Here is a 72,089-nt window from a genome sequence, read left to right on the forward strand (position 1 = left end):
TCTCTGCTATGATATGAAGACTGATTCTCTGCTGACATGAAGCCAGATTGTCTGTTATGGGACCTCTCTCCTCTGCCTGGGTGCTGGGCCTAAATTTATGAAAATGGACTGTTACAGTGGTGGGTGACGTGAAGCCTGATTCTCTGCTATGACATGAAGACTGATTCTCTGCTGACATGAAGCCAGATTGTCTGTTACTGGACCTCTCTCCTCTGCCTGGGTGCCAAGGCCTAAATTTATGACATTGGACTGTTACAGTGGTGGGTGACGTGAAGCCTGATTCTCTGCTATGACATGCAGACTGATTCTCTGCTGACATGAAGCCAGATTCTCTGTTAAGGGACCTCTCTCCTCTGCCTGTGTGCTGGGCCTAAATTTATGAAAATGGACTGTTACAGTGGTGGGTGACGTGAAGCCTGATTCTCTGCTATGACATGCAGACTGATTCTCTGCTGACATGAAGCCAGATTGTCTGTTACGGGACCTCTCTCCTCTGCCTGGGTGCCAGGGCCTAAATTTATGACAATGGACTGTTACAGTGGTGAGTGACGTGAAGCCTGATACTCTGCTATGACATGCAGACTGATTCTCTGCTGACATGAAGCCAGATTCTCTGTTAAGGGACCTCTCTCCTCTGCCTGGGTGCTGGGCCTAAATATATGACAATGGACTGTTGCAGTGGTGGCTGACGTGAAGCCTGATTCTCTGCTATGATATGAAGACTGATTCTCTGCTGACATGAAGCCAGATTGTCTGTTACGGGACCTCTCTCCTCTGCCTGGGTGCTGGGCCTAAATTTATGAAAATGGACTGTTACAGTGGTGGGTGACGTGAAGCCTGATTCTCTGCTATGACATGAAGACTGATTCTCTGCTGACATGAAGCCAGATTGTCTGTTACGGGACCTCTCTCCTCTGCCTGGGTGGCAGGGCCTAAATTTATGACAATGTACTGTTACAGTGGTGGGTGACGTGAAGCCTGATTCTCTGCTATGACATGCAGACTGATTCTCTGCTGACATGAAGCCAGATTGTCTGTTACGGGACCTCTCTCCTCTGCCTGGGTGCCAGGGCCTAAATTTATGACAATGGACTGTTACAGTGGTGGCTGACGTGAAGCCTGATACTCTGCTATGACATGCAAACTGATTCTCTGCTGACATGAAGCCAGATTCTCTGTTAAGGGACCTCTCTCCTCTGCCTGGGTGCTGGGCCTAAATATATGACAATGGACTGTTGCAGTGGTGGCTGACGTGAAGCCTGATTCTCTGCTATGATATGAAGACTGATTCTCTGCTGACATGAAGCCAGATTGTCTGTTATGGGACCTCTCTCCTCTGCCTGGGTGCTGGGCCTAAATTTATGAAAATGGACTGTTCCAGTGGTGGGTGACGTGAAGCCTGATTCTCTGCTATGACATGAAGACTGATTCTCTGGTGACATGAAGCCAGATTCTGTGTTACGGAACCTCTCTTCTCTGCCTGGGTGCTGGGCCTAAATTTATGACAATGGACTGTTACAGTGGTGGGTGACGTGAAGCCTGATTCTCTGCTATGATATGAAGACTGATTCTCTGCTGACATGAAGCCAGATTGTCTGTTACGGGACCTCTCTCCTCTGCCTGGGTGCCAGGGCCTAAATTTATGATAATGGACTGTTACAGTGGTGGGTGACGTGAAGCCTGATTCTCTGCTATGACATGAAGACTGATTCTCTGGTGACATGAAGCCAGATTCTGTGTTACGGAACCTCTCTCCTCTGCCTGGGTGCTGGGCCTAAATTTATGAAAATGGACTGTTGCAGTGGTGTCTGACGTGAAGCCTGATTCTCTGCTATGACATGAAGACTGATTCTCTGGTGACATGAAGCCAGATTCTGTGTTACGGAACCTCTCTCCTCTGCCTGGGTGCTGGGCCTAAATTTATGAAAATGGACTGTTGCAGTGGTGGCTGACGTGAAGCCTGATTCTCTGCTATGACATGAAGACTGATTCTCTGGTGACATGAAGCCAGATTCTGTGTTACGGAACCTCTCTCCTCTGCCTGGGTGCTGGGCCTAAATTTATGAAAATGGACTGTTGCAGTGGTGGCTGACGTGAAGCCTGATTCTCTGCTATAACATGAAGACTGATTCTCTGGTGACATGAAGCCAGATTCTGTGTTACGGAACCTCTCTCCTCTGCCTGGGTGCTGGGCCTAAATTTATGACAATGGACTGTTACAGTGGTGGGTGACGTGAAGCCTGATTCTCTGCTATGACATGCAGACTGATTCTCTGCTGACATGAAGCCAGATTCTCTGTTAAGGTACCTCTCTCCTCTGCCTGGGTGCCAGGGCCTAAATATATGACAATGGACTGTTGCAGTGGTGGATGACGTGAAGCCTGATTCTCTGCTATGATATGAAGACTGATTCTCTGCTGACATGAAGCCAGATTGTCTGTTACGGGACCTCTCTCCTCTGCCTGGGTGCTGGGCCTAAATATATGACAATGGACTGTTGCAGTGGTGGCTGACGTGAAGCCTGATTCTCTACTATGATATGAAGACTGATTCTCTGCTGACATGAAGCCAGATTGTCTGTTATGGGACCTCTCTCCTCTGCCTGGGTGCTGGGCCTAAATTTATGAAAATGGACTGTTACAGTGGTGGGTGACGTGAAGCCTGATTCTCTGCTATGACATGAAGACTGATTCTCTGCTGACATGAAGCCAGATTGTCTGTTAGTGGAGCTCTCTCCTCTGCCTGGGTGCTAGGGCCTAAATTTATGACAATGGACTGTTACAGTGGTGGGTGACGTGAAGCCTGATTCTCTGCTATGACATGCAGACTGATTCTCTGCTGACATGAAGCCAGATTCTCTGTTAAGGGACCTCTCTCCTTTGCCTGTGTGCTGGGCCTAAATTTATGAAAATGGACTGTTACAGTGGTGGGTGACGTGAAGCCTGATTCTCTGCTATGACATGCAGACTGATTCTCTGCTGACATGAAGCCAAATTGTCTGTTACGGGACCTCTCTCCTCTGCCTGGGTGCGAGGGCCTAAATTTATGACAATGGACTGTTACAGTGGTGGTTGACGTGAAGCCTGATACTCTGCTATGACATGCAGACTGATTCTCTGCTGACATGAAGCCAGATTCTCTGTTAAGGGACCTCTCTCCTCAGCCTGGGTGCTGGGCCTAAATATATGACAATGGACTGTTGCAGTGGTGGCTGACGTGAAGCCTGATTCTCTGCTATGATATGAAGACTGATTCTCTGCTGACATGAAGCCAGATTGTCTGTTACGGGACCTCTCTCCTCTGCCTGTGTGCTGGGCCTAAATTTATGAAAATGGACTGTTCCAGTGTTGGGTGACGTGAAGCCTGATTCTCTGCTATGGGACCTCTCTCCAATTGATTTTGGTTAATTTTTATTTATTTAATTTTTATTTTAATTCATTCCACATTTGTTTGCAGGGGATTTACCTACATGTTGCTGCCTTTTGCAGCCCTCTAGCCCTTTCCTGGGCTGTTTTACAGCCTTTTTAGTGCCGAAAAGTTGACTTCAATCGGGTTCGGGTTCGGGATGAAGTTCGGATCGGGTTCGGATCCCGAACCCGAACATTTTCGGGAAGTTCGGCCGAACTTCTCGAACCCGAACATCCAAGTGTCCGCTCAACTCTACTCAGCAGAGGTCTTCCATCATGAATTGTAGAAGCAACTTGTCAATGAACAATACAGGAGTGTGCACAGTCATCATGGCTTCGTAATACAGAATAGAAGACCAATGTATATCAAACCTTGTGCATTGAATAATAGTAATGAGCGGCATAGCAATATTCGAATTTGAGATATTTCGCTAATTTTTTTGGCGAATATTCGCCATAAATTTGCAAATGAGAGAATTTGTGATTTCCAGTCATTATTTACTTGATTGCGAAAATCAGCAATGTAATATATTTGTGATAAAAATTTGTGATTAGAATATTTGCAATCCATACTAAGGGGTAGGCAACTTTCCTATTGGTTGCTAGGGATGTTGCTAAGTTCCAATATTCACAATAAATTTGCGATTAGAATATTCTGCAAATACGAATATATAGCACTATATTTAAAATATTTGTGAATTATCGAAGTGGCGATATTCGCGATTAAAATTTGCGATTAGAATATTTGCACTCAACACTATTGAACAATCCATTGTATCACTGCTTGTCAAAAACCCAATCATAACAAAATGAACAAGATGAAAATCTGGACCACCATTCTGTCAAAGTTCTGTAGAGACATGTTGTAGAAGTGTCTGAAGGAACAACTTAAAACTTCCAAGAAACTCACTGGTCACTGCAGAAAGAATACATACTGGCCACATATTTGGAGACGGTTCAAGACCACAACAAACAAAAGGAATAACATCCGCATACTGGAATCAGTATGACATACTGTAGGCAATAGTGTGACTGAGGAACCCTGGAGGATAAGGTGCAATTCTCGCTGTGGGAACTGATGCCCTTATTCTTTGCAGAGTGGAGAGGGTGTCAGCAGTAAGTTATTGTTGACGTCATTGTATTTTTTTCAGAAGAACAACCCAACAGATCCTGTCTTTTGAGCAAACACCTTCACACTGTCAGGATTTGGTCGGTAATTGATCAGTATTGGTAAGGCCAAAAAAAACAGGAGTAGGTCCAAAACATGATGACATGTGAAGAAAGTATTTGCATGTTTTCTGTGTTTTGGATCCTCTTCTGCTTTTGGCTTTCAAATCATGAGCAAATCCTGATGCAAAATACTGACCAGGGATAGAGGCCTTATGGATACTATAAAGACAGGATCCATTGTGGTTTCCCTTTGTCATATCTTCTGAAGGATCAGGAAAATAGCAAAATAAACTGCAATGTCAAAAAGGCCAAACAATAGTGGCCCCATCACAGAGTGGGAAAGGTGGCAACAGCATTATGAGTTATCATTGTGGCCCAGTCACAGAGTGGGGATGGTGGCAACAGCATTGGCAATAACAGCACAAGATGGTGGCAGTGGGAGAAGATGACAGCAGAGGCAGCAGGTGTGTGGCATCAAGCAGATGGCAGCATCAGAATAATACAGCATGTGACCAGGAGTAATGGGCTATTTTTCGCAATTTTTTGGTGTGGCTACCGGAACAATCTAATCTGATGCATCAGGCACTGCAGTGTGCAAATCCTGGCTGATCCAGCCTGACTCATCATTAAAAAGGCGATTCTCTCAACATTTTGTGTTGAAAGGTGAGTTCTCTTTGGGGGTAACTACGTCCCCTCGTCGCACTAATCACCCGGACAAGAAAGATTGTCCAAGGCTAACCTGGCCAGTTGCGCCCACAAATCAAGTTTGACAGCCCAGTAGTTCAGGGGATCTTGGATCTGGGGTTGCAGGATGTAGACCAAGTATGCCACCACCTGCTGGTTCAGGTTATGTTCCATGTCCTGCTGCTGCTGGATGGTTTCTTCAGTAGGTGCGTGAAGAAAAGTGCTTATTAGAGACTAAAGACTTAAGTTGCTGCTGATGGAGCTGGTGCTGCTTCTGCCCCCCCCCCCCCCCCCCCCATCAGGACCAGTAGATGATGGGAAGGAAACATAGCTTTCTTCTGCTGAGGTGATGTAGCCTTGGCTGCTGGAAAAGGGCCGCTAGGAGATGCCTCAGACTGTACCACAACATTAGCACAACCTTATGGTGACACTTCATGTGATGATGCAGGGCCGTCACCCGGGCCACGCTTCACCTTCTGAACACAAATGCTACATACAGCCACGCTAATGTCCTCTGGGGAGTTGACAAAAAATTTCCACACCAACGAGTATGGAATTTTACCACCACTGCATGCTGACTGTCTGCCACTGCCTCTATGAATTTGTGCCCTGCTAGTTGTTTCCTGACCAGTAGGCTCCTAAGTAGAAGACGGTCTACCCCGGGCACAGCACGTTTAGCTTTAGCCCAGACACTGCTTCCACCCTGCTGGCTACAGTCATGCTTCCACCCTGCTGGCTGAGCTGCACTTTGCCACCCTGCTACTGTCTCACAGGAAAGCTGCTATCCTCTCCCCCTGATTATGATGATGAAGCCACCTCTTCACCTGGCTCTCACATGCAATTGGCTACATCATCATCCACTACCATCTGCATGTCACTGATGTCACCCTCACCAGTCTCATAGCCATGTCCTGACCACTTGCAACACCTAATCCCACGCAGTGCCTACAGGAGGAAGCAGCGGATCTCTCCTCCAAATCTGGGCTGGGCAGTAGCTGCTGACTGTCCTGAATAAGCTTGTCCTTGCAGTAAAGCTGAGCAGAGCCAGCAGCATACAATACCTCCGGAGCAGAAGTAGAAGAAAAAAAAAAGAAGCTGGCCATGCCAACTAAGCAGGAGTCAGGGGAACCCACCGACTCCTGGCTGTGGGTGTCTGATGTCAATTGAGATGATGTTGAAGACCAAGTCAACCATTCAAGGACAGCTGGCTTGCTGGTCAACACACGACCGCTGGATAACACTGGCATCTCTGGCCTTTTGCTGCAACATCTGCTACCCCCCTCCTACATCTGCTGCTACTTCTACCATCTACAGAAACATTTTTACTTCTGCATGTTCACTTGAAAGGACCAGGCACCTATCTGTCGGACATATTGTACAGTAACATTAACTGTAAGTGTAAAATAGCAGTAGTATTAGACTGCTTTTTCACCCCAATTTCAGAATCAAGGCACTATAGAATTACTTAAATATTAAAACAATGTGGACACCCCAATAGCAGTAGTATTAGACAGATTTCTTGCACCTGTTAGAGAATCAAAGCGTTATAGAATTTATTATCGATAAAACATTGTGTACACCCCAATAGCAGTAGTATTAGACCGCTTGTTCACCCCAATTAGTGAATCAAGGTGTAATAGAATTGCTTATCTATTAAACAGGGGGGACAATGTTCAATTAGTCCATTTACTCTCCCTATGCTGTCCCTTTACTGTGTAAAAAGTCTCCCTATGACCTCCCTACACTGTCTCTGAACTCTTCCTATCTAATAGTTTACAATTTAAAGGCTTTCTTAATCATTATCCCTATTGATTGTTACATCTCTCACTATACTCAGTTCACAGTGAAATGGCAGAGAGGAGGGATGAGGGTTTTATAGGGCTGTGACATCACAGAGACTGGCTAGCTGGTGATTGGCTGTCTGCGTGGCATTAAAGGTGATCTCACGTTTCCGGGCTTCTTACTTTCACTTAGTAACATTTTAGGAAAAAATTGATTTGTTACCACGAGGCTCCAGGAGATTCGGATTCGGTGCAAATCAAAATTTTCCTCAACTTAAGATCGAATTCCACTTCATCAGCTTCAATTCACTCAACACTAGTATTATCCATAATTATATGGTCACCCATCTGGGTGTGTTATAGTCTGGGTAAGGGATCTATGTAGTTGAAATGAGGGGATGTGAATTTGCATATCATTTCCCACTTGGTGGGGCTACTGATTATTATTAGTGATGGACGAACATCTGCCAGGACGGTTCGCGAACGCGATCGTGCAAACACGATCAAATGTTGGCGAACCGCAAGTTCGCAGCGAGTCCCATTCATTTTAATGGCAGGCAAACCTGAAAAACCTTCAGCTCATATTTGCAGCCAAGAAATAATTACTAGAAGTGCACAAATAGTCCCACAACATGGACAGTGACACCAGATGTATTATTCCAATTTGCGATCTCCATTTATTATTTTTTTCAATGCAAAATATTGGCAATATAATTTTCACGTACGTGCACGCGCAAATGCACTATACAGTACCCAAATGCACTATAAAGAAAGTATTTTGGTATATAACACCCCTCTTCAATCAGTTCTTTTGTGGGACGACTGATATATCACACCAGTAGAAATGATTTGTTCCAATAACGCTTGTCCCTCTATATACCTGCAGTATCGCAGCAGAACCGCACACAACTGCCGCACAATACAAATGCACTATAATATACTGTCTAACATAGAAAGGATATTATGACATTGTACAAGGAAGGCAATCCATTAGAATATACATAAAGATAAAACATAATCTTTAATAATGTTACTGTGAGGGTCCATTCACACGTCCGTATGTGTTTTGCAGATCCACAAAACACGGACACCGGCAATGTGCATTCCGCAATTTGTGGACCGCGCATCGCCGGCATTATAATAGAAAATGCCTAATCTTGTATGTAATTGCGGACAAGAATAGGACATGTTCTATTTTTTGGCGTAAACGGAAGCACGGATGCGGAAGCGCGGATCTGCAAATGCGGATGCGGATCCGCAAATGAGGATGCGGACAGCACATTCCAGCCCCATTAAAAATGAATAGGTCTGCACCCGTTCCGCAAAATTGCGGAATGGACGCGGACCCATTTTGCGGACGTGTGAATGGAAAAGATATCCCTCAAAATGAAAATACATTTAATTATTAAAGTTAAGCAAAAAGCATAGATGTGGTCGGCAGCAATAACAAGTGCTCGGCGGCACTAAATCAGAAACCATATGTCCTACCACAATCCGGGGGGTTCCAGTGCACATCCATGAATCCCGGAGCGAAAGCAAAAACCATCTATACCTGGGCCAGATGATGATGTGGTTTTGAAGGACAGAGTGGGCAAAGAACTGTCCCTGATATTGCCCTACAGGGGGGTGCTATTCTGGCCCTGATAGCCTAACCACAGACCACCCACCCTGATAAGAGCGACCCCATCTGGAACCTTACCCTATATAAAAATGCCCCTAGTAAGCCCCTAGCCCCTGACTTCCAGGTGATCACTATATAGATCTATGTGTTTTTGACTCATTATAAAAGTATATTATAGGTATATTGCACCCCTCTGTGTATCACACATATAGATAGCACACCTATACTAGTGCTTAAAATGACTTTTGTGGGCCTACTAGCTAGCGTTTGGTGTCCCTAACAGCCTGTCCCTGCTCCACACAGCAACCTCTCCCTACACTGACAAAACACTGAGTGCAAAATGGAGGCCAGATCGGGTTTATTTATAAGGTAGGGGGTATGTCCATGTGCTAAAATGTCTCAATTAGCTGTCCTGTACCACCCGATGGATGTGTCATGGGTCAAAGTTATCTCCATATGTTCGCATGTTCACCGAATCGCGAACACTCAAAGTTCGCTGTCAAACAACTGTCGGGCGAGCCGCAAGTCCATCTCTAATTATTATTATGACTAGAGTTGAGTGAATTGAAGTGCATCAAATTGAATTTTTTCCGAATTTTAGGAAAAATTGGATTTTCCACGAATCCGAATTTCCTCTCGCTTTGTCGTATCAATTTTTTTTTGTAAAATGGCTGCTGCACATGTTACAAAGTTAAAGTAAGAAGCCCGAGAATATGTTATGAACCATAATGCCATGCAGCCAGCCAATCAGCAGATTGCCATCCCCTGTGATGTCACAGCCCTATAAAAGCCTCATCCTGCCCGATCTCCGCTATTTTACTGTGATCTGTGCATAGGGATAGATGGGACAAGTGCTAGGGACAGTGTTTCACAAAACTTTCAATTGTGAAATATTGGATAGGGAAAGTGCAGGGACAGTGTAGGGAGATCATAGGGAGAGTTTAGAGACACTCTAGGGAGAGGGTAGGGAGACTGCATAGACAGTGCAGGGACAGTGTAGGGAGATCATAGGGAGAGTTTAGAGACACTCTAGGGAGAGGGTAGGGAGACTGCATAGACAGTGCAGGGACAGTGTAGGGAGATCATAGGGAGAGTTTAGAGACACTCTAGGGAGAGGGTAGAGAGACTGCATAGACAGTGCAGGGACAGTGTAGGGAGATCATAGGGAGAGTTTAGAGACACTCTAGGGAGAGGGTAGAGAGACTGCATAGACAGTGCAGGGACAGTGTAGGGAGATCATAGGGAGAGTTTAGAGACACTCTAGGGAGAGGGTAGAGAGACTGCATAGACAGTTCAGGGACAGTGTAGGGAGATCATAGGGAGAGTTTAGAGACACTCTAGGGAGAGGGTAGAGAGACTGCATAAACAGTGCAGGGACAGTGCAGGCTCTGTGTAATCGCTATGTGCATCATGTTCATCTGCTGCGCCATTCATTCTTGATCTGTTCTGTTATCTCACCGTCTGCATCTTGTGTAACTGCTGACACATTTGCAGTAAATCTGTTAGCTTCTACATGAAAAATGGATGTAGTAGAATGTAATGCACATGGCGATAAACTCTCCCTGCAGCCTTCACACTGAGATTGGGCTGTGTGATGAATATGATTAGGCAGAGTGGCCTGGGTATAGCTGATTTATCATGATTTGTTACAAACTAATTCACATCTAATCAAATTTCTTGCCGAAGTTCGGTGAATCGACGGCGTCAAACTTTTCAAAACTTCGCTAATCTCTAGTTATGACAATATAAATGCCCCTTTAGGTGTGTTTTCTAATTTGCTTAATATATTCTTTATGTCATCTCTATGTGCGCTAGGAAGCGTCTGCCTTCACTGTGGTGATTGTGTGCGTCACTGGTGTGCACTGCGAGGACACCTGGGAGTTAAAGTTTGTGTGCGCGGCTCTGTATTGGCCTGTCTGCTGGCTCTCTCCCTACTGGTGTGCAGCACTCCATGCGATGACACGACGATCATCACCCTGGGCATCGCGCCGTATGATCCAGAACACCTACGGTGTTTGGCGCCCTTCTACCTATTTAAAGATCATCTTTACATTGTTATATTATGTTGATACCTTTTGGGGAGTATTGCTCTCCCCATTTAGTTAATTTGATATACCAAGGTATATTAGGCCCCCTGGGTTAGATTGTATTATTATTACATTATTAGTCAGATTTGATTTTACTTGTGATTCCAGCTTTTTGGGGGCATGGTGTGATGAGTAGGGTCTTGCACTCAGTACAGCTTTTTTGGGGGGATATTATTCTATTATCTAATTTTTTGTCCAATATATCATGTATTTTTAATTGTGACTACTGTATTTTTAAATAAAATCAGACTTTTAAATATATCTTATAGGCATAAGCCCCTTATTTCCTTCAGGAGTTTGTTATAGGTTGTAGATCAATTTTAACAGCTGGACACCCCTATAACTCAAATGTGTTATCCCATTGTGATATCCTGTAACACAAGCCATTGAAAACCAACTAAGGCCTCCTGCACACGACAGTATTTTTTAACGTCCCGCAAAACGTGGTTCCGTTGTACCGTGATCCGTGCCCGTTTTTTCTTCTGTTGGTCTGCCGTGATTTTTGGAGGATCCACGGACATGAAAAATGAAAAAAAAATCTAAGTCAAGTTTGCCATTGAAATGATAGGAAAAAACGGACACGGATCACGGACACGGATGCCAATCTTGTGTGCATCCGTGATTTTCACGGACCCATTGACTTGAATGGGTCCGTGAACCGTTGGCCGTGAAAAAAATAGGACAGGTCATATTTTTTTCACGGCCAGGAAACACGGATCACGGACACGGCTGCCAAACGGTGCAGTTTCTGATTTTTCCACTGACCCATTGAAAGTCAATGGGACCGCAGAAAAACACGTTAAACGGGACAACGGCCACGGGTGCACACAACGGTCGTGTGCAGGAGGCCTAAAGGTGTTGATTTAGCACAAATAGTAAAGTGTGTTTACTCTACTACATCTGTACAATGCACTATAGTTCCTGTTATAGCTCACTTGTGAGATTATTAAATGGTTAAAAAAGTAAAAAAAAAAAAAAAAGAACATTCATTAAATTAAAAATTCTAATAAAAGAATGTGTTTTTTTATTAAAAAAATATTTTCAATGAAAAAATTGCAAAAGCGAAATCCCCCTCCCACATGTTTAATATCTTAATATCTTCACACCCGTAACAACCAGCAACAATACAAATATCATGTACATTATCCTGTACAGTGAATGCTGTAAAAACAACAAAAAGCTAGATTTGCTGCTCCTTGCTTAGTCATCATCAAAACAACCAAAAAGTGTTGTGTCTCAAAAATGATACCAACGGCAAGAGTCATACTGCAAAAATCAAACCCTCAGGCAGCTCTGTTGAAAGTAAAATAATAAAGTTATGGATTTTGGGATATGGCGATGAAAAGAGATCTTCTTCTTTTAAAAATAAGGTTTTTATTGTGCTAAGTGGTAAAAAGTAAAAAAAAAAAATATTTGGTATCTCTGCAATTGTAGTGATTCAGAGAATAAAGTTATTGTGTTATCTGTGTCAAAGAAATGAGCACCACAAAATTTATAACAAAAACTCAGTGGCAGTATTGCTGTTTATTTCCAATCTCCCGCACAGAAAGAGATAATAAAAGATAATAAGAGATAATAACCAGTATGTAACCTAAAATGGCACCATTAATAACTACAACTTGTACCATAAAAAAGCCCTCATACAGCTACATAGACGGCAAAATAAAATAGTTATAGCTCTTGGAAAATGACAAAAAAAACAAAAAACACTTGGTCAGCTGTGTATGTCAGTGTCACTCAGACATCATTTACTTTTGCTGTCATTACATTCAAGAGCTTGGGTGGGAAGGGGGAAAAATTCATTAAAAAAAAAACTAAAAGAGATAACATGTTTTTCTAAAAATCATAGGAGACAAGAGGTGGTTATATACCAATTTCCAGGGCAACTGAAAACAATCTAGTTCGGGCTGAAAAATTTGGCGAAACTGAACCAAACCTCGACAGGTTCGCTCATGTGTATTACAGACACCTGTTGAAAATGATAAAATATGTTTTCATAAAGACATGGAACCTATGAAAACACAAGTCACATCTTAGGCCCCTTTCACACGGGAGCAATGCGTGAGGTGAATCCGGATCCATTCATTTCTATGGGGCTGTGCACATGAGCATTGGTTTTCACGCATCACTTGTGCGTTGCATGAAAATCGCAGCATGTTCTATATTCTGCATTTTCCACGCAACGCAGGCCCCATAGAAGTGAATGGGGCTGTGTGAAAATCACAAGCATCCGCAAACATGTGCAGAAGCGGTACGATTTTCACGCACGGTTGCTAGGAGATGTTCGGGATGGAGACCTGATCATTATTATTTTCCCTTATAATGTGGTTATAAGGGAAAATAGCATTCTTAATACAGAATGCTTAGTACAATAGGGCTGGAGGGGTTAAAAAAATAAATAAAATAAATTTAACTCACCTTAATCCACTTGTTCGCGCAGCCCGCCTTCTCTTCTGTCTTCATCTTTGCTGTGCACAGGAAAAGGACCTTTGATGATGTCACTGCGCTCATCACATGGTCCATCACATGATCCATCACCATGGTGATGTGATGAGCACAGTGAAGTAATCAAAGGTCCTATTCCTCAAAGAAGACGACAGAAGAGAAGCCAGGCTGCACGAGCAAGTGGATTAAGTTGAATTTATTTTTATTTTTTTTAACCACTCCAGCGCTATTGTACTAAGCATTCTGTATTAACAATGCTATTATTTTCCCTTATCACCATATTATAAGGGAAAATAATACAGTCTACACACCGATCCCAAACCCGAACTTCTGTGAAGAAGTTTGGGTTTGGGTACCAAACATGCCGATTTTTCTCACAATTACAATGTTTTGCATTACAATGTTTTGCACTCGCGCGGAAAAATCGTGCATGTTCCCGCAATGCACCTGCATCTTTTTCCGCAACGCCTGTGTGAAATCAACCTTAGTTAAGTGTCCCCTTTATCGTGAGAGAGAGAGAAGTGGGGGATGGGAAGGTTAGTTGGTAAAAGCTTTTTTTTTTTTTCTTACATGTTCTTGAAGGTATTTTTGTTTAAAATGTTTTAATAATCAGACATTGTTTTCTTAATTTTAGATTTTGCCCAGTAATTCATACAACATAAATATCAGATTATCTTTATTGGGTGTGGATCACGATGATTACATTGGTAGAGTTGAGCAGACACCTGGATGATAGGGTTCGCTGGGTTCGGCAGAACTTTGACTAAAATTTTAAGATCGAGACCCGAACTTGACCCTGAACCCAAACACCATTGAAGTCAATGGGGACCCGGGGGATCATGGGTGGGTAGGGGTGTACTTCCTCTTTCGCTCCAGTGTTTGGGAGATGCTGAGCTGAATGCTTCCATGGGACATTGTGGAGATGCTTGGTGACCGAAGTGGTGGCGTTGCTGGCATATCCTCTGTCGGCGGGGTGGCAGGTGCCTCTGTCACTCCAGAGGGGGATGAAGAGGCCAAGACTGCAGCAGAAGAGGAAGCAGGAGGAGCCAGAGACCTTTCTTGGTTTTTGAGGTGTCTACTCCACTGCAGCTTGTGCTTTGCACTTAGATGTCTGGTCTTGCAGGTTGTGCTCAGGTTTAAAATGTTTATGCCTCGCTTCAGGCTCTGATTGCACAGCGTGCAAACCACTCGTGTCTTGTCGTCAGCACATTGTCTGAAGAACTGCCACGCCAGGGAACTCCTTGGAGCTGGCTTTGGTGTGCTCGGTCCCTTGGTGCGGTGGGCAGTAGCAGGCGTACTGTCTAGTTGACGGCCGCTCCGCTTTTGCACCCTGCTCCCTCTTTTGCTGTGCTGGTGGCTCTGTGCGACCACCGCCTTTTCCTCCGTACTACACAGGTTACTCGCATGACCTTGATTCCATGTGGGGTCAAGGACCTTATTGTCTTCCACATCATCTTCCACCCAGTATTCACCCTTGCCCTCCTTGTCGGTCTGCACACTGCAGAAATCCACAGCAGTTGGCACCATTGTTTCGTCATCATCCGAGACATGCTGTGATGGTTCTCCCATGTACTCATCCTGAAACATAAGTGGTTGGGCATCTGTGCACTCAATCTCTTCCACTTCTGGGGCAGGGCTATGTGGTTGACCCTTTGAAACCCTGCTAGCAGAGTCATCAAAAAGCAGAAGAGACTGCTGCATGACTTGGGGATCAGACTGTTTGGCTGATTTGCAAGGGGGTGAGGTGAAAGATTGATGGCCATGGGCTGCAGGTGCCAACTCTGATCTTTCAGCAGGGGACCCGGTGGGAGACAATGTGAAGGAACCAGAGGCACTGTCAGCCACCCAATCTACTATCGCCTGTACTTGTTCTGGCCTCACCATTCGTAGAGCCACATTAGGCCCGACCAAATACCGCTGCAGGTTCTGTCGCCTACTCGCACCTGAGGAAGGTGTTTCACTTGTGCGTGTAGCTGGCACAGATCGACCACGTCCTCTCTCTGCAACAGGAGCTCCACCAACACCAGCAGCACCACGACTGGTGCCACATCCCTTATTTGATGCTCTCATCATTCTTTGCGTTCACCCACTAAACTAACAGATGGTTTATGTCAGGCGACAATGTAACCGCCAATAGTCAACAATTAAGTTCACTGACAGTAAGGCTGTGCCGGTGTCATAAAGATAAAAAATTTCTTGAGGTCGCACAACAGTGTGACAGGCAAATTTAATACAATTACTTCACAGTCACAAATTTTTTTAATTTGTCAAACAAAAATACAACAGCAGTATATAACGGTTGTATTGGACTGTCAAAAATGCAACGCAGGTTGCAAAGGTACTTTTTGGAAAAAAAATATGATTTGTCCCCCCAGAATCTAACAGATGGATTTACTGAATTGATTACACTCACATATGCAGCACAGGGGTACTTTACAGAAAAAAATGTAAATATGTCACCCCCTGTGGCCCTGAACTCACAGACAGATTCCCTATATTATTTTCCCTTCCCCTGTCACATATGCAGGTGCACTTAAAAAATGGGTATATGTTGCCCACTGAACTAAAAGAACAGGGTTAAATTATTGTCCCTGGCACATATGCAGAGGTGGTTCCACCAAACTTGCAAAAAATGGCTGCCGACGCCCACCTAACAAACATACGGATAAAACTTATTTTTCTGTGTCACTGGGCTCAGGGCAGAGTACAAAAATGTAGCATTGCACCCACAAAAAAAAAATTGCTGTAGATCGCAGAGTTAACAACAAGTTCTGATATCAGACAGATACTTTCCTATTCTCTTCCTCACAGCAGCAGCAACCTCTCCCTACACTAGTAACAGCAGAGTGACGTGCAGCACTACGTGACTCCAGCTTAACTAGAGGCTGGGTCACATGCTGCTCTGGCCAATCACAGCCATGCCATTAGTAGGCATGGCTGTGATGGCTTCTAAGGGCACAGAGTTAAAGGGCTTCTGTCACCCCACTAAACTTGCTGGTAGCAGCCGCATCCTCCGATCCTAAAGACGCCCCCTCCGCATTGTGATTGACAGGGCCAGGGAACGGAATCGTTCTCTGCTGGCCCTGCCTGTTTGCATTCAAAATCTGGCGCCTGCGCCGCGGCCGTACCTGTCTTCAATCGGCACAGGCGCACTGAGAGGCGGCTGCTCGCTCGCCCGCTCCATCCTCAATGCGCCTGCGCCGGGTGTAGATGTGACGTCATCGGCGCAGGCGCATTGAGGATGGAGCGGCCGAGCCTCTCAGTGCGCCTGTGCCGATTGAAGACAGGTACGGCCGCAAACAGGCAGGGCCAGCAGAGAACAATTCCGTTCCCTGGCCCTGTCAGTCACAATGCGGAGGGGGCGTCTTTAGGATCGGAGGATGTTGCCCTTTAGGTAGGGCACCTTCTCACGCTGCCAGGGCAGTATAAATACCCCACAAGCAACCCCATTTTGGGAAGACGACACCCCAAGGTATTCCGTGAGGGGCATGGCGAGTTCATATAAAATGATATTTTTTGTCACAAGTTAGTGGAATATTAGACTTTGTAAGAACAAATAAAAAATAAAAAATAAAAAAAATGTCCGCTAACTTGTGCCAAAAAAATATAAAATCTTCTATGAACTCACCATGCCCCTCATAGGAAATGTGTTTTGTGGTGTATTTTTACATATACCCATACTGTGTGTGAGAAATATCTCTGTAAATGACAACTTAAAAAAAAAAAATTATACAAAGTTGTCAATTTACAGAGATATTTCTCTCACCCAGCATGAGTATATGTAAAAATACACCACAAAACACATTGGCCTACTTCTTCTGAGTATGGCAATACCACACGTGTGACACTTTTTTGCAGCCTAGGTGCTTAAAGAGGCCGAAAGTCCAACGAGTACATTTAGGCTTTACAGGGTTGCTCACAATTGAGCCCAGCCCAAAATGCCAGAACAGTAAACACAACCCACAAATGACCCCATTTCGGAAAGTAGACACTCCAAGGTATTCACTGAGGGGCATAGTGAGTCCATGGGAGATTTTTTATTTTTTTTGCCAGAAGTAAGCAGAAATGGAAACTTTATTATTTGTTTTTTTCTTTAGAAAGTGTCATTTTCCGCTAACGTGTGAATTTTTTTTAAATCATACATGAACTCACCATGCCCCTCCGCAAATACTTTGGGGTGTCTTCTTTCTAAAATGGGGTCATTTGGGGGGTATTTATACTATCCTGGCATTCTATTACCTCAAGAAGCAAGACAGGTGCTCAGAAAGTCAGAGCTGCTTCAAAATGCGGAAATTCACATTTTTGTACCATAGTTTGCAAACGCTATAACTTTTGCGCAAACCAATAAATATACACTTATTGGATTTTTTTTTTTATCAAAGACATGTAGCACAATACATTCTGACACAAACTTGAACAATTTTGAACAATTTTACCAGAAAAAGTTAAAAATACACTTTTTTGAGAAAATTTCTATATTTTTGGATTAATATCAGAAAAACAAAAAATCTCAGCAGCAATAAAATACCACCAAAAGAAAGCTGTATTTGTGAGAAGAAAAGGAGGTAAAATTCATTTGGGTGTCAAGTTGCATGACCGAGCAATAAACCGTTAAAATTGTGAAGTGCCGATTTGTAAAAAAGGGCCTGGTCACTAGGGGGGTATAAACCTGTGGTCCTTAAGTGGTTAAAGTTCGGTACGAACCCAAACTTTACAGTTTGGTTTAGCTTAACCCTATATGTGATAATTTTATGTTTTTTTAATTTAAAATTTTACTAATACAATTAAAAGTTTTTTTAGACTTTTTAGATTTTTATTTTTTGCATTGCCGACCTCAGAGAGCTAAAACTTTTTTTTTTTTCCATTGACTGGTTGAGGGATTGTTTTTCAACTTGTAGAAAATACAAATTTTTCTGTAAAAAACATTTAAAAAAACAAGCCCTCATACTGCTATGTGAATGCATAAGCAAAAAAAAATTATTGTTATAGCTCTTTATACGTGAGGAATTGAAAAAATTGCCCAATCCTTAAATGGTTAAGGTTATTCCTACAGTAGGGTTGTTGTGGGCATCAAAATTTTGATACCCAATCAATACTTTCCATGTTTTGAATACTTGGCTGCGCTGTTGCGCAGTCTAGTATAACAGAACATGTTCCCTCAGTAGCACAGGGGAGAAGGAAGAAGTCTCTCCCTCCCCCTGTGCCGCGCTGCCAATAAAGAGAGAGGGGCGGAGGAGGGGCGGGCGCACTGTGCCACCAATGATAAGAGGATCTTTCATGGGTCAGGATTCCGGAGTTTGCTAAGTAGCAGGCTACATAGAGCGCCCAGGGATCTCCTTGCAGTTACTATTATTCCTGGGTGTCGCTCAGCTCAACCATTGCGCCCCGTTACTGTCTCCTGCTCCGTATGCTAATTACTACTATTGGAGCAATGGGGAGGAGATATCAGCTTCTCTCCTGGGCGTTCCTTCTCCTTGGCTGTAGAGCTGTCCAATCGCAGCGCAGAACATCACAGCCAGGGAGAAGGAACGCCCAGGAGAAAAGCTGATGTCTCCTACCCATTACTCCAATAGTAGTAATTAGCATACGGAGCTGGATACAGTAACTGGGCCACAGCGGGATCCCTGGGCGCTGCTCTATGTAGCCTGCTACTTAACAAAGTCCGGACCTATGAAAGGTTGTCTTTAACTTTTAATACAGGAGGCAGGTGCCGGCAGCAGAATCACATAGCCGACACCCTGCCTCTGACAGGGAGCTGTGATCAGCGACAGTTAACCCCTCAGGTGTGGCTCATAAGGGGTTAACTTCTGCTGATCTGTTGCAGGCACCCACCTCCTGTATTAAAGCACAGTGTGCCCGCCTCCCTCAACCCCCCCAGTATTAAAAACTTTGGTGGCAGTGGCCACAGGGTCCCCTTCCCTTCTTATTGGTGACAGTGGCCACAGGGTCCCCTCACCCCTCTTCATTGGTGGTGCAGTGGCAGTTCCGATCGGAGCCCCAGCAGTGTAATCCTGGGGCTCCGATCAGTTACCATGGCAGCCAGGACGCTACTGAAGCCCTGGCTGCCATAGTCATATTCCTGCTGCTGTGTGTACTATGCACAGGGCAGCAGGGAGCGTGTGAAGTCTATCAGGGTGAATAGGACAAGGGATTAAAAGATCCCAGGTTCTAGCCACTAAGGGGGGAAATAGTTATTAAATAAAAAGTTTAAAAAAAATCCCCAAAATAAAGTATAAATCACCCCCTTTCCCAATTTTACATAAAAAATATATAAACAATAAATAAACATATTACATATGGCCACGTCCGAAAAGTCCAAACTATTAAAATTATTTAAAAAAATCTATGCAGTGAGCACAGTAACAGAAAAATTATTAAATAAAAACTGCGCAATTTGCCATTTTTTTAAATGCGGAATGCACATGGCTTTTTTGGCGTTTTATTTTTTTTACGTGGTATCGAATGGTATCGAGTATCGCAATACTTTTTTATGCTATCGAAATCGAATAAAAAATTTGGTATCGCAACAACTCTAGCCTACAGTATCTACAGTGAAAAAACAGTGTTGTATAGAGAAAACTTATGAGATATTTCCTGCACAGCTTTCCTAATGTCTTTATTTCTCAGACTGTATATGATGGGATTTATGAAAGGAGTAAATACAGTATAAAGAAGAGAAAGGATTTTACTTGTGGAGAGCGTTAGGACTTTTGTTGGGACAACATAAACAATAAATATTGTCCAGTAGAAGATGGAGACCACAATGAGGTGGGAGCTGCAGGTGGAGAAGGCTTTTTGTCTACCAGTACTGGATGGGATCCTTAAGACTGCTAAAATGATATTAGTATAAGACACTACAATGATTGTGGTTGGGATGAAGATGGTTGTAATACTTAGTAAATACATTTCAAGGTAAACAAGATAAGTGTCAGAACAGGCAAGGTCTAATAAGGGAAGAAGATCACAGAATAAATGGTCAATGATGTTTGGGCCACAAAAATTTAGCTTTTGAATTGTTATGATGTAAAGCAAAACACTAGAAAACCCAAGCAACCAACAGAAGATGGTCAAAATCACACAATGTCCACTGGTCATGATAGAAGTATAACGGAGAGGATTACATATGGCCACATATCTGTCATAAGACATCACTGTAAGAAGAAGACATTCAAATGTTTCTGTACCAGCAAAGAAATAAAACTGAGTAATATAGTCAATAAAAGTAATGGTTGCCCCATTATTCAGTAGGATGTAGAGCAGGTTGGGAACAATATCTGTGGTCAATAAGATGTCACTAATGGACAATTGTGAGATGAAGAAGTACATTGGAGTGTGGAGGTTCTTGCTGATGGATACCAGGATGATGATCAGGAGGTTCCCACATATTGTCCCACAGTAAACCACCAGGAGAAGACAGAACAGGAAAATTCTTAAACATTGGCTGACTTGAAAGCCTAAGAGGAAAAACTCAATTACTGCAGTCAGATTGTTCTCCTGTGTACAAAAAATAAATTATGTTAGATAAATTGCTTTTATCTAAATTTATATATGTTATATTTTTTTTTGTAATAATTTAGTACTAATTACACATTTATTTTGTGCCATAAATTTTTTACAATTACTAAAAACAAATATAAAATATGTAAAAGTAAACTATCTGTGCCAGGATTTGAACTCACAACCTTCTACATTAGAGCCAAGAACCTTTTTTTTTTTTTTTTTTTTTTTTTTTTTTTACAGAATCTTACAAGACTTTATTATGAAATGCCTGACAGGATATACAATTGTTTAACTTTTTTTTAAAATGCCTATTTTGGCCAGGACAAATTAGGATATCTCTAATTTTCAATTTACAATAGGGCAGATTTATTAAACAGTGTAAAAGAAAACTGTATTTGTTACTCATAGTAACCAATCACAACACAAATTTCATTTTCCTGGGCCAGAATATGCAATGAAAGTTGTTCTTTGATCAGTTGCTATAGACATAGACAACAAAGACAGGTTATCTTGTGCAGAGTTTAAGAAATCTATTTATATAGTTTTCCATAACTGAGAGACACTTCTAACTTGCATTAATATGGGTGGAGGGGATTTATCAAAACTACAGTAAAGGAAAATTGTCTTATTTGCCCATAGCAAATTCACCTTTCATTTTTCAGAGCTCCTTTGGAATATGAAAGGTGGAATCTTATTAGTTGCCTTGGCCAACCAAGCCAGTTTTATTTTACAACAGCTCTGATATATCTCTAAAAAAAATCAACTGGACCGGCAGTATAAATTCATTTTGGATAAGGACTATTCCCACATATAACCTAATACCTATTAATATGTTTAAAAACAGGTCTGGTAGAGGTACCGAAGTCGCCGGGTTGGAGTCTAACTCCTGCCCCCTTCCAATCCGCGCAGTTTCTCTACCCTAAGTTCTGTATTAACACAGGCATAGTAGAGCACTCACCATGAAAAACGGCAACCCCAACTGTGATGGCTAACCTCCAGCCCCCCAGCCGGGGCGAAACCACGACTCCCAGCATGCTCCATTCACTTCTATGGAGTTCTGAGAACAGCCAAGCAAGTGTACATCTTGAGAGCCGCAGCCCCACCACAGCTAGAGCGCCGGAGGCCAGCCATCACAGAATCCTGACCAAACCCTGGTGTTATGGAACCTAGTATCTATCTCCAGCGTGTTTTGCCATGAAAGGCTTTTCAGGGAGTGAATCATAACATGGTTTGATTGTCAGGGAGTATAGAGAGGCTGTAGCCAGTTGACCTTGTTCTGGCTGCTCTTTAACTTGGAGGCTCTAATTCTGGTCAGCCATTTTCATGGGCTGTACACACCAATATTTTGGTATTTGGGCAGAAGTTAGCATGAAACAACTCTGCACAGACTAGAAGAGGGCACGAGCGAGCCACCAACCCGGCAGCTACCTCCACCAGGTCTGCTCTTTTTTTTTTTTATTAATAACTTTTTGTCTTTATTAAATAATTTATCAAAACATTACAGAGTAAGAAAAGGAGATACAATTCCCCCCCCCAACCCCCCCTCCCCCCCCTACCTGTGGTGCGTCAAAATAGAACCCCAAAAAATAAAACAATTTGACCTCAACTAATCAGTCCTCCAGCCACCCCATATCTTAATCCACTTGTCCTCAGCTTCCCTCTGTTTGTACATAATTTTCTCATAATTTTTTACCTTAACAACTAAATTTATCCATGTATTTATATCTGGAGTGAATCGAGCAAACCAGGTCCGACTGACCAAGACTCTAGCCAACATCAATATCCTACTCAGGAAAATCTTTTGATACTTGTGATTGTTTAATTTGGAAAGATCATTAAGCACAAATACTTGTGGTTCAAAAGGGATTCGAACTTTTAGTTTATACATAATACAACTATTAATAGTATTCCAGTAGTTTATAAGTTCTGGACAAGTCCATATCATATGGAGAAAGTCCGCTCCTACAGAGTCGCATTTAGGGCAGTTAGACGAGTCTCTTAATCCACATTTATTCATCCACAGTGGAGTAATATATAATCTATGACAAATATAGAATTGTACTAGAACGTGGTTGAAGTTCTGTGACAGTGAACCTAAATTCCCAAAAATATTCTCCCAACCTTCTATTTGTAAGTTCGGACAAACCAGCTCCCACGCTCTTTGTCCTGGTGAATGTGTATCATTAAACCGTGCCTTAAGTAGTAACTTATATATATTTGAAATTTTTATTCTAGACAGTGTACCCCCTACCCATTCATTCAAAAAGGATGAATTATCTATATCCAACACCAGTTTGTCATCCAGACTAGATAGTACCGAACGCAATTGAAGATACCTAAACCATGAAAAATTTTCTATATTATGTGTCATCTCTATAAATGGTTTAATATCTCTATCCTTAACTACCTGTGAAATGTATAAAATTTTATTCTTTTGCCAAAATGTCATCCAGCCTTTGTAAATGCACATTATGCCAAAGAGGCGTAAATGTAAATGAACCCTTAATCTTCAACCATGTCCTAGTTGTAGCCCACACTTTCAGGAGTAATTTTATAGTCTCTCTATAGCCTCGCTCATAGCCCTTCAATAGCCCGGATTCCAACAAGGTAAAAATATTATTATGGGCGTGGCTAATTACCATCTTCCCCAGCAGTGCACTGTTCTCTGATTCGTAGCACCTCAATAGCTGGGCTGCAATAAAGTACCCTTTAAAGTAAGGGAGGTTTAAACCCCCGCACTCCACTGATTTGTACAAATATTCCAGCTTTATTCGAACTCGCTTTCTTCCCCATATTAAATCATTAATTATTCTTTCCATAAGTTTAAAATACTTATCTTGTATCCAAATAGGTGTATTCCTAAGAACATATAAAAATTGTGGTAGTATCACCATTTTGACTAATGAGACTCGGTCGGCTCTAGCTAGAGGAAGTCTCAGCCAGATCCCTATTTTAGCTCTACTCCTTACCATAACGGGGATCAAATTAAGTTGTATAAAATTTTCAACCCGAGGTGATATAATCAAACCCAAGTATTGAAAGGTATCAACAATATTCAACTGTGTCACAGAGACCTCTTTCTGTGGGAGGGGATCCACTGGCATCAAACTGGTCTTAGCCCAGTTTATAAGAAAACCAGACACCTCACCAAATGCTTTAACCATTTGAATAATCCTAGGAAGAGTAATTTCCGTGTGATCTATAAAAAAAAGAACATCATCTGCATATAATGAGATACGGTCTTGTGTTCCTAGCGTACCAAATCCTTTAAGCTGATCGTCCTGTCTAATGGCTATAGCAAGGGGTTCGATATAAATATCAAATAACAATGGGGATAATGGACAGCCCTGCCGCGTGCCCCTATTTAAATCAATACTGCTACTCAAGATTCCATCAAGACTCAATTTTGCCCTTGGAGATCCATATAGTAACTTAAGAGTACCTATGAACCTTTCTCCAAAGCCCATCCTTGCCAGAACCTTCCAGAGGAAGCGCCACTCCACCCTGTCAAAGGCCTTAGAGGCATCCAATGACAGGATGGAGCGAGCGGTCCCCCCAGGGGCCTAAATATTAGAAAAGAGCCGATGTAGATTATAATGTGTACCCTTGTTCTGAATAAAGCCACTCTGATCCGGGTGGACAATAGAGGAAATGACCCTAGAAAGCCTTGTAGCCAAGACCCTCGCAAGAAGCTTTACATCTGCATTAAGAAGTGAGATTGGTCTATAAGATTCTAGATCTAGGGGGTCCTTGCCTTTTTTTAGAATTAATATTATTACAGCTTCCATCATTGAATCTGGCAACTTCCCATACTCCATTGATTCAGAAAAGACCTCCAGCAGTCTGGGGAGAATACACTCCCTATATTTACTGTAGAATTCATATGGAAGCCCATCTGAACCAGGAGTAGAGTTGGCCGAGCATAATTTAATAGCTCCCTCGAGTTCCTGAATTGAGACCTCCAATTCGAGTGCTTTCTTTTGCGTCTCAGTAATAGAAGGGAAGGTAATCCTGTCAAGATAGAGATCTATCTTATCGTCTGTGATCTTAGTTTCAGCCTTATACAAATCCAGGAAATAGTCAACAAAGGCCTTCTCTACCGGACCCTGTCCAGTGACCATCTTACCATCACTCAATCGAACCTTATCTATAAATTTTTTAGATTGTTGACTTGATATTACTCTGGACAAAAGTTTACCAGGTCGCCCTGACTCCGTAAAGTATTTTTGCCCCTTAAAAAAAAGGCTCTGTTGGGCCTTGTCCAATAGAAAATTAGAGTATGTTTGCGTGGTTCTTTGCATATTTTCCCTATTCTTCTCCGTCTTATTCATATAAAAGGATTCTGTCGCCAGTGCTGCACGTTCTTCTAGGTTTTTCTGTTTTTCCCCATACTCCTTTCTAAGATTCGCGATGTTACTAACCAGCAATCCCCTCATGTACGCCTTAAAGGTATCCCATACAACTTGAATTTTTACTGAGCCATAATTATTATCCCAAAAGAGGCAAATTTCATTTTGGATTATTTCATGTGTCTTTATAACTGATAACCAATAAGGATTTAGTCTAAAGGGAGGTTTTTGTGTGTATCTTTCCTGAGATAAGCAGAGTTCAAGTAGTAACGGAGAGTGATCCGATATTGACCTCGTTTCGTATTTCATTCGATTTACCAATTTCACATGTTTACTACTTATCAGTGCAAGATCTATTCTAGACATCGATTTACCTGCTTTACTAAAACATGAAAAAACCCTTTTCCACCTTAGGAGGAAAATAAAGTATCGGCACTATAAGGACTTCACATGCAGGAGTTTTTATATCAGGCACATTATTAATTCCTATTTCTATTGATTCAATCAAAACCCCAACAAGATCAGCTTTTAAATATATTAGCAGACAGACCCGGCTTCTCACGGGTATATTTAATCAATTTCATATAATGTTTGTGTGTGTCGTTAAAAGATATCAACACTATCCACTATAACAGTGGCATCTACAGCACCCCGTCCCCTTAACAGTGACCTCCACAGCCCCCCACCCTTTAACACTATGTCCCTCACAGTGCACCTCTTTCTTAATATGTGACCTCCACAGCAACCCACCCTCTTATTTGACCTTCACAGCTGCCCGTTCCTTTCCCACTTGTCCCCCTAACAAAGACCTCCAAAGCAGGGCATTATTGTTAGAGATGAACGAATCAAAGTTGATGAAGTGGAATTCGATCCAAATTTCAGGAAAAACGTGATTCACACCGAATCCAAGATTCCTCACGCTTCGTGGTAACAAATCAAATTTTTTTCCTACATGAGGACATGGAACAAGGAACTCTGGGAAGGCAGGAGCACCTATAATGCCATGCATGCAGCCAATCAGCAACCAGCCAGCCCTGTGATTTCACAGCACTACAAATAGCATCAGCCATTTGGATTCTGCCATTTTCTATTGTACTTAGTGCAGGGACAAACGTCTGCAGGCGCTAGGGACAGTGCTAGGAAAACTTAATTGTGCTAGAAAAACTATTTACCAGTGCAGGGAAAGATCATTCAAGCTGTATGGAAAGGATAGGGAGGAATTATTCCACAGCATTTATGTAGAACAGGGTTCAGTAGGGGAGGTTACAGCCTGGGTTATACCCCGCATCCCCTGACGAAGCCGCAACAGCGGCGAAACATGTCGGGAGGGGTGTAGTTATGTGATGTCGGTTTTAGGCAGTTTGTGAGGAAATAAGAGGAGTCTTTCACGCTGAGATACAGATATTATAGAAAAGCATATAGTGGCAGATTGTAACTGTGTAGATACGGTGTGTGAAGCCGACCCCTAGTGTCAAATAGAAGTTTGGCAGCTGTATGGACAGAGATATGGCTACATTGACCTCTATGGCATAAATAGAGGCAACATTGTAAGCCAATCTGTATCCAATTGTTGTGCAGACACAAAAGTATCATAAGCAGGGGACTGGAAACAATCTGTGAGCCCCAGTATAATAGGAACTGAATACAGGAGGCCTCAAATAAAGGTTTTCTACTTGCACTCCAAATAAATAAAGCATATAGTCCCAGTGCCAAACCCATAATTAGATATCCAAGTGATTCTTATTTAAAAGGTGAGGCTCTCACACACCTACAGTCACCATACCATGTGATAATTGTCAATATACTATATCTAGCAAGATATTGCCAGCAAAGGTTGCAAAACTAGGCAACCAGGCTTAGTTATTGCTTTTTCTCCTAACTCCTCACAACTGAGATTTTTAAAGAACTTTTTTTTATATTTTCTCTAATCTATGTTTATGTCTTGTGAGTAAATATTATAAACAATAAAGTAAAGCTTTTTAACTGTTAAAAAGAGATCCCTAAAGGGATTATTTGGTCCCACAGACCAACATAGTATTATGAATTATATCCCGAGGATCTCTAAAGGGACTGTGTAGATTCAGCCTGGGTAATAGGAACAATCCTATTACACCTTGCTGCACTGACTGGGGATCCAAATTGCCATTTTATAGCTCTGTAATTCCAGCAAACCGTTCTTGTTATTGGGGTGCAATATTTCTACGTCTTATTTGCCCTTGTGCAGTGCAGTTATATGTTCTAAAGGGCTTATTAGTGGTGAAGTGCGAAAATTACAGCCCTTTTTGTCATGTATTAGTGGCAAAACTAAAATATATTTGCCGTTCAGCGGTGCAGTTATATGTTCTAAAGCCCTTTTTGTTGTGTAAATAAGTGAAGTGTGCAGTGATTCTAAGAGCGACTCCTGTCATCTGCATCTCATACTGACTCACAATATTATTTCACGACCACAGCAGACTCCCTATGTGTGTTACTGCAAGGCATAGTGTTCTACACCACTATACAGGCTCTCTGCAGCAGTTTTTAATGCAATTTGCCACAAATAAATTCGGATCAAACCAAATGTTTATTATAATTTTGAATTTTGAAATTTTTAAAAATTCGCTCATCTCTAATTATTGTCTTTAAATTGCAATAGATAAAATCCCACATAATTAGTATACACGTAAGGTCATGTGAGTTACATCGGGCTCTACAATAAGATTTTCTAAGCGTCGCAATCAAAATCATATTAACTCACATATAAGCGTCTTATACGAAGAATGTCCTTCGTAGCCTATAGAAACCAATCAGAGCTCATATTATTGACCTGTAGCAAAATAGAAGCTGAGCTGGAATTGATTGCTATATGCAACCTGATTTGGGATGAGCGAATCCATGGAAGTTCGGGTTCGCCAGGTTCGGCCGAACTTTAGGTCAAAGTTTGGGTTTGGGACCTGAACTTGACCCCGAACCCGGAACCCATTAAAGTAAATGGGGACCCGAACTTCACTTTTTCATATTTTCCATTATAACCTGGTTATAAAGGAAAATAAAAGCATTCTTAAGACAGAATTCTAAATAAAATGTACATTGAGGGGTTAAAAATAATAAAGACAACTCACCTCAACCACTTGACCGCGCAGCCAGTATCCTCTTCTTTCTTCTTTCTGCAGGACCTGCAAAAGGACCTGCAATGACATCACTGCACTCACCACTTGGTGAGTGCAGTGACGTCATTAGCAGGTCCTGCTGAATGAAGATAGAAGCTTGGTGTGGTAAGCTCGGTGACGTCATCGCAAGTCCTTTTGCAGGTCCTGCAGAAAGAGGAAATAAGAAGATGCTGGCTGCGTGATTGAGTGGATGAGGTGAGTTTTTTAAAATTATTTTTAACCCCTCAATCAACCTTTTATTTAGCATTCTGTCTTAAGGATTCTATTATTTTCCGTTATAACCATGTTATAATGGGAAATAATGAAATCACGAAAACCCGAATTTCAGTGGAAAAGTCCGCAAAGTTCGGTACGAACCCTAACTTTGCAGTTCGGGTTCGCTCAAACTAAACCTGATAACTATTCAGGCTAACTACCACAACAGACAACAGACATTGGCTCATGTAGTTTAGCGGTTAGGTTACTGAAAGTATTTTTGGCAAATAATTGGAAAGTGCGGGGTGAAAATATCCACTCAAAACATAGTTCATGATGTACAGTAGATGGCTGTGCAAAATTTTGTGATTGTACAGTAAATGCAATGGTGATGATTCCTTTAGCGGACATACATACATACACACATACATGTATACATACATACACACACACATATATATATATATATATACATAAACACATACATGTATACATACATACACATATATACATACATACATATATACAGACATACACACATATATATGTATACATACACACATACATACATATATACATATATACACACATACATACACTCACTTTATATATTAGATTTGCTAAATCTCCAACTTGCACTGTTTTCTAAGCATACTATATTTCAAAAATAGTCAATTTTTTTTTTTTTTCAAGTTACAATTAGAGATGAGCAAATTTTTTACAAATTTGATTCGGCCGGTTTGCTGATTTTTTTGAAAAAACTTGCTTCAATACAAATTTATTTACTCATGAATCGAGTAAAAAAAAAAAAAAAACCATATATATCCTGGCTACAGAGAGCCTTTACAGTGGTGTAGAACACTGTGCCTTGCAGTAACACACATAGGGAGTCTGCTGTGGTAGTGAAATAATACTGTGAGTCAGTATGACATGCATATGACAGGGGTCACTCTTAGAATCACTGCACACTTCACTTATTTGGGCAGTCACGGGGCCAAAACTGACCGAATAACTCAAGTATGAACTCAGCCTTACAGGTCGATGTTAGCGTCAAGAAGAAGCGCACTCCTTTTACACCATCATCAGCTGATTCCACATAGATGTCTACAGAACCTGTTCTATTAAACACTTATACAAGTAGAGCCCCCCGACAGAGTGGAGAGGGTGTCAGCAGTAAGCTTGTGTTGACGTCACTGATTATTTTGCCCTTCCACTGATCCTCAGAACAATAACACCCAAAAAAACGGATCCTGTCTGTTGAGCATCTGCCTTCACTCGTTCAGCATTTGGTCAGTAATCCATCAGTATTGCTAGAGGTAGACATTGCTGCAGGACCAATGGCATGAAAACGTGGAGGCGGAAGCAGCATCACCTGGCCAAGTTGCTGGTGTGGCTGGGCAGAAACCACATTTACCCAGTGGACCGTAAAGGACATATATTGTCCTTGACCATAGTTACAGTTACCGACCAATTTTCCCTCAAAACGCTGTATCACAAAAAAAACTTCACCAATGAATGCCTAATCGATGTAAATCGGTTCATACATAAGAAAGTCTACAATCACCCATCAAATTTCCTGTATTTTTGTTCCTATTAATACACCCCCAAAAAATAAATATAACAATCACAATTCAATGCAGAACAACGAATACGTACGTATCTATTCTATTAATACACCCTGTAAATGGCTGTAGTACAATGGAATTTCACCGCTGAACGGCAAATATATATTTTTGGCCACTAATACACACCAAAAAGGGCTGTAATTTTCTCACTTCACCACACAACAGCAAATAAGCCCTTTTTATTTTTCCCCACTAATACACACCAAAACATTTAACTGCACCACTGAACGGCAAAGATATTTTTCTTTTGCCAATAATACAGGACAAAAAGGGCTTTAGAACAAATATCTGCACCGCAAACGACAAATATATATTTTTTTGCCACTAATATACAACAAAAAATGCTTTAGAACATATAACTACAGTGCAAATGGCAAATATATTTTTCTTTTGCCATTAGTACACCACAAAAAGGGCTTTAGTACATATAACTGCACTGCTGAACGGCAAATATATTTCTCTTTCGCCACTATTGCACGCCAAGAATGGCTTTAATACATATATCTGCACAGCAAACGGCAAATACAATGCCTGTCCAAAAAGAAAGGTGCCACCAAAAAAAGTCACACACTCTAATATTTCGTTGGACCGCCTTTAGCTTTGATTATGGCACACATTCGCTGTAGCATTGTTTTGATAAGCTTCTGCAATGTCACAAGATTTATTTCCATCCAGTGTTGCATTAATTTTCACCAAGATCTTTGATTGATGATGGTGGAGTCTGACCGCTGGGCAAAGCCTTCTCCCGCACATCCCAAAGATTCTCAATGGGGTTAAGGTCTGGACTCTGTGGTGGCCAATCCATGTGTGAAAATGATGTCTCATGCTCCCTGAACTGCTCTTTCACAATTTGAGCCCGATGAATCCTGGCATTGTCATCTTGGAATATGTCTGTGCCATCAGGACAGAAAAAATCCATTGATGGAATAACCTGGTCATTAAGTATGTTCAGGTAGTCAGCTGACCTCATTCTTGGAGCACATACTGTTGCTGAACATAGACCTGACCAACTGCAGCAACCCCAGATCATAGCACTGCCCCCACAAGCTTGTAAAGTAGGCACTAGGCATGATGGGTGCATCACTTCAACTGCCTCTCTTCTTACCCTGATGCGCCCATCACTCTGGAACAGAGTAAATCTGGACTCATCAGACCACATGACCTTCTTCCATTGCTCCAGAGTCCAATCTTTATGCTCCCTAGCAAATTGAAGCCTTTTTTTTTCTGGTTTGCCTCACTGAGTAGTGGTTTTCTTACGGCTACACAGCTGTTAGTCCCAATCCCTGAGTTCCCTTCGCATTGTGCATGTGGAAATGCTCTTACTTTCACTATTAGCCCTTAGTTCTACTGTTGTTTTTCTTCGATTTGATTTCACCACACGTTTAAGTGATCGCCGATCGCGATCATTTAGGATTTTTTCCCCACCACATTTCTTACTCGAATGCGATGGGTCCCCACTATCTTTCCAGACTAGCATCTTTTACACGACCATGAGCTGTGTCTTTCGACATGGTTGTTTAAGGAATGAGAAGCAACTCATTGCACCAGTTGGGGTTAAATAACTTGTTGCCAGCTGAAAGATAATCGCCCATGCAGTAATTATCCAATAGTAGGCTCATAACTATTTGCTTAGTTAAATCCAGGTGGCAACTTTTTTTTTGGACAGGCAGTGTGTATTTTTCTTTTGCCACTATTACACAACAAAAATGGCTTTAGAACATATAACTGCACCGCTGAACGGCAAATAGGCCCTTATTTTTTTCCACTTATACATGCCACAGAAGGCTTTAGAACATTTAACTGCAAAGCTGAACGACAAATATATTTTTCTTTTGCCACTAATACACGACAAAAAGGTCTTTAGAATATATAACTGCACCACTGAACAGAAAATATATTTTACTTTAGTCACTAATGCACGGCAAGAAGGGCTGTAATTTTTGACTTTCCCACTAATACAAGCCAAAAAATAATTTAGAACATATAACTGCACCGCACAAGGGCAAATAAGACGTAGACATATTTCATTGTAATAACCCCTGTTAATGGCTGTATCACACAGCACTTGCACCCCAATAACAAGAATAGTTTGCTGGAATTACAGAGCTGTATAATGGCAATTTGTATCCGCAGTCAGTGCAGCAAGGTGTAATAGGATTGTTCCTATTACCCAGGCTGTAACCTGATCCAACTGAACCCTGTTCAATGTAAAAGCTGTGGAATGATTCCTCCCTATTCTTTCCCTACAGCTTAAATAATTTTTACCTGCACTTGTAACTAGTTTTTTTTAGCACAATGAAGTCTTACCTAGCACTGTCCCTAGCATCTGCTGATGTCTCTCCCTGCACTAAGTACACTTGAAAATGGCAGAATCAAAGAATCCAAGATGTCTGAGGCTATTTATAGGGCTATGACATCACAGGGCTGGCTGGCTGCTGATTGGTTGCATGCATGGCATTATGGGTGATCTCACCTTCCCAGATTTCCTTGCTCCATGTCCTCAAACATGCAGCAGACATTTTAGGGAAAAATGTGATTCGTTACTACAAAGCGTGAGGAAATTCGTATTCGGTGAGAACCAAATTTTTCCTGAAATTCAGATCGAATTCCACTTTGTCAACTTCAATTCGCTTATCTCTAGTTACAATGTAGGTTTTTCCATAATTCAGTATTATATGTTAATAAAGTCTGATACGTTATAAATATATAGGCTTTCCAGATTCTTTGTAACAGGTCACATCAAATGCAATATATATAGTTATAGGCAATTATATTCTTATATGTTTCTTACAAATAATAGAAAATTAGCCTGGAGAGCATTCAACATGAGGTGTGCATTGAAAGTCAGAGATCACACTGTTTCCTAATAGATTAAAGTGAGTAAAAGAGAAAAAAATAACCATTTTTTATTTCTGTATTTTGGCATAAATGAACTTCAGAGACTTGTGAGAATAATCTTTTAGATTTCTTTCTTACAGGTTTTTTTTTTTCAAGGGTTTACCTCACCGTACTACCATTGGATATTTGTTTGGTCTCAGCATTCATTTTTATGGTTCCTTTTCTTGGCTTATCTTCAGTTTTGTTCCTAAGACGAGTTCTAGAGGAGAATAAAGTCAATGTTAGACAGCGGTGTCCTCACATTCCACAGCCTACAGGCACATTCACTGTATATGAGCTACAATGCCTTTTTATGCTTAAAATGAAGGCGAGGAGCCAGATAGAAGAACTCCTGGGAGATGTCTCTGCTGCTGCCTAATGAGTCTCCAGTGGTCTGCTTACTGGAGAAATCTAAAAATAATCAATTGCAAATTTAGTTTAATTCTTTAGTTAATAAAAACACACAAACTGAACTTTACTTACTCATGACATCATTTTGGAGATGAAAAAATTTAAAACTTATAGTAAAAATGATAATGTTGTGTAAAGAAATTGACTTGTATAATATATATAGACAGTTAATAATCACAGTAATGATGTAGAACATCATTCTGTGTTGGGCTATGAATGAGGGTAGATGGGTCTGATGCAGAAATAAGCGAACCAGCCAAGATTTGTTTTGTTTGCAACGAGAAAATATTAGCAATGCTAATTTAGCATTCTTTTCTGTTTTGTAAAAAAAGATAGTTTGAATATCTTTCCCAGATAGCAAAAAGTAAGCAAATGACCTTGCCAGAGAAGAAAAGAGGGGGCATCCTACAGTGGGGAAAATAAGTATTTGATACACTGGCGATTTTGCAAGTTTTCCCCCCAACAAAGAATGAAGAGGTCTGTAATTTCTATCATAGGTACACTTCAAATGTGAGAGAGAATAAAAAAATAAAAAAAAACTGAAAATCACATTATATGATTTTGAAATTATTAATTAGCATTTTATTGCATGAAATAAGTATTTGATACAATAGAAAAACAGAACTTAATATTTGGTACAGAAACATTTGTTTGCAATTACAGAGGTCAGATGTTTCCTGTAGTTCTTGACCAAGTTTGCACACACTGCAGCAAGGATTTTGGCCCACTCCTGCATACAGATCTTCTCCAGATCTTTCAGGTTTTGGGGCAGTCACTGGTCTACACTGAGTTTCAGCTCACCCCAAAGATTTTCGATTGGGATTAGGTCTGTAGACTGGCTAGGCCACTCCAGGACCTTGAAATGCTTCTTACGGAGCTAATCCTTAGTTGCCCTGGCTGTGTGTTTTGGGTCATTGTCATGCTGGAAGACCCAGCCTCAACCCATCTTCAGAGCTCTTACTGAAGGAAGGAGGTTGTTGGCCAAAATTACGTGATATATGGCTCCATCCATCCTCTCTTTAATAGTCGTCCTGTCCCCTTTGCAGAAAAACACCCCCAAAGTATGATGTTTCCACCCACATGCTTCACAGTTGGGACAGTGTTCTTGGGGTTGTACTTATTCTTCTTCTTCTTCTCCAAACACAGCAAGTGGAGTTGATACCAACAAGTTCTATTTTGTTCTCATCTGACAGAATGATCATCTCCGATGCCTCCTCTGGATCATAGAGATGGTCATTGGAAAACTTTAAATAGGCCTGGACCTTGTGTGCCCTGCAAGATTTTAATCCATGACTAGGGGTGAGCGAACCCGAACTGTAAAGTTCGGGTTCATACCGAACATTATAATTTTTGGACCCTGACCCAAACCCGAACTTTTCAGGAAAAGTTTTGGTTCAGTGTTCGGCGAGTTAATGGTGCTTTTTGAAAGGCTGCAGAGCAGCCAATCAACTAACGTTTAACTTGTGTGCCCTTAGAAGCCATCACAGCCATGCCTACTAATGGCATGGCTGTGATTGGCCAGGGCAGCATGTGACCCAGCCTCTATATAAGCTGGACTCATGTAGCGCTGCTCGTCACTCTGCTGTTATTAGTGTAGGGAGAGGATGCTGCTGCTGTGAGGGAGAGACGAGGAAATAATCTTTCATTGGAAGTGCTTTTTAACTCAGCAATCTACATAGATTTAGTTGTGTGGGTGCAGTGCATAATCTTTTTACCCTGCCCTGAGCCCAGTGACACAGAAAAATAACTTTTATCCGTATGTTAGTTAGGTGGGCGGCGGCGGCCATTTTATGCAAGCTCAGTGCATCAGCACAGCATATGTGCTTTTGTGCCATCAAATTCAAGCTTGAAATACTGCAATAATAATCTGGTTAAAAAAAAAACACCCATTTTTGTCAAAATATTTAATTTGCAGCCTTTGCTGCATCTGTCAGTGTGAAATACAAGCTTGCAATACTTCAATAATTTTATGGGTTTAAAAAATCACTATTTTTTTGCGAGACCCTACATCTGTGGCCTTAGCAGCATTTGTAAGTGTGACATACAAGCTAGAAATACTGCAATAATATTCTGTTCTATTCTGTTAGTGTGAGATACATGTGTTAGATACTGGTGTTCTATTCTGTTATTAAAAAAACACCCATTTTGGCAAAATACTTATTTTGCAGCCTTTGCTGCATCTGTCAGTGTGAGATAAACGCATTATATACTGCTGTTATATTCTGTTATAAAAATATACCCATTTTGGGCAAGATCCTAAATTAGAAATATGAGCAGAGCGTCAAATAAGGGACGTGGCTCAGGTCGTGGTGCTGCTGGTGGAGCTCCGGTTGCAGGGAGAGGACGTGGTCGATCTGTGCCAGCTACACGCACAAGTGAAACCCCTTCCTCAGGAGCAAGTAGGCAACAGAACCTTCAGCGTTATTTGGTCGGGCCTAATGCGGATCTACAAATGGTGAGGCCAGAACAAGTAAAGACGATAGTAGATTGGGTTTCTGACAGTGCCTCCAGTTCCTTCACATTGTCTCCCACCCAGTCTAATGCTGAAAGATCAGAGTTGGCACCTGCAGCCAATGTCCATCAGTCTATCACCTCACCCCCTTGCAAATCAGCCAAGCAGTCTGAGCGCCAATTTATGCAGCAGTCTCTTCTGCTTTTTGATGACTCTGCTAGCAGGGTTTTCCAGGGCCATCCACCTAGCCCTGCCCCAAAAGTGGAAGAGATGCCCAACCACTTTAGTTTCGAGATGAGTACATGGGAGGACCACCGCAGCACATCTTGGATGATGATGAAACACAGGTGCCTACTGCTGTGGCTTTCGAAAGTGTGCAGACCGACAAGGAAGGCAGGGGTGTAGACTAGGTGGAAGATGATGTGGAGGACGATGAGGTCCTTGACCCCACATGGCATCAAGGTCATGCAAGTGACCTGTGTAGTTCGGAGTAAGAGGCAGTGGTCACACAGAGCCACCAGCACAACAGAAGAGGGAACAGGGTGCAAAAGCGGAGCAGTCGTCCCCTAGACAGTACGTCTGCAACGCCGCAAACAGAGGATCTGCCAGCAACACCACCACCTGGGTCAACAAGCATCTCCACAATGTCCCACGGAAGCGTTCAGCTCTCCAACTCCCGAACACTGGAGCAGAAGAGAAAGTACCATCCTACCCACCCGCGATCCCTGGCCTTGAATGCCAGCATTTCAAAATTACTGGCCTTGCTGTCATTCCGTCTGGTGGATACGGAGAGTTTTAAAAGCCTTATGGCAGTGGCTGTCCCACAGTATGTTGTGCCCAGCCACCACTACTTTTCCAGGCGTGCCATCCCTTCCCTGCACAACCAAGTGGGGGACAAAATCAGGTGTGTACTGCACAACACCATCTGTGGCAAGGTCCACCAAACTATGGATACGTGAACCAGTAAGCACAGTCAGGGACGTTATGTCTTCCTAACAGCACACTGGGTAAATGCAGTGGGGGTTGGGCCTGAGGCGGATTGCAGTTTGGCGCATGTTCTTCCACCACCGAGGATTGCAGGGCGCTTCAGTTTGCCTCCTGTTACTTCCTCCTCCTACTCTGCTTCCTCATCCTCTACCGGCTCCTCATCCAGTCAGCGTAACACCTTCCCCACCAACTTCAGCACAGCCAGGAGTAAACGACAGCAGGCAGTTTTAAAACTTATCTGTTTGGGGGAAAAACACCACCCCGCAGGTGTTGTGGACGGGCCTTAACAACAGACCTATGAGTGGTTGGTGCCAATGAGCCTCAAGCCCGGCCTGGTGGTGTGTGATAATGTACAAAATCTCATAGCAGCTCTGGGACTAGCCTGTTTGTCGCACATCCTTTGCCTGGTGCATGTGCTAAATTTGGTGGTGCAGAGGCTCCTTAAAAATTACCCCGATATGTCAGAGCTGCTGCATAAAGTGCGGGCCGTCTGTACGCGCTTTTGGCGTTCTCACCCTGCTGCTGCTCGCCTGTCAGCGCTGCAGCGTAACTTCGGTCTTCCAGCTCACCGCCTCATATGCGACGTGCCCACAAGGTGGAATTCCACCTTGCACATGCTGGCTAAACTGTGCGAGCAGAAGCACGTGAAAAAATGCTTCTGGCGAGGAGGATATGGTTTCGGAGGAGGAGGAGGAGTAAGAAGAGGGATAATTACATAGGGTTTAAAGCGAGTCATTCACAAGTGGCTCCGAGGATGGGTTCCTGCATCCACAAACGCCAGGTACACAATTGTCCAGCCAGGTCACAGTTCTGGAGGATGATAAGGTGGAGGATGAGGAGATGGAGGAGGAGTAACCGTTTTCACAGCAGGGTGGCACCCAAACCAGCTCATGGCCATCACTGGCGCGTGGATGGGGGGATACAAAGGACACAGATGATACACCTCCCTCAGAGGACAGCTTTTCGTTGCCTCCTGGCAGCCTGGCACACATGAGCGATTATATTCTGCAGTGTCTCCACAACGACCGCTGAGTTGCCCACATTCTAATTTGTGATGATTACTGGGTGGTCACGCTGCTGGATCATCGTTACAAGGACAGCATACTGGAGAGTGATCGTAAGATGCGCGATTACAAGCGAACGCTGGTAGAAGCGCAGCTGGTGGCATTCCCATCTGACAGCGGGGCCAAAGTGGAAACACAAGGCAAAGGCAGAGGAGGAGGAAGTGGTCGCCAACGCAGTTGGGGCACCACCAGCACCTCAGAAGGCAGGGTTAGCATGGCCAAAATGTGGAAAAGCTGTCAGCACGCCACAACAACCAGCACCACCAGCTGATATGGAATGTCTTAGCAGGAGGCAGCATTTCTGAAACATGATGGAGCAGTATGTGTGCACATGCCTACACATACCGAATGACGGGTCTGCCCCCTTCATCTTTGGGTCTCCAAATTGGGCACACGGCCTGAGCTTGCTCTTTATGCCTTGGAGGTGCTGGCCTGCCATACAGTCAGTGTATTGTCTGAACTTGTGTTTAGCAGGGCAGGGGGCGTTATCACAGACAAGCACAGCCGCATGTCCACAGCCAATGTGGACAAGCTCACGTTTATTAAAAATGAACCAGGCATGGATCCCACAAGACTTATCCGTACCTTGTGCAGAATAGACATGTATACCGGCCTTACCCAGCCATTGTTATACTGCAGCGCAATTGCTCGTTGTTGTATTTTTGATATTTTCCATTCTTTTGGAGTGTACCCTAATTTGAAAATTTAAAATTTAAAATTAAAACAAAAAAATAGCTACCAACTGCACCGCTACGTCCACCGCCTCCTCAAACTCCTACTCCATATGGACCTCCACCTCATAAATCAAGGTTTTTTGTTGTTTTTTTTGTGCTTAATTTTATTTTTAATGTAATTTCACTAATTTGTCTGTTACATTTTTAGGTGAAATTCACCACTTTTTGGATGTGATATACCACTGCTATACCTAGTAGACAGGTAAAAACATTTCACTAATTTGTCTATTACATATTCGGGTGAAATTAACAAATTTTTGGGTGTGATCTACCCCTGCTCTACCTAATAGACAGGTAACATTTTACAAATGTGTCTGTTACATATTCGGGTGAAATTCACCAATTTTGGGGTCTGATATACCCCTGCTGCACCTAGTAGACAGGTAAAAACATTTTACTAATTTGAATGTTACATTTTTGGGTAAAATTCACAAAATTTTGGGTGTGATTTACTTCTGCTGTACCTAGTAGACAGGTCAAAACATGTCACTAATTTGGCTGTTACATTTTCGGGTGAAATTCACAAATTTTTGGGTGTGATATACCCCTGCTCTACCTAGTAGACAGGTAACATTTCACTAATTTGTCTGTTACATATTCGGGTGAAATTCACCAATTTTTGGTTGTGATATACCATTGCTCTATCTAGTAGACAGGTAAAACAATTTCACTAATTTGTCTGTTACATTTTCAGGTGAAATTCACCAATTTTTAGGTGTGATATACCACTGCAATACCTAGTCGATAGGTTAAAAAAAAAAACATTAATTTGTCTGTTACTTATTCAGGTAAAATTAACCAATTTTTGGGTGTGATATACCCCTGCTCTACCTAGTAGACAGGTAAAGACATTTTACAAATTTGTCTGCTTTTGGAGTGTACCCTAATTTGAAAATTTAAAATTAAAACAAAAAAATAGCTACCAACTGCACCGCTACGTCCACCGCCTCCTCAAACTCCTACTCCATATGGACCTCCACCTCATAAATAATTTTTTTTTTTTTTTGTGCTTAATTTTATTTTTAATGTAATTTCACTAATTTGTCTGTTACATTTTCAGGTGAAATTCACCACTTTTTGGGTGTGATATACCACTGCTATACCCAGTAGACAGGCAAAAACATTTCGCTAATTTGTCTATTACATATTCGGGTGAAATTAACAAATTTTTGGGTGTGATATACCCCTGCTCTACCTAGTAGACAGGTAAAGACATTTTACTAATTTGTCTGCTACATTTTCGGGTGAAATTTACCAATTTTTTGGTGTGATCTACCCCTGCTCTACCTAGTAGACAGGTAACATTTCACTAATTTGTCTGTTACATATTCGTGTGAAATTCACCAATTTTTGGTCTGATATATCCCTGCTGTACCTAGTAGACAGGTAAAAACATTTCACTGATTTGAATGTTACATATTCGGGTGAAATTCACCAAATTTTGGAGAAAACCACAGAAATAAGATAATAATGCACTTATTAAAGCAGATGCAAGCACTATATATGGACTAAGTCCTCACCCTGATATGATAATGTCTGAGACACTTAGTCAATATATTTTGATCAAAACACATCTAAGCCCGCCTACCGAGCGTCAAGGTGGTCTCAGGTCAGGAGGGTCCTACGCTAAACCTACCTAAGCCGTTGGGCTTCTATGTTCAGGAGCGCAGACCCCGCACATATGGTGTGCTGCTCCTTGTAACCTCCATGTGCATCAAGCAACCAATGGGAGGAGGAGCAAGCACAGCCATATGTACCACCTAATTAAGGCGCTCATTGGATAGGGGAGGGGGGCAAAAGTGCAGAGGAATGCTACTCCCAAGATACTAGGTGCGCATTCACACTTGAAGGTGCCACTCCCTCAAGCAAACATCTGCATTTGCATCTGCTTTAATAAGTGCATTATTATCTTATTTCTGTCGTTTTCTTCAATAATATGGCCAGGGACATCTGCAAATTTGTATCATATCGTGCAGGATGTTTTTATCTTAGTTTTTTCTGTGATTTTTTTGTTTATGTAGTGTTTGCTTGAGGGAGTGGCACCTTCAAGTGTGAATGCGCACCTAGTATCTTGGGAGTAGCATTCCTCTGCACTTTTGCCCCCCTCCCCTATCCAATGAGCGCCTTAATTAGGTGGTACATATGGCTGTGCTTGCTCCTCCTCCCATTGGTTGCTTGATGCACATGGAGGTTACAAGGAGCAGCACACCATATGTGCGGCGTCTGCGCTCCTGAACATAGAAGCCCAACGGCTTAGGTAGGTTTAGCGTAGGACCCGCCTGACCTGAGACTACCTTGACGCTCGGTAGGCGGGCTTAGATGCGTTTTGATCAAAATATATTGACTAAGTGTCTCAGACATTATCATATCAGAGTGAGGACTTAGTCCATATATAGTGCTTGCATCTGCTTTAATAAGTGCATTATTATCTTATTTCTGTGGTTTTCTTCAATAATATGGCCAGGGACATCCGCAAATTTGTATCATATCGTGCAGGATGTTTTTATCTTAGTTTTTTCTGTGATTTTTTTGTTTATGTAGTGTTTGCTTGAGGGAGTGGCACCTTCAAGTGTGAATGCGCACCTAGTATCTTGGGAGTAGCATTCCTCTGCACTTTTGCCCCCCTCCCCTATCCAATGAGCGCCTTAATTAGGTGGTACATATGGCTGTGCTTGCTCCTCCTCCCATTGGTTGCTTGATGCACATGGAGGTTACAAGGAGCAGCACACCATATGTGCGGGGTCTGCGCTCCTGAACATAGAAGCCCAACGGCTTAGGTAGGTTTAGCGTAGGACCCGCCTGACCTGAGACCACCTTGACGCTCGGTAGGCGGGCTTAGATGTGTTTTGATCAAAATATATTGACTAAGTGTCTCAGACATTATCATATCAGAGTGAGGACTTAGTCCATATATAGTGCTTGCATCTGCTTTAAAAGGTGCATTATTATCTTATTTCTGTGGTTTTCTTCAATAATATGGCCAGGGACATCCGCAAATTTGTATCATATCGTGCAGGATGTTTTTATCTTAGTTTTTTCTGTGATTTTTTTTTTTCACCAAATTTTGGGTCTGATATTCCCCTGCTGTACCTAGTAGACAGGTAAAAATATTTTACTAATTTGAATGTTACATTTTTGGGTAAAATTCACATATTTTTGGGTCTGATATACCTCTGCTATACCTAGTAAACAGATAACATTTCACTAATTTGTCTGTTACATATTTGGGTGAAATTCACCAATTTTTGGGTGTGCTATACCCTGGCTGTACCTAGTAGACAGGTAAAAACATTTCACTAATTTATCTGCTATATTTTCGGGTGAAATTCACCAATTTTTGGGTGTGATCTACCCCTGCTCTACCTAATAGACAGGTAACGTTTAACAAATTTGTCTGTTACATATTCGGGTGAAATTCACCTATTTTTGGGTCTGATATACCCCTGCTGTACCTAGTAGACAGGTAAAAACATTTTACTAATTTGAATGTTACATTTTTGGGTAAAATTCACAGAATTTTGGGTGTGATATACTTCTGCTGTACCTAGTAGACAGGTCAAAACATGTCACTTATTTGGCTATTACATTTTCGGGTGAAATTCACAAATTTTTGGGTGTGATATACCCCTGCTCTACCTAGTAGACAGGTAACATTTCACTAATTTGTCTGTTACATATTCGGGTGAAATTCACCAATTTTTGGTTGTGACATACCATTGCTCTATCTAGTAGACAGGTAAAACAATTTCACTAATTTGTCTGTTACATTTTCAGGTGAAATTCACCAATTTTTAGGTGTGATATACCCCTGCTATACCTGGTAGATAGGTTAAAAAAAAAACATTAATTTGTCTGTTACTTATTCGGGTAAAATTAACCAATTTTTGGGTGTGATTTACCCCTGCTCTACCTAGTAGACAGGCAAAAAACAAACAAAAAAAAACACTAATTTGTCTATTACATTTTCATGGGAAATTCAACAATTTTTGGCTGTGATATGCACTGCTATACCTAGTAGACAGGTAAAAAAAAATCACTAATTTGTCTGTTACATTGCTGTTACATGCCTAAAGTATGTAAGACTGCAGCCAAAGACAAAAAGGAGAAGGTGAGAATTAATAGTAAGCAGCTGTTGGTGGGTGATTCCATCATAAGAGGTGTGAAGTTTGAGGAGAATAGTGTTGTGAGATGTCTCCCTGGTGCTACCGTTAGCAGGGATAGACGACGGATCCTTAATATTGTTAGGCAAGCAAAGCAGGAAAGGGAAGTGGATGTTATTCTCTATCTTGGGACAAACGATCTGGCATGCAATGAGGTTTCAAAGTTGAAGGAAGCTTTTCACACACTTGGAAAGGATATACGGGAGGTTGCATCAACTGTTTCATTCTCTGCAGTTTTGCCTGTGCATAATCTTAAGCGTGACAGGAAGATGCACATTAAGGAATTCAATGTATGGCTTGGTGAATGGTGTCTGTACCAAGGGTTTGGCTTTGTGTCTCATGTTAGCTCTTGTTGGAATGGAAAAGAACTGTACAAGAAAGATGGTTTGCATCTTTCTCTCAAGGGAACGAATGTCCTCGGTGAACAGTTCCAAGTATTTGCTAAGAAGCATTTAAACTAGGAAAGGGGGGCAAAGGAGTGATAATCCAGCAGTCCAACTGCCCCCCGGAACAATGCCAGAAGAGGCCAGTAGCACAAAGGTTAAGAAATGACAAGCTCAGAGTCTTGTCTACAAATGCTCGCAGTCTAGGAAATAAGATCAATGAACTTGAGGCTATAATGGCATCTGAGAATATAGATGTAGTGGCTGTTACTGAGACGTGGTTCAAGGGGAGTAATAACTGGGATATATCAATACCAGGGTTCTCTCTATACAGGAAAGACAGAGAAGGCAAGAAGGGGGAGGGGTGGCACTGTATGTGAAAGATAGCATAAAATCGAATTTGATATAAGTTAGCAAGAACAATTTAGAGTCAGTTTGGGTTACCTTGCAGCTTGATAATCATAAGGTAACTCGTGTAGGTGTGATATATAGACCACCTAGCCAAGTCAAAGAATTAGATGATCTACTAGTTGAGGAAATAGCTAAAATGACATTGAAGGGGTAAGTTATCATTATGGGAGACTTCAATCTTCCAGATGTAAACTAGAAAACCAAAATAGCTAGTTCTGCCAGGAGTACAGATATTCTAAATTCCCTACTGGGATTATCTCTACAGCAAGTAGTGGAGGAGCCAACCCAGAAGGAGGCCATTTTAGATTTAGTATTCACAAATGGGAATTTGGTATCTGATATTACTGTAGGGGAAAGCTTGGGATCTAGTGATCACCAGTCAGTGTGATTTACTATAAGTACAGTGACTGAGTCACACCACACAAAAACAAAAGTTTTAGATTTTAGAAAAACTGACTTTTCTAAAATTAGATTAGTGGTATACGAGTCGATATCAGACTGGAACAGTTTCATTGGAGTCTAAGAGAAATGGGACTACTTAAAAGTGGCACTATTGAAGGCAACAGAAAATTGCATTAGGCTTGTCAGTGAAAGCAAAAAAAGGAAGAGACCACTGTGGTACTCAGCAGAAGTGGCCAAAATCATTAAAAACAAAAAGATAGCATTTAGGAATTATAAAAAAAAAAAAATGAGGATGACAGGTAAATTTATAAGATTAGGCAGAGAGAGGCCAAACAAGTTATAAGAGCTTCTAAAGCACAGGCAGAAGAGAAATTAGCGCAGTCAGGGAAAAAAGGCGATAAGGCATTATTCAGCTACATAATTGAAAAAAGGAAACTAAAACAAGGAATTACCAAATTAAAAACAAAAGAAGGAAGGTATATGGAAGAAGATAAAGAACTAGCTGACTGCCTCAATGAAAAATTCTGTTCAGTTTTTACAAAGGAAAATGAAGGAGAAGGACCTCAGTTAGGAAAGAAGACTAATGACTCTTTTAATGCATGTGTCTTTACAGAGGAAGAGGTTCTAAGTCAACTGTCTAAAATGAATACAAATAAGTCACAGGGGCCTGATGAGATACACACAAAGCTATTAAAAGAGCTCAGCGGTGAACTAGCAACACCATTAACAGATTTATTTAACCAATTACTGGCAACAGGAGTCGTCCCAGAAGATTGGAAATTAGCAAATGTTGTGCCCATTCACAAGAAAGGTAGTAGGGAGGAATCGGGCAACTATAGGCCAGTAAGCCTGACATCAATAGTGGGGAAATTAATGGAAACCATACTTAAGGAGAGGATTGTGGAACATCTAAAATCCCATGGATTGAAAGATGAAAAACAGCATGGGTTTACTTCAGGGAGATCATGTCAAACTAATCTTATTGATTTTTTTGATTGGGTGACTAAAATAATAGATGGCGGAGGTGCAGTAGACATTGCTTATCTAGACTTTAGTAAAGCTTTTGATACTGTCCCACATAGAAGGCTTATCAATACATTGCAGTCTTTGGGCTTGGACTCCCATATTGTTGAATGGATTAGGCAGTGGCTTAGGGACAGACAACAGAGGGTTGTAGTCAATATTCAGACCAAGGTCTTGTTACCAATGGGGTTCCTCAGGGATCTGTTCTGGGACCCATATTGTTTAATATCTTTATCAGCGAAATTGCAGGAGGCCTCGATGGTAAGGTGTGTCTTTTTGCTGATGATACAAAGATTTGTAACAGGGTTGATGTTCCTGGAGGAATACACCAAATGGAAAAGGACTTAGGAAAACTAGAGGAATGGTCAAAAATCTGGCAACTAAAATGTAATGTTGATAAGTGCAAGATAATGCACCTGGGATGTAAAAACCCAAGAGCAGAATATAAAATCAGTGAAACAGTCCTAACCTCAGTATCTGAGGAAAGGGATTTAGGGATCATTATTTCAGAAGACTTAAAGGTAGGCAGACAATGTCATAGAGCAGCAGGAAATGCTAGCAGGATGCTTGGGTGTATAGGGAGAGGCATTATTAGTAGACAGAGGGGGGCGCTCATGCCGCTCTACAGAGCACTAGTGAGACCTCATTTGGAGTATTGTGCTCAGTACTGGAGGCCATATCTCCAGAAGGATATTGATACTTTGGAGAGAGTTCAGAGAAGAGCTACTAAACTAGTACATGGATTGCAGGATAAAACTTACCAGGAAAGATTAAAGGACCTTAACATGTATAGCTTGGAAGAAAGACGAGACAGAGGGGATATGAGAGAAACTGCTAAATACATAAAGGGAATCAACAAGGTAAAAGAGGAGAGAATATTTAAAAGAAGAAAAACTGCTACAAGAGGACACAGTTTTAAATTAGAGGGGCAAAGGTTTAAAAGTAATATCAGGAAGTATTACTTTACTGAGAGAGTAGTGGATGCATGGAATAGCCTTCCTGCAGAAGTGGTAGCTGCAAATACAGTGGAGGAGTTTAAGCATGCATGGGATAGGCATAAGGCCATCCTTCATATAAGATAGGGCCAGGGGCTATCCATAGTATTCAGTATATTGGGCAGACTAGATGGGCCAAATGGTTCTTATCTGCCGACACATTCTATGTTTCTATGTTACATTCGTGGGTGAAATTCACAAATTTTTGGCTGTGATATACCCCTGCTATACCTAGTAAACAGGTAAAAACATTTCACTAATTTGTCTGTTACATTCTTGGGTTACATTTGACCATTTTTGCTATGATTAAGCCCCTACTTTGCAAAGGTGACAGGGACATAAATTTAAAAAAATCATCTGTTACATTGTCAGGTGACATTTTACCAATTTTGCGGTATACAAACCCATGCTCTGCATAGGTGACAGGGACTTACATTTAAAAAATTCTTCTTCTTTAATTTACGCACGCCCTCTCCTTTCATTAAATGCTTAAATTTTAACAACTTGTCCCACATTTTTGCTTCAATAATTTGTCCCACTTTTCTTTTTTTTTTTTCTTTTTTTTACTTTTAACTCTTTTATTGAGCAAAATTGTAGATACAGACATTTAGCAATGTAGAAATATAGACGGCAACAAGTCGCCTTCAAAATAGATCTGTCAAGTATAATACAATACTATCATCAGTAAGTTTTACATCAATAAAGGGGGAAGGTGGGGGGGGGGGGAGAAAACAACTGGTCATATATTAATAGCTATATGAGGCAAAGACACATATACTAAACAATCTCTATCAATAAAGTCAGCATCTATAGTACTGAGGCCAAGAGCCGACTCCGAGGCGGATAAGGCAAGCTTTTTCAGCTTCTACGAATCTACCCAAAAGGGGGAAAACCATAAAAGACTCAGGGGTTATAACCCCTGAAATGCTTCCAGTCCTTCCACACTTTTTCAAACTTATGGTGGGAGCGCTCTTCCCAGGAGGATATTTCCTCAAATCTATAGATCTGATCAATCCTGAGGAGCCATTGTTCCCAGGATGGGAGTTCCTGAGAGAGCCACATAGTTGGGATAAGAAGCTTGGCCGCACTCAATAGGTATCTGAAAAGCTTTATCTGGGGAGTGTGAAGGGCCTTGGGGAAGAGGTTTAGAAGGGCAATTTCAGGAGAAGCAGGGTATTTGGTTCCACAGATCTGGTTGCTTTGCTTGAAAATATATTCCCACCAGGAAAGAACTTTAGGGCAACTCCACCAAATATGGAGGTATGTACCCCTATCTGACGAGCACCTCCAGCACACGTCCAGAGCAGAAGCAGAGTATAAACACGTTTTATCAGGGGTTTTGTGCCACCTGGAGATTATTTTGAAACTATTCTCTTGGATCCTCACGCATCTGGATGCAGTATGAGGAGAGATATAGATTTTCTGGATTTCATCCTCCTGAAAGGTTCTATGTAGATCCTACTCCCACAGCCGAATATAGGCAGGGACCCGCGAGGCAGGGGGGTCTCTTAATTTTTTATAAAGTTGGGAAATGATTTTAAGAGGGGGCTTTGTCTGAGAAATGATGCTCTCAAACCATGTAAGGGGTCCAAGAAGGTTTTGTAATCCCCCATGTAGGGTCATGTAAGATCTAAGATAATATATTACATTAAATCGTGAGGGGCTGACAACAAGTAACTTGTGCATCTCGTTTGTGGAGATTAGGGAGCCTTCATGGTATAAATCAATGATTTTTATCTAATCCTGGGAGGTATACTGTCTCTAAGTTCATGAGGGGCTAAATTAAATACATCTCCTATAGTCAGAGTAGGAGAGGGAAGAGGTGTACTAATATGGGATCTCTGCAAAGCGTTCCAAGCCTGGAGAGTAGCTTTAATAACCGGAGATATGCCAGAACAAAGAGGTGCAGAGGATAGTTTGCCCAAAAGAGAGGCTGAAAAAGTTGAGCCATGGAGGGATTGCTCCATTGCGACCCACGATTTGTGCGGAGGGCATCGCACCCAGTCCACGACTCTCGCCAAAAGGACAGCTGTACCATATATTTCTGGATCCGGAAGTGAGATTCCCCCTTTCTCTTTTGAGTATGTTAAAGCTTTATAAGCAATCCTAGCCCACTTACCGGACCAAATGAAAGATCTAAATAGAGAACGGAGGGAGGCATAATAGGTAGAGGGTATAGGTAATGGGAGTACCTGTTGGAGATATGTCAGTTTTGGTATGATAAGGGACATTAGTATATTTTTCCTCCCAAACCAGGAGAGGATAGGGATGTCTAAGGCTCCTAAGTCAGATTTAATTTTCTGAAGCAGAGGAAGATAATTCAGATTAAAAAATTGGCCGGGGTCTGTACCGAGTTTGACTCCTAAAAATGTTAAGTGAGGGGAGGACCAGTTAAAAGGCGAAGTTCGGGTTAACTCCTTCTTTAAAGTACTGGAAATACCAGTAGAGATTATAAATGATTTGTTATGGTTGATCTTCAGGTTAGACATAGAGCCAAAGATTTCTAAGAGTTTATAGATCTTAGGGAGGGCCTTGGAAGGATTATGGATCATAATTAGCATGTCATCCGCAAATGCGGCTATTTTATGTTGCTGATCACCTAGGGCTATACCTTGGATATCATCATTTAACCTAATAGATTGCAATAAGGGCTCTAGGGTTAAGACGAATAGGAGGGGTGACAAGGGGCAGCCTTGGCGTGTGCCGTTGCCTATCCGGAAGGGAGCTGACATGGTGTCGTTAACTGTTACGGAGGCCGACGCGTTAAAATACATGGCATGTACGGCTTTAATGAAGTGAGGAGGGAAGTTAATAGAGTGGAGAACCGAGAACATGAATGGCCAACTAACTCTATCAAAGGCCTTCTCAGCGTCTGTGCTGAGAAGGACCAGGGGCAGAGCCCGTTTCTTGACGAAATGAAGAATGTTAAGCACCCTAGCTGTATTGTCCTTCCCTTCTCTGTGTTTGATGAAACCTACTTGATCTCTATGGATCAAGTTTGGGAGGAATTTAGCTAGTCTGTTGGCAAGGAGTTTAGCCAACAGCTTCAAGTCTATATTGAGTAATGAGATGGGCCTGAAATTAGGGCAAAGAGTGTGGTCCTTACCGTCTTTAGGAATCACTGTGATAGTCGCTCTGGTCATATCTCCGGTTAAAGGGACACCCTGCAGAGATGCATTGAAAATAGGTAATAAGTGAGGGATTAATATATCGTGGAAAGTATCATAGTAGGGGATGGGTAGCCCGTCCGGGCCAGGGCATTTTCCTTTTGGGGATTCTCTGATGGCCTTTAACAGTTCTTCTGGGGTAAAAGGGGCAGAAAGATGAAGCCTATCTGGGACCGATAGCTGTGGGAGGTCAAGGCCTTTTAGGAAGGACAAATGATCAGGAACAGCTTCCGGGACACTATTAGTCTGAGACAAGGGGTGTAGGTTATAGAGAGATTCATAAAAGTTCCTAAAAAGAGAGGCTATTCTGTCTGGATCAAAAGTAACTGGGCCCTTTGGGGTTTTCATTTTGTGAACAAAGTTGTTAAGTTTCCTACGTTTAAGTCTTTGCATCATAAACCTAGAAGCTTTATTGCCATGTGCGAAGATCTTTTGTTGTGAGTGCAAAAAATATTTTGCAGACGAGTCATTCAGGAGATTTTTAAGAGAGGCTCTACAAGTTGAAAGCTCGTTTAAGTGAGCTTGAAGTAATGAATTCTTATGGGTACTTTCAAGAGCTCTAATTTTTTCAAGCAGGTCGTCTATCTGTTTCGATCTGACTTTTTTTAATATGAGCTCCCATGCTTATGCAGTGCCCCCTGATGAAAGCCTTGTGGGCATCCCAAATTGTATGTGGTGTGACGTCAGAGGTGCAGTTAGTGTCGAAATAGTTCTCTAGTAGGGTTTTCAGACGAGCTTTGGTGTCCGGGAGGCCTAGAAGTTTTTCATTAAGGCGCCAGTTCCTAAAGGGACGCCTATCCGGCGGGGACAGAAAGGTAAGTGAAATAGGAGCGTGGTCTGAGATGGTGATTGAACTAATTTCCGCCTCTGAACAGTGCTGGAGGTGTTCTCTAGAAACAAATAGATGATCTAAACGCTGATATGAACCGTGAACCTGGGAGAAAAAGGTGTAGTCCCTTACATCCGGGTGAAGAGTACGCCAGACATCTACAAGGTGATTTCTAGCCAAATTTTTTAGGATGGAACTAAGGGCTTTTCGAGATTGAGCTGATTTATTTGAGGAGGAGTCCAAGAACGGATTAAAAACTAGATTGAAGTCCCCCCCCCCCCCCCGAGGAAAGTGATACCTTCTCTGAAATCTTCTGATCTCTTCAAGATATCAGTTAGCCAGAGAATTCGATTAGAGTTAGGTGTATATATATTTATAAGAGTAAATAGGTGCTGACCTATTGTGCCTTTTATCATGATAAATCTACCCTCCGGGTCACAGATTTGCTCCTTTAGAAGGAAAGGGACTTTTTTGTGGAACCCTATGCTAACGCCCTTTGAGTTGGATGATGGGGATCCACTGTGGAACCACAAGGGGAACATGGAAAAGGAAAGGTTGGGGAAGTGATTCAATTTAAAGTGGGTCTCCTGGAGAAAAACAATATTAGCATGTATCCTCTTCAGAATCCCAAAGATGTGGCTCCTCTTAGAGGGGGAGTTACACCCCTTAACATTAAATGAAGCTAGTTTGAAGGCCATCGTTAGGATGTGTAAAGGATCTGGGGAGCTGAATCCACACCTGTATGACAAAAGCGTGCAAGGAGAAAATTAGCTGGAACTTATCTTTTTCAACGTGCCAATGTAAGGAAGAGAGCCTCCGCTTCAGATGGATCTCAGATAATCTGTTGAATGACCATAAAAAATAAAACATTAGAAAAACATAAGTAACAAATGTAACTTGAAAACAGGGATGAAAAGGCAGTATGTTGATGCCAGAGAAGGTCTGGTGGGGGGAATAGGTTAATTACCACTAAGTGACAACCACTTTACTTATTGAAGATGTTTAGACCCGTAGCCAAAGAGATAGGATGGAAGGTATTAAAATTAAGGGTCATGGACCTAAAAAATGGGTCAATGGATACATATTTAGAAGGAAGGGCAGTAAGACAAAAAGCACAAGATGGGGGAGGGGGAGGGGGGGAAACAGGGGGGGTATAGGAGAGGAGAAAAGGGTAGCAAATGGAGAGAGTAATGACACAGACAGGGGAGATAAGGGTTAATAGATCTGTGGGTAGATTCCTTCTAGAGTAAAATCTAAATAGAGGCAAAGGAGGGATAATACAAAGCACTAAATTCGCACTGCCGGAACAGAGGGGACAGCTGTGAACTGCATGGGCAGTCATTGAAGAAAAGATGTATATTCCTCTAGAATGATGTCCTGGGAGCAGAAGTAGATCCGAAGTAAAGGTAAGGTAGCCGGTTATTTCGTGGATGCTTTGCATAGGAGCGGGATCGTTCTGCAGAGAGCAGACGCTGTAGGGGATTCCAGGTGCATTAGAATAAGTTCAACAATCTTCTGAAGCGATGCGCCTGGGGGTAAGAGATTGATTCCTTTTCTTTTGGCGACGCGATTTGGGAGTGTCTTTGGGTTCAAAGGAGGTGTATTTGGGCAGCTCCGGCAGAAGGGTTTAATCCCGAACCAAGTCCCAGTCATCTATATCCAATGGAGAAATGTCCAGGAGATCGTATAACGGGCCCAAGTCCGCGTGGGTTCTGATAGTGATTCTTCTGCCATTGAACGCAAAGGAAAGGCTGAATGGAAAGTTCCACCTATATAGTATTTTACGGTTTCTAAGCCATTCCGTTAATGGTTTTAGAGCTTTCCTTTTCTGAAGGGTAATCGGTGCAAGGTCTTGAATGACTGATATGACCGCTCTGTTGAACTTCACCCCTTCAGGTCTACGGGCTTTGCTTAGGACAGCTTCCTTGTCTGGAAAATGCAAGAAGCGACATATGATGTCTCTAGGAGGGTTGTTTGCGTCTGGTTTTGGACGAAGGGCACGGTGGGCCCTCTCAATGATTAGAGGGTCTGGGCAGTCCGGGCCTAATAAGTCAGCGCAAATAGATCTTACAATGTCCGGGACTTCACATGAAGAGTCTGACTCAGGGACCCCTCTGAACCTGAGGTTATTCCTCCTGCCGCGGTTTTCCTGATCCTCTAAAGCATTATAGACCGCATTAAGATGTAACTTGCATTTCTGCAGGCTAGAGGACGAGGCGGCCTGAAAGTCTAGCATAGCAGCTTGCGTCTCTTAAATCGCTTCTACTCTGCCTCCCACGTGTTTAATGTCTTCCCTCAGTGACGAAATTTCACCTACCAGAGGGCCCATAGCTTTCTGGAGGGCCAGATCTAGGTACTTCCTAGAGATCGGTAGGAGCTTGTGGCTTTTGACACCATCGGTGTCGCTTGTGTCCTCTTGTGCGTCCGGGTCTAACTCAGCAGAGTCTCTGCAGGGAGCCGGCGCCATCTTAGACCCCTTGGCCACGTATGCAGCGGCAGCTTTTTTAATGAAGCGGTCCATATCTCCGCTATTTGCTGGGTTCTTCTGGTGCTGGGACGAATCCCCGGTCCTTTGCTGACCGATCTTGCCCATAATTTAGTCCAGGGGCTTAAGTGAGCTGTAGGAAAGTGGCGTCTTTCTCGGAGAGCTCAGACACAGACGTCCATGTCGGTCTGGCGCTAGCTCCGCCCCCATTTGTCCCACTTTTCTGCTCTATCATATTTAATTTCAAACAATTAACCTCCCTTTCTCACGCTCCCTCTCCGGCGTGGAACCCTGATTCGACGCTAACCGTGGTCAACATGGTAGGCGCAGAAAAGAACATTGAAAGTTGATAGAGCAGATATCCAATTGGTTCGTGGACATCACGGGGATGTGCGACACGGTGGAGCAGTATATGTACACACGCCTACACATACTGATTGATGGGTCTGCCCCCTTCAACTTCTGGGTCCCCAAATTGGGCACATGGCCTGAACTTGCCCTTTACGCCTTGGAGGTGCTGGCCTGCCCTACAGCCAGTGTATTGTGTGAACGTTTGTTTAGCACTGCTGGAGGGGGTTATCACAGGTTATATTTCCCAATGTTTTGGGGTGTACCTTAATTAAAAAAATACAAATTATTTTAAACCACAAACCAGTGTAGGCTACATCCTCCTCCTCCACCGCCACTTCTGCCTACACCACCACATCCACCGCCTTCTCAACCTCCTACTCCATATGGACCTCGTCCTCCTAGATCAAGATTATTATTTTTTATTTGTACGTATTTTGAAGTAATTTCCCTATCCACATTTGTTTGCAGAGCACTTGCCATGCTTTTAGCCAGATTTTGATGCCATTTGCAGCCCAGGTGTCTGCTTAACTCTAGTCATTACTGCTCTCTATTTAGTCTGGACTCACACTTTTTACCATGTGGTTGATGGAGTTGGAAGAGCTGGTGTGTTGTTCTCATCTGAGTTCCTTCTCCTCCATTTTCTTTTTAAGATAAGTGTATTTTGCTTGCATTTTGTTGTTCACTATTGCTTGTTGTTTACTAGGCCTCAGGGAGATGCTTGTTCGTTCATCTGGTAAGTAACCAGTAGTCTCAGACCCTGTCACTACTCCTAGGGAATTTCAGGGTTACTAGGGCCTAGGTTTACGGTGTATGAATATCCCCATCTTCAGGGTTTATTCATACTGACAGGAGTCATGGCTAGGCCTCGGGTTTCCTAGGTGTTCTCCTGTTCCCTTTCCTTTGCCTTGAGGCCTAGTTCCTGGTCATCATTTTCCTTCTATTGTCATTCCGATGTTTACCCCTTCTCCGTTACATTGTGACAGGGGGTGTGGAGAAGTTGGATTATACAAACTAAATACAGGTAAATATGATCTGGTGCTATAGCAACAAAAAAATGTGTCTTACTACTGGCAAGACAATAACACATACTCCCTATTAGGCTAGTTTCACACTAACACTAACATCATCTGACATGCTGTTCCAGTGCCAGAAGAGCCTGCCAGACAATGTATTGTGATTGTCCATATTGCCTTCTTCTAAAGGCCTCAGAGTCCACTAATATTTATGGCAGTAGTTGGCGGGCTAGCTGTTCTGACAAGCCAGCAGTCAGCCGTTGGGCAAAAGGATTATCCGGCGTCATCATTTTTTTATGCTCGAACCTTTGGGCTACTGAAGCCTGCCTTGTGCCAGATGATCGTGATGACGGCACGGTGGAGTGGAGGACAAATCGGAAGAGAGAGGAGAAGGAGAAGAGGCAGTAAGTGAAGCGCCGGGAGTGTGGTTTTGTGGGTTCTGACGGCGTTGCTCCCACTGGGCTTGGTAATTGGAGGCCAGGTGCCTTCTTAAGGCGGTCGTCCCTAGGTGAGTGGTGGGTTTACCTTCACTTATGCATTGACAGCACAGGCTGCAGATGGTAACACTATTATCAGCAGCAGACACGTTAAAAAAAGCCCACACTGCAGAGCCATGTTCCGGAGTCCTGGGAGTGCCAGATGTGCATGGTCGATAAAGTCGCTCCAGATACATTTTCAGTCTGCTTTTTGCCTCCTGGGCACTTCAAGTTCTGCCTGCTTCTCCTCCTTCTCCTCCCTATCTGCTGCTCTGTCTCTCCCCTCCTCCTCCTCTCTTGTGGGCACCCATGTGACGTCCATCGACATGTCATTATCGTCACCTTCACCACCACTGACATTAGAGATCATGGAGTAGGCAGCAACAGCCAGAACCACCCACCTTGGGCTGATCTGGGTACTGTCATTAGACCGCTGGGTGGCAGCCATTCCTACCTCCTTTTCCTCATCTGATGCCAAGAATGGCTGCGCATCGGTAAGGTATGGGAATGGATGGAAAATAATTCCTCTGACTCGAGTAGAGGAGCTATGGTGGTAATAGTGTTTTTTTGGGGGGTGCATATAGAAGAGAGTGAGGAGGGTGCAGATACAAAGGATGAGGAGGGTGCAGAAGCGGAAGGCTGAGTAAACCACTCAACCAACTCTGGTGCGCCCTTTGAAGTTATCGCACGCGCCTTCTCCAACTTTCCACTTAGGCTCCGGCCTGGTGCACCTGCCCGACCCCTACCATCCCTACAGAATGGTCTGCCTCTTCCTCTGCCTGTCATTTTCAATCTCAATCCATAGAGAAGAGCAGTATTTGTGGAAGCATGTGTATCGCAGCCCTCCATCAGAATTTGGTGAAAAAAGGTATATAGCAATAGCACCCCTCAATCAGTATTGTGTGGAAGAAGATATATGGCACCCCTCAATTCGTATTTGGCAGAAACAGGTAAAAAGCACCCCTCAATCAAGGAAGCAGGTATATAGCACCTCTCAATCAGTATTTCGGGGAAGAATGTATATGGCACCCCTCAATCAGTATTTGGCTTAAACAGGGATATAGCACCACTCAATCAGTATTTGGAAGAAACAGGTAAATGGCACCCCTCAATCAGTATTTTGTAGAAGCAGGTGTATCACAGCCCTCAATAAGCATTTGGTGTAAGAAGGCATATAGCACCCCTCAATCAGTGTTTTGTAGAAAAAGGAATATAGAACCACTCAATAAGTATTTGGCAGAAACAGGAATATAGCACCCTTCAATTAGTATTTTGTGGAAGCAGGTATATAGCACCCATCAATAAGTATTTGGCAGAAACAGGTATATAGCACCCCTCAATCACTTAATCAGTATTTGATTGAAAACAGGCATATGACACCCCTCAATCAGCATTTTGTGGAAGCAGGTGTATCGCAGACCATAATCAGTATTTGGTGGAAGAAGGTATATAGCAATAGCACCACTCAATCAGTATTTTGGCAGAAACTGGTATATAGCACCCCTCAATAAGTATTTGGCAGAAACAGGTATATAGCACCCCTTAATCAGGATTTTGAGGAAGAAGGCATATGGAACACCTCAATCGGTATTTTTTGGAAGAAGGTATATGACACCCCTCATTCAGTGATTGGTGGTAACAGGTATATAACACCCCTCAATCAGAATTTAGCAGAAGAAGGAATATAGCAATAGAACCCCTCAATCAGTATTTTGTGGAAGAAGGTATGTTGCACCCCTCAATCAGTGATTGGTGGAAACAGGTTTATAGCATCCCTCAATCAGTATTTGGCAGAAACAGGTATATGGCACCCCTAAATCAGTATTTGGCGGAAACAGGTCTATGGCACCCCTCAATCAGTATTTTGTGGAAGCAGGTGTATCGTAGCCCTCAATCAGCATTTGGTGGAAGAAGGCATATAGCACCCCTCAATCAGTATTTTGTAGAAGAAGGTATATAGCAACCCTCAATCAGCATTTAGCAGAAACAAGTATATAGCACCCCTCAATCAGTAATAGGCATAAACAGGTATATAGCACCCCTCAATCAGTATTTGGTAATAGAAGGTATATAGCACCCCTCAATCGGTATTTGGCAGAAACAGGTATATAGCACCCCTCAATCGGTATTTGGCGGAAACAGGTATATGGCACGCCTCAATCAGTATTTTGTGGAAGCAGGTGTATTGCAACCCTTAATCAGCATTTGGTGTAAGAAGGTATATAGTAATAGCACCCCTCAATCAGTATTTTGTGGAAAAAGATAAATAGCAACCCTCAATCAGTATTTTGTAGAAGAAGGTATATGGCACCCCTCAATCAGTATTTGGCTGAAACAGGTATATGACACCCCTCAATCAGTATTTGTTGGAAGAAGGTATATAGCAATAACACCCCCAATCAGTATTTTGGAGAAGAAGGTATATGGCACCCCTGAATCAGTATTTGGTTGAAACAGGTATATGACACCCCTCAATCAGTATTTGGTGGAAGAAGGTATATAGCAATAGCACCCCCAATCAGTATTTTGGAGAAGAAGGTATATGGCACCCCTCAATCAGTATTTGGTGGAAACAGGTATATAGCACCCCTCAATCAGTATTTGGCAGAAACAGGTATATAGCACCCCTCAAACAGTATTAGGCAGAAACAGGTATATGGCACCCCTCAATCGGTATTTGGCAGAAACAAGTATATGGCACGCCTCAATCAGTATTTTGTAGAAGAAGGTATATAGCAACCCTCAATCAGCATTTGGCGGAAAAAAGTATATAGCACCCCTCAATCAGTAATTGGCATAAACAGGTATATAGCAGCCCTCAATCAGTATTTGGTAAAAGAAGGTATATAGCACCCCTCAATCGGTATTTGGCAGAAACAGGTATATAGCACCCCTCAATCGGTATTTGGCAGAAATAAGTATATGGCACGCCTCAATCAGTATTTTGTGGAAGCAGGTGTATCGCAACCCTTAATCAGCATTTGGTGTAAGAAAGTATATAGTAATAGCAGCCCTAAATCAGTATTTCGTGGAAAAAGATATATAGCACCCCTCAATCAGTATTTTGGTGGAAACTGGAATATAGCACCCCTTAATCAGTATTTGGCGGAAACAGGTATATAGCACCCCTCAATCAGGATTTTGTAGAAAAGGTATATGGCACCCTTCAATCAGTATTTGGCTGAAACAGGTCTATGACACCCCTCAATCAGTATTTGTTGGAAGAAGGTATATAGCAATAACAGCCCCCAATAAGTATTTTGGAGAATAAGGCATATGGCACCCCTCAATCAGTATTTGGTTGAAACAGGTATATGACACCCCTCAATCAGTATTTGGTGGATGAAGGTATATAGCAATAGCCACCCCCAATCAGTATTTTGGAGAAAAGGGTATATGGCACCCCTCAATCAGTATTTGGTGGAAACAGGTATATAGCACCCCTCAATCAGAATTTGGCAGAAACAGGTATATAGCACCCCTCAATCAGAATTTGGCAGAAACAGGTATATAGCACCCCTCAATCAGTATTAGGCAGAAACAGGTATATGACACCCCTCAATCAGTATTTTGTAGAAGCAGGTGTATTACAGCCTTCAATCAGTATTTGGTGGAACAAGGCATATAGCACCCATCAATCGGTATTTTGTGGAAGAAGGTATATAGCACCCCTCAATCAGTATTTGGTGGAAACAGGTATATAGCACCCCTCAATCAGAATTTCATGGAAGCAGGTATAAAGCACCCCTCAATAAGTATTTAGCAGAAACAGGTATATAGTACCCCTCAATCAGTATTTTGTGAATGAAGGTATATGGCACCCCTCAATCAGTATTCAGCGGAAACAGGTATATGGCACCCTTCAATCAGTATTTGGTGGAAGAAGCTATTTAGCAATAGCACCCCCAATCAGTATTTTGGAGAAAAAAGCATCCCTCAATCAGTATTTGGTAGAAACATTTATATAGCACCCCTCAATCAGTATTTGGCATAAACAGGGATATAACACCACTCAATCAGTATTTGACGGAAACAGGTAGATAGCACCTCTCAATCAGTATTTTGTGGAAGCAGGTGTATCACAGCCCTCAATCAGTATTTTGTGGAAGAAGGTATATAGCACCCCTCAAACAGTAATTGTTGGAAACAGGTATATAGCACCCCTCAATCAGTATTTGGCAGAAACAGGTATATGGCACCCCTCAATCAGTATTTTGTGGAAGCAGGTGTATCGCAGCCCTCAATCAGTATTTGGTGGAAGAAGGTATATAGCACCCCTCAATCAGTATTTTGTAGAAGAGGGTATATAGCAACCCTCAATCAGCATTTGGTGGAAACAAGTATATAGCACCCCTCAATCAGTATTTGGCATAAACAGGTATATAGCACCCCTCAATCTGTATTTGGTGAAAGAAGGTATATAGCACCCCTCCATCAGTATTTGGCAGAAACAGGTATATAGCACCCCTCAATCGGTATTTGGCGGAAACAGGTATTTGGCACGCCTCAATCAGTATTTTGTGGAAGCATGTGTATCGCAGCCCTTAATCAGTATTTGGTGTAAGAAGGTATATAGTAATAGCACCCCTCAATCAGTATTTTGTGGAAACAGATATATAGCACCCCTCAATGAGTATTTTGTCTGAAACTGGAATATAGCACCCCTTAATCAGTATTTGGCGGAAACAGTTATATAGCACCCCTCAATCAGGATTTTGTGGAAGAAGGTATATGGCACCCCTCAATCAGTATTTGGCTGAAACAGGTATCTGACACCCCTCAATCAGTATTTGATGGAAGAAGGTATATAGCAATAACACCCCCCAATCAGTATTTTGGAGAAGAATGTATATGGCACCCCTCAATCAATATTTGGTTGAAACAGGTATATGACACCCCTCAATCAGTATTTGGTGGAAGAAGGTATATAGCAACAGCACCCCCCAATCAGTATTTTGGAGAAGTAGGTTTATGGCACCCCTTCAATCAGTATTTGGTGGAAACAGGTATATAGCACCCCTCAATCAGTATTAGGCAGAAACAGGTATATGGCACCCCTCAATCAGTATTCTGTAGACGCAGGTGTATTGCAGCCCTCAATCAGTATTTGGTGGAAGAAGGCATATAGCACCCATCAATCAGTATTTTGTGGAAGAAGGTATATAGCACCCCTCAATCAGTATTTGGTGGAAACAGGTATATAGCACCCCTCAATCAGAATTTCGTGGAAGCAGGTATAAATCACCCCTCAATCAGTATTTGGCAGAAACAGGTATATAGCACCGCTCAGTTGGTATTTGACAGAAACTGGTATATAGCACCCCTCAATCAGTATTTGGCGTAAACAGGTATATAGTACCTCTCAATCAGTATTTTGTGAATGAAGGTATTTGGCACCCCTCAATCAGTATTTAGCGGAAACAGTTATATGTCACCCTTCAATTAATATTTTGTGGAAGAAGGTGTATAGCACCCCTCAATCAGTATTTGGTGGAAACAGGTATATAGTACCCCTCAATCAGAATTTCGTGGAAGCAGGTATAAAGCACCCCTCAATCAGTATTTGCAGAAACAGGTATATAGCACCCTTCAATCGGTATTTGGCGGAAATTGGTATATAGCACCCCTCAATCAGTATTTGGCGGAAACAGGTATGTAGTACCCCTCAATCAGTATTTTGTGAATGAAGGTATAGGGCACCCCTCAATCAGTATTTGGCGGAAACAGGTATATGGCATCCCTCAATCAGTATTTGGTGGAAACATTTATATAGCACCCCTCAATCAGTATTTGGCATAAACAGGGATATGGCACCACTCAATCAGTATTCGACGGAAACAGGTAGATGGAACCTCTTAATCAGTATTTTGTGGAAGCAGGTGTATCACAGCCCTCAATCAGTTTTTGGTGGAAGAAGTCAAATAGCACCACTCAATCAGTATTTTGTGGAAGAAGGTATATAGCACCCCTCAATCAGTATTTGGCAAAAATAGGTATATAGCACCCCTCGATCTGTATTTGGTGGAAGATGGTATATAGCACCCCTCAATCAGAATTTGGCGGAAACAGGTATATAGCACCCCTTAATCAGTATTTTGTGGAAGAAGGTATATAGCACCCCTCAATCAGTATTTGGCAGAAATAGGTATATAGCACCCCTCGATCGGTATTTGGTGGAAGATGGTATATAGCACCCCTCAATCAGAATTTGGCGGAAACAGGTATATAGCACCCCTTAATCAGGATTTTGAGGAAGAAGGTATATAGAACCCCTCAATCGTTTTTTTTTTGGAAGAAGGTATATGGCACCCCTCAATCACTGATTGGTGGAAACAGGTATATAGCGCCCCTCAATCAGAATTTGGCAGAAGAAGGAATATAGCAATAGCACCCCTTAATCAGTATTTTGTGGAAGAAGGTATGTTGCACCCCTCAATCAGTAATTGGTGGAAACAGGTATATAGCACCCCTCAATCAGTATTTGGCAGAAACAGGTATATGGCACCCCCAAAATCAGTATTTGGCGGAATCAGGTATATGGCACCCCTCAATCAGTATTTTGTGGAAGCAGGTGTATCGCAGCCCTTAATCAGTATTTGGTGGAAGAAGGTATATAGCAATAGCACCCCTCAATCAGTATTTTGTAGACAAAGGTATATAGCACCCCTCAATAAGTATTTTGGCAGAAACTGCTATATAGCACCCCTCAGACAGGATTTTGCGGAAGAAGGTATATGGCACCTCTCAATCAGTATTTTGTGGAGGCAGGTGTATAGCAGCCCTCAATCAGTATTTGGTTAAAGAAGATGTATGGCCCCCCTTAATCAGTATTTGGCAGAAACAGGTATATGGCACCCCTCAATCAATATTTTGTGGATGCAGGTGTATTGCAGTCCTCAATCCGTATTTGGCAGAACCAGGTAATTAGCCCCCCCACAGTCAGTATATGGAGGAAACATGTACATAGCACCCCTCAATCAGGATTTTGTGGAAGAAGGTATATGTCACCCCTCAAACAGTATTTGGCAGAACCAGGTAATTAGCACCCCCACAGTCAGTATATGGAGGAAACATGTACATAGCACCCCTCAATCAGGATTTTGTGGAAGATGGTTTATCGTAGCCCTCAAGCAGTTTTTTTGGGGGTCAACAGGTATATTACACCCGTTGCCATAAGTTAGTCCAATAGCGTTTGTCCCTCTATCTATGTTTTTGCGATATCATAGCAGAACCGCACACAACTGCTGCACAATACAAATACACTATAATATAATTTCTATGTTATATTATATTTTAATTATAAGTACAGTATATCACACCCCTCTATATCACACCTAACGATATAGAACACCTATACCAGTCCTTAAAAGGACTTTTGTTGCCCAATTAGCTTGGTGTCCCTAACTGTCTCTGCTCCAAAATGCAACCTCTCCGTACACTGGCAAAACACATAATGTAAAATGCCTGCCAGATCGGGTTCTGTGCCCATGTACTTAAACGTCTCAATTGGCTGTCCTGTTCCACTTGATGGATGTGTCATGGGTCAAAGTTTGGCGCTATGCAAAAAAATTTGGCGCGTGTGAATATCACCATAAGTTTGCATGTTCGGAGAATCGCGAACGAGCAAAGTTCGCCGCAAAATGACCGCCGGGTGAACCGCAAGGCCATCTCTAATCAGAAGTCACGAAAGTTGATGCCAACCATTTTCTCCAGTCTCAGGAATTTTCTAACAGCTTGAAAAATGTAGCAAAAGTGAGCCATGCCTGTATTGCACGCGCAATATGCGCATATTACATTGCCGATTTTCACAATCAAGAATATAATGATTAAATCATGAATTTGCAAATTTGCTAATTTATGCAAACATTCGGCCAAAAAATTTACAAAATATCACAAATTTGAATATTGCCGCTCATCACTAGTTATGGTATGACCATCCTGTAATCCAGCAGCGGTGGTCGTGCTTGGACAAGGCACATTTCAGAGAACATCTTACCTGGCTTTGGAAGGGTGACTACCAAATCTTTAAGCATTTCATTAAGAAAGGGTGCCAACATCAATAAATAAAGGTTGCTACTATAGAGCTTTATTTATTGTAGTAGTCATTTGTCAAACCATCTGGGCCTGAGGATTTATTTGCTTTGAGAGACTTTGAGAAGTTTTCTGAGGCAACTCAGGCAACCTCTGTAAATTACCTTAACAAATTAATGGATACTCACCTGTTTTCTTCCCTGTTTCTTTGAGCACTGAGCCCTCGTCCTCGTGCAGCTGATGTCATATTTTTGACTGCAGCTGTGCAAAGGTCACCACAACAGCCAATCGCTGTCCTTAGCCGTGCACTGGATGTTTCTGAGTATATATTATTATTTTTTATTTTAGACAGTTTACATAATGTCCAGTAGCATACTAGGTTTAGAGAGTTATGATATCTTATATCAGTAAAATGGCAAAGTTATATGTCACCTAAAAATCGGTCAGTACCTTCTAGGGTGGGTCCTGGAGTTAAATAATAGATTATGTAGGCTAAAATAATAGTTGGCCAAAGTGTCTAAGATGTGTTTTGGTGAGAAAAAGCACATGGGAGAATGATAGAAAGATGTTGACATGACCCTGAAAGGAAGTGGGTGGAGGGACTTGGATTGGCTCTTCCAGGCTGTCTGTTGGCCTGTGAGCCAATCAGTGCTGCAGTGGCAAGGGAGGTGCTCTAGCAGAACTCCATTCTGTGCTGGCCTGTGAACGAGGGTGGATGGGTCTTAGAGTGTCTGACAGAAAACAATCTTAGGGGCAGTGTACAGTCAAAATCAAGCTTCTACGCTAGTGTGAGGGACAGTGAAGGGAAAGGCAAAAAAAAAAATAGAATTACATAGAATATAGAAAGGCAGGGAAAGCTGTCATGGAAGTGAGAAGCTGAGTCTGGGTGTGCCTGGCAGTGCCTTCTAGCTGCAATCACTGCCATATAAAACAGCTGCAGCGGCTGCAGAACCTCAAAAGCAGCTACCTGCAACGACATTGTTTTACATTTTAATAGAAATATAGGGGTCAGTTATCAAACTGGTGTAAAGTAGAACTTGCTTTGTTGCCCATAGCAACCAACCAGTTCCATCTTTCATTTTGGACAGCTCCTTTGGAAAATGAAAGGAGGACTCTCATTGGTTACTATGAGTAACTAGGCCAGTTCTACTTTACATCAGTTTGATAAATGACCCATAGTTTTTTTGATTATTTTATTGTGTGAGTGGGGGGATGAGCTCAAAATTATACAACACACATTTTACCATCTAGATGATAGATACAATTTAAATCTCAGTGAAAACACTGGAAATACTAGTCTGAAATCTGTGTCAAGGAAATCTGTGGTTTTTTTTTTGGTTTGGAAATATAGCAATATACGTGTGCTCCACAGCAGAGAGGTTTTTTTTTGTAATCTCTGAGTGAAAACGTGCATCTCCAGGCTCTTTAATGACATTTTTTTTATTTTATTTCGGTTGGTTAGGAAAATAGCATATATGTGTGTCCTACAGTAGAGAACGTAGCGTTTTTTCAAATCTCTTTGTGTCGGTGCTTCTTAGACAGGTCTTTTTTTTTTTTTCTTTTGGGGGGGTTGGGAATAATAGCAATATACCGTACATGTGTCTTACAATAAAAGGGGAGCGGTTTATATCTCTGAGTAATAATGTGAAATACTAGGCCGAAATCCGTGTCAGTGCATCTCCAGACAGTTAAAAAAATTATTTTTTTTTTTTTGGGGGTGGGGTTGGGGAAATAGCAATATACGTGTGTCTCACATTTACATAGGGTAGCAGTTTATATCTCTGAGTGATATTGTGAAATACTAAGTGAAATTCATGTTAATGAGTCTCCAGACAGTTCAAGTGTTTGTGTTTGATGGGGGGTAATTAATCTCATAGTACATAGACAACTTGTGTTTTACACTGGGGCGGATTGGCTATAGACCTTACAGGAAAATTTCCTGGTGGGCCTATGCCCAGGGGGCCAGCCAGTTTTTGGGGATGTATTTTGTGCTGCTAGGACAGTATTTTGTGATGGACTGTGGTACTTTTTCCAGGGCCGCTTAACCCCCTAGTGACCACCCATACGTGTTTTACGGCGGTCACTAAGGGGCCTTGGGCTGGAGCGCCGCCTTTTTACGGCGGCACTTCAGCCCGAGTTAACGCTAAAATCAAGCATAGTAGCTCCGTGCCCGCAGCTACCGGAGGTAGCTGAGGGCTCGGGGCAGTGATCAGAGACCGTGACAAGCGGTCTCTGATCACGTGATCGCCGTGATACACTTTATCACGGCGATCACCGAAAATGATGCCTGTACTAAAACTTTCTCCCTCCTCTCATGTAAGAGAGGAGGGAGAAAGTCTCCGGTGCTAGGATCGGGTCCCCCAGCACTTCTGTCCCTAAGCTGGGTCCCGATCCTCACCCCCCACCCCCTTACCCTCAAGGAAGATTGCGGCGGCGGCCCGGCGCATGCGCAGACTGAAAGCCGGCCGCCGCCGCTTACTGTAAGGTCTCTCTCCTCTGGAGAGGAGAGAGAAGTTCAAGTTATGGCCCGATCGGGTCCCCAGCACCCCGATCGGGTCCCCCAGCACCCCGATCGGGGGAATAGGGCCCTTACATATATTTTAATAAAGTTATTAGGGCCCCCCCCCCCCCCCCCATCTAATAAAAAAAAATAAAATGGCACAGACATGCGCACTGGTTACTGTGCTGAAGATCTGCCTTCAGCACAGTAACCATCAGGGACCAATAATAATGGTCCCTGATCATGTGGTCTCCATGATAAACCTATCATGGAGATCACATCCATTATATTTACAAAACAGAGCCAGGACAGGGGCTGTGCTTCTCTCTCCCCTCAGTGCAGTTGTTCTGTGAGGAAAGAGAGATCAGACTTCTGTCCTGGCTCTGTGATTACATACTGTGAAAAAAAAAAGAAAAAAAAATCAAATTATAAACTGTCCGTCAGTAACTGGCGGTCAGTGGATGTCCGTGATTAGGCGTCCGTCATTAGACGTCTATTAGTTACAGTTATTTATCTTTATTAGGGACCCTGTTCGTCTGTTACTGGCGGTCAGTGGGTGTCAGTCAGTGAGTTGTTGGGTGTCACTCCGTCAGTCGGTGGGTGTCACTCCGTCAGTCGGTGGGTGTCACTCCGTCAGTCGGTGGGTGTCACTCCGTCAGTCGGTGGGTGTCAGTCATTTTTAGGGACGGTCAGTTATTAGAATTTTTCTGAGCTGTACAGAAAAAAAAAATGGCTCGGAGATTGTTAAGTGCGGAGCAGGCATACGAATTTCTCTGCTCTGACCACTCTGAATCTGGCACCGCTTCAGAGGCGGAAATATTTTCAGATAGCGGGGACTCTGATTCCATCCCCAGACCCCATAGCCCTATGGTGGTAGAAGTCGCCACCTCCCCTCATTCTCCACCCAGCGGTCCCGTCCCTTCTGCTACGTGGGTTCCTGCCACTTCATTTTCCCCCCAAGTACCCCAATTTTTACCCACTCCCCAAATTAATGTGGATGTCGGCAATTTTACCCCTTATGATTTTTTTCATTTATTTGTAGATGATAAAGTCCTTGAGTTAATTGTGCAGCAAACTAATTTGTACGCCACACAGTTTGCTGTACAAAAGCCCACGTCTATTTATGTAAGACGGTGGACCCCCACAAGTGTCCCTGAAATTAAAAAATTTTTGGGGCTTACCCTGGACATGGGCATTGTAAAAAAAACCTCTGTCCGATCCTATTGGGCTGCGAGTACTGTCCACTCAACCCCTGTGTTTGCAGCAGTTATGTCCCGTAACCGCTATGAAGTCCTAATGCGGTTCATGCATTTTTCTGACAATTCCCAAGTCCCCCCCAGAACTGACCCAGCCTTCGACCGCCTAAATAAATTGAGACCCCTTATTTCCCTCCTTACAGATTTATTCTTGAAATTATATACCCCTGAGAAAAAATTATCAGTTGACGAGTCCCTTTTTAGTTTTAAAGGCCGCCTTTCCTTCCGTCAATATATTCCTTCCAAGCGTGCCAGATATGGGGTAAGGTTGTATAAGGTGTGCGAGAGCACAACCGGCTACACCTGTGGCCTGTCTATTTATGAGGGCAGAGACTCCCAACTTAACCCCCCAGGCTGCCCCGAAAATATTGGCACATCGGGAAAAATTGTGTGGGATTTATTGGCACCATTCCTGCACAAAGGGTACCACGTGTACACCGATAATTTTTACACTAGTATACCCCTTTATAAATCCCTCCATGCTGCAAACACAGGGGCTTGTGGGACAGTCCGCAAAAATAGAGTTGGATACCCACAACCGCTGGTCTCCAAACGTTTGGAGAAAGGAACATCCTTCGCCCTCGCAAGTGACCAGCTGCTTGCCGTGAAGTGGAAGGACAGGAAGGATGTCTACATGCTGACCACCTTGCATGCAGACACCACAGTGGCAGTTAGGGAGAGGGGGGCTACGGCGGACAAGCACAAACCGGTCTGTGTGACAGACTACAATAAATTTATGGGAGGTGTAGACCTCTCGGACCAAGCGCTTCACCCCTACCTGGTGAAGCGAAAAAACAGGGCCTGGTATAAAAAGGTAGCAATCTACCTCATCCAGATTGCTACCTATAATAGTTTTATTTTATTCAAAAAGTCCCAGGGAAACCTCAACTTCCTCGAGTACCAGGAGAAGGTGATTGAGAGTCTCCTGTTTGAGTCCCCCGCACCTAGGCAAGCCTTCGAATCGGAGGACGTTCGAAGGCTTTTAGAACGCCATTTCCCTCACCCCGTCCCATCCACTACCAGCAAAACGTATGCACAGAAAAGATGCCGGGTGTGTAGCAAACATGGAAGGAGGAGGGACACCCGGATTTACTGCTCCAGTTGCCCATCACAACCAGGCCTCTGTAATTACCCCTGCTTTGAAACGTACCATACGGTTGCAAATTATTAATTTTATTTAATACCAAAAAGAACAGGGGGGGGGGGGTCAGGAATTCAATTTATTCTCATTTTCTGTTTAGTTTGTGGGCTTTCCAGGGAGGGAGGGATCCCTTTGGGATGGTTCGTGGAGCTATTTTTATTTTTTCACCTTCTTAGCATTAATTTCTACAAAAAACTAGGGGGTCTAAATGCTCACTACACCCCTAGATGAATACCTTAGGGGGTCTAGTTTTCAAAATGGGGTCCATTGTGGGGGTTTTCTATTGTTTTGGCAGCTCAACGCCATTACAAGTGTGCAATGGGGCCTAAACCATTTTCAAGCAAATTTTGTGTTCTGAAAACAACTGGGTGTTCCTTTATGTTTGGGCCCTGCCGTTTGTCAAGACATAAGATTAGGGCCACAATGGGGGTATTTCTGAAGACAGGAGAAATGGGGTGATACATTTTGGAGTGTACATCTTCATTTTCATGTGCTCTGTAGAAAAAAATCTGTCTTTAAATTGACACTTTTGTGTAAAAAATGAAAATTACATTTTTTTCACCTTCTTAGCATTAATTTCAACAAAAAACTAGGGGGTCTAAATGCTCACTACACCCCTAGATGAATACCTTAGGGGGTCTAGTTTTCAAAATGGGGTCCATTATGGGGGTTTTCTATTGTTTTGGCAGCTCAACGCCATTACAAGTGTGCAATGGGGCCTAAACCATTTTCAAGCAAATTTTGTGTTCTGAAAACAACTGGGTGTTCCTTTATGTTTGGGCCCTGCCGTTTGTCAAGACATAAGATTAGGGCCACAATGGGGGTATTTCTGAAGACAGGAGAAACGGGGTGATACATTTTGGAGTGTACATCTTCATTTTCATGTGCTCTGTAGAAAAAAATCTGTCTTTAAATTGACACTTTTGTGTAAAAAATGAAAATTACATTTTTTTTCACCTTCTTAGCATTAATTTCTACAAAAAACTAGTGGGTCAAAAAACTCATTACACCCATAGATAAATACGTTAAGGGGCCTAGTTTTTAAAATGGGTTCACTTTTGGGGGGTTTCTATTATTCTGACACTTATAAACCTCTGCAAACTTGGCTTGTTTCAGGAAAAAATATGTACTTCAAAAATTTTAACATTTATGTTAAAATGTAAAGTCTCCTAAATAAAAAAAATAAAAAGTAAAAATTTTTGTGAGTGCAGCCAAAATAAAGTAAAGATGTGGAAATAAATTTCTGATAAAAAAATATTGAATAGTATTTATGTATGTATATGAAATATTGCAGTTGAAAATAGGAAAATGTGCCGTTTTTTACAAATTTTCATAAAATTTCACTTTTTTAATAAAGATACGCATATTTTATCGGTAGAATTTTACCACCTAAGTAAAGTACAATATGTGACGAGAAAACAATGTCAGAATTACTTTGATGTGCAAAACCGTTACAAAGTTATTCTAAGCTAAAATGACACATGTCAGATTTCCAAAATTTGGCTTGGTCATTAAGGCCCAAATAGGCTTGGTCACTAAGGGGTTAAAGTTCACAGTCCTCCCCTGTTTTACACTACTGAAAGCTTTTTTCCTATATCTGCACATAGGACATTAGGCTCGAATCTGTTAGTTGCACCAATACTGCATTATTTCCAAAGTCAATTGTCAGTAGCAGTGCCTTCAGTGCATTTGTAGAAAGGGAAGGACATTTTATTGTGCCTCCCTGTCTTTAACTTCCAAAAAACAGATTCCCAAGCTTCTTACTTTCACTTTGTAACATATGTAGCCTCCATTTTAGAAAAAAATGATTCGTTAACACAAAGCACGAGGAAATTCGGATTCATGGTGAATAGAATTTTTCCTGAAATTCGGATCAAATTCAATTTGTTTCACTTCAATACCATGAACACTGTGACTCCTGGCTCCACAAAATGGTGTCAGACTCCGAAGTCACTTCCATATCATCCTGCTGCAACTAAGAGAAGGACTGAACCATCTAATCAATAATCTCCTCAATAATTATGTTGTGTCTTTCCAAAGCCAGGGAGAACTGTGGCCTACTACTACTCATTCTGGCCAGGTAGCTTGTGCTGCTACCACCCACATTTTGACTCTGGGAGGACAAGGCATGGGTGTTTCATCTTGTTTTGAACCATTCTATATTCCAGACATTATGAGGCCTAATGCAAACTCCGGATTTTCATAAATAAAAAGGCATAAGTTTGGTATACAGCCATCACAAAGTATTGAATGGTTATAGCAAAATTGCAAGTGTGCTGTCAGTAACTTAAAGACAGAGGTGCAATTAAATGTCTAATTAAAAACACAGTAAACACTGCTATTGACAATTTACTTTGGACATAATGCAGCATTGGTGCCAGCTAGATTTCTGCCTACTTTCTTAATAAGTAGATGCAAGAAAGATCTTTATAGTGTGAAAAACATGCAAATATGGTATGATATTATTCCTACCCATTACAGCAATATAAGCATCTTGTAAAAGCTTTTTAAATGATGTCTGCCTACTGCCACATGTGCTGTTAATTTCACTGCTATTAAAATTGTGTTATTGCAGTAAATTGCTTCTGATATAATGCAAAATTTTATAACCAGACAAATACAATGCACTGAAAAAATAAATAAATGTGTTATTGCTTAGCATTTGCATCAGAATGGGGTGCTAGCAATAGGCCTTTGAAAAAACTTGAGGTTTAGAAAAAACTGTCTGTTTAAATTAGAAAAATTAAGTTTTTTTGGGTTCTGCAGCAGCTATATTCCAGCCTTTGTATGCAGTACAGTGCCCCAGCCCCTCACCCCTCAAATTCTTTTCTATTCTACACAATTCTTTTTTTTTCTATTCTGCCCCTACACTGTCCCTGTAACACTAGAAGAGATGATTGTGCCTCTGTAAACTGTGTAAGATATTTTTTTGTCAGACAATGCATAGACCCATCCGCCCTCATTCACAACCCTGCACAGAATAATGTTCTGCTCGTTCTGCAAGGGCTGTGGAGTTAAATGGCGCTGAGTCCTTTTTTACTGGACTTGTGACACTGAAAAGCTTCATTTTGTGAAAACATATCTGTAAAGTCGAAAGAACCCGGTTTTCTCATCCTTAATGCAGTACTTACCAGCGCTAGGAATATCGTTATAACGGAACCATTATTTGTGCCCATAGACATGTATTAGGACGGAGAAAAACAGAGTGACTCTTAAAGGGTCCTGTTTTGCATTCCGTCCTAAAATTCTGTTATATTCCGTTATAACAAATAGAACACTATAATGGAATTCCTAGCGCTGGTGAGAACCCACCCTTACATGTAACACAAAGGTATGAAGTATCATAGCTTAGCCACAAGGTGGCAGCAGTATACTTGAAGAGCGTATGTGTTACTAATGATAAGCAGCACAAATGGAACATATTAATAAGGCTACTTTCACACTTGCGTTCAGAGCGGATCCGTCTGAGACGGATCCGCTCATATAATGCAGACGGTGGCTCCGTTCAGAACGGATCCGTCTGCATTATATTGTAAAAAAAATTCTAAGTGTGAAAGTAGCCTGAACGGATCCGTCCAGACTTTTACATTGAAAGTCAATGGGGGACGGATCCGTTTGAAGATTGAGCCATATTGTGTCATCTTCAAACGGATCCGTCCCCATTGACTTACATTGTAAGTCTGGACAGATCCGTTTGCCTCCGCACGGCCAGGCGGACACCCGAACGCTGCAAGCAGCTTTGAGGTGTCCGCCTGCTGAGCGGAGCGGAGGCTGAACGCTGCCAGACTGATGCATTCTGAGCGGATCCGCGTCCACTCAGAATGCATTAGGGCTGGACGGATGCGTTCGGGGCCGCTTGTGAGCCCCTTCAAACGGAACTCACAAGCGGACACCCGAACGCTAGTGTGAAAGTAGCCTTACTGATGCCGAGTTATATCTAAATTGTTGGGTATATTAGATAGATAAATGACACATTTAATAACTAGCAGTCCTTGGTTTATAATACATTATATACTTATATTGATAGATAGACAAAACCAGATATCCAAAATGTATTTCTCAGGGATTATGTTGTTTCAAGACTGTCACAAAGTAATAAATATACAGTATTGCAAGTCAACATAAGCAGCTACTATTTCAAAGCAAACGTTATAACACAGTACATCATATGAAATATAACTTTTAATAGAAAACAAACTAAAATTGGAAGGTAAAACATTTGTATAAATAGCAAAATAATAGGGGTGCTGCAAAATTGCAACCACCAATAAAGGGTAATGATAGAAAATCACACATAGCACCGCTATACAGGTGTACAGGTGCAATAGGATACCAAATGAGTAAGAAGGAGATCGGAAAGAGGAAGAATTGTTGACAGGACTATTTTTTTCCATTATGTATAATGCAACCAAATGGAACCATTATGTGCCCCCATAGACATGTATTAGGATGGAGCAAAATGAAATGCTTCTTAAAGGCTCCCGTTTTCCATTCCGCCTGAGAATGCCATTATAACTCTGTTATAATGGAACCTATAATGAAATTTCTTAACGTCAATGCAAACCCTCCCTGATTAGTATAAGTCTCCCTGCACTCTCCCTGCACTCTCCCTGCACTCTCCCTGCACTCTCCCTGCACTCTCCCTGCACTCTCCCTGCACTCTCCCTGCACTTTCTCTCTCCAATATTCTTGTATTAATCGTTTTTAGCAACATTATCCCTAGCACATGAGCGCTTGTCACATCTCTTCTTATGCTCAGCTCACAGGACAATGGCGAAGACCGAGCGGGATGAGGCTTTTATAGTGCTGTGACATCACAGAGGCTGGCTATCTGCATATTGGCTGGCTACACAACATTATGGGAGATCTTGCATTCCCTGGGTTATCACCTCTACACTTAGTTTTGCTTTGGAATACGCCATTTCAGG

At 42.2% G+C, this 72,089-nt stretch overlaps 1 protein-coding gene across 1 annotated transcript; it reads right to left on the minus strand.

Moving 5' to 3' along the window:
- Positions 1 to 19,741: 19,741 nt before the first annotated feature.
- On the minus strand, positions 19,742 to 49,472 carry LOC122929439 (olfactory receptor 6N1-like). Its single transcript, XM_044283001.1, has 2 exons — positions 48,762 to 49,472; positions 19,742 to 20,689 (listed from the first exon to the last, which is right to left on the minus strand). The coding sequence occupies exons 1-2, from the start codon at positions 49,470 to 49,472 to the stop codon at positions 19,742 to 19,744; spliced, it is 1,659 nt and encodes a 552-aa protein (XP_044138936.1).
- Positions 49,473 to 72,089: the final 22,617 nt, after the last annotated feature.

This window comes from Bufo gargarizans, chromosome 2, assembly GCF_014858855.1.
Source record: "Bufo gargarizans isolate SCDJY-AF-19 chromosome 2, ASM1485885v1, whole genome shotgun sequence".
NCBI classification, from domain to species: domain Eukaryota; kingdom Metazoa; phylum Chordata; class Amphibia; order Anura; family Bufonidae; genus Bufo; species Bufo gargarizans.

Excerpts from the sequence above, each read along its gene's own strand:
- LOC122929439 (XM_044283001.1), bottom strand. The coding sequence starts at position 49,472 with ATGCAAAGACTTAAACGTAGGAAACTTAACAACTTTGTTCACAAAATG. Across the intron at positions 20,690-48,761 it reads CTGAGAAGGCCTTTGATAGA|GAGAACAATCTGACTGCAGT; the intron begins GTTAGTTGGCCA and ends TTTTGTACACAG.